Source organism: Vanellus vanellus (assembly GCF_965231255.1).
Source record: "Vanellus vanellus genome assembly, chromosome: 3".
Classification (NCBI taxonomy): Eukaryota; Metazoa; Chordata; class Aves; order Charadriiformes; family Charadriidae; genus Vanellus; species Vanellus vanellus.
In genome coordinates this window covers 47949005-48006354 of record NC_138907.1, presented here as the reverse complement: position 1 = coordinate 48006354, position 57350 = coordinate 47949005, and the positions used below count along the sequence as shown (strand labels likewise).

Sequence of the window (57350 nt, the reverse complement as noted above, 5' to 3'; positions counted from 1 at the left end):
TTAATTGCAGAAAAGCTAAATGAAGTGTGCAGTGCTCAGGCAATTTGGCTTTCTTATTACAAAACACAAGGGGGATCCTGACTGAGCTCTACATATTGCAATGAATAATTTCTTTCCCTTTGTTAGGGACTGGAATGATTAACATTTTTTAAACTTTATTTTTAAACACAACATACATATAATTTAAAACCATTTTTTTTAAAAAAAATTGCATGTATTTCCTTCTTTTTTTTTTTTTAAATCGGTTTTGCTAATTTCCTTTTATATTCATTGCATTTTGACTGCAGAATTTATTCCAGGTTAGCTGAATGTGGAGTTTTCTCCCCCACAGCATTTATACTACAGTGGCAATATTATCTGAACAGTATTTTTTCTTACTGTTGTTAATGGTTGGTTCATAATATATTCATTGAAGATTTGTTGTATTATTTACAGATCATTTAAGTTTTAAGGATCTCAAAATAATTAACAAAAATCTCTGTAAAGAACCACCTAGGCTTAATTTCACCATCATTTCTGGTTTGGAATAGGGAAAACATCAGGTCTTTCACAGTCTAGGACTAGAACCAGACCCAGGAGTTGCAAAGTGACCACCAGAAGTCACCTTGTTGGGAGACAACCCTAACATGCCTGCACACCCCTGCCCCCCTGCCCCCCCCCCCATTATCACGCTGAATAAAAAGTATATTGAACGGGTCTCCCTGAAGAGATGAGTTTCCTCAGAATTTTATTATCTGTTTTTAAGTTCCTTTAGGTTCTTTTTTAAGGAGCGATAGTCCACCTGCCTGTTGTAATGGCACTTGCACAGCACAATATATGCAGGATGAGAAAAAGGTTCATCCACTAAATGCAAAACTCGAGCAAGAAGGAATGCACAATACCAGAGGTCTGGGATAGGCTTCTGCTGAACTGGCCTTGATTAAACAAAACAGATTAAAAAAGTTACAGAACTTGAAGAATTTGTGGGAGTGAGCCACCTTGCAGAACTCTTAATGAAAGACATGACCTTTCCATCCCGAGTTTCACAGTACTGTGTGGACTTCTGTGTTTGAAAGAAGAAGGTTTCTTTAGTTTCTTCAGTATCCATTGCAAAGAGAGTAGATAGTAACACTTGTGAGGCCTTTAATGCTTGCCTGCATTAGAATTACAATATGGAGCTCAAAGAAACTTTCAGTTAAGAGCAATAACAAACACTGCAGGAACTAAATTGAAGCAGCACCATGAATATTAGGCTGAATTTCCAAAACTGTACTCTAATATTGTGGGCTGGAAACAGATGTACACTAATGGAAGCCTCTGGAAAAAATCTATTCTTCTCTTCAAAAGATTAATAACAGAATACAAAATCACGGTATTTTGTTTGGGCATTCAAATTTAAATCTTCCACCTGAAAATCATGCGCAGATCAGGTTAAACACATCCTAAAAATAAATGTAGGACTAGATAGAAGACGCTATCAGGAGAACTTAGCTTCTTCAACCTCAAAATGATGTTCTGAAAGGTGTTGAATGACAGGAACATCCTGAGAATGGCAAAGACTTTTAGATGCAGATTTATTAATTTATCAAGGATAACTTTAAATTAGGATTGCGGCAAGTCTATAGGTCAGTATAAAACAGTGATGATCTTGGCAATGTTCTGCTTGTTCCCAATTCTGGGGCCCTTTATGTTACATATCATATGGAACAAATGTTGGGTTGCTGGTTTCTTTTTTTTTTTCCTTAAAGCGTCAGTATTTTCATGTACTCTTGAATGTTGGAATGAAAAGCAAGTATCCCAAAGCTTTTTAACAAAAAAAAATTATCTAGATGATGTCCACTGGCCTCACTCTGAGTATCACTATGCAATCTTTCTATGTACTTTTCACTTTTTCTCTCTTACGTTACAACAGAGTAGCAGTACTCAATGCTCTAATTCCACAGTGGCCAGTCCTGCCCAAACCACGACAATAGATGAAAACTTTTCTCAGGCTGGGTGATCACACCTTCTAACCTCACCTCAGACTTACATTTTTTCTTAAATACCTTCAGCTTTTCATAAGTTTTTAGAGGCCTACACTCTAAGTTTTATAAATACCTGATAGAAATGATGTTTCACACTGGTAAGTGGGATCCTTGTGTTTTCTGAAGCGGAGAAGACTTCTAAGCTATGATTATTTTCAGGTTAAGATGATTCACAACATTGACAAGCTCATTATAACACTGCTTGTGAAAGTTTGTGAAGGGTATCAAATGGCATTCCGTACTTGACTACTTTTTGTTGTCAGTAGCATGACACTGATCAACTTTTCAGGTCTCTGGCAGGAGAACAGCATTGCCTGCACAGAGTAGAATGTCTGCAGAGGTTTAACGCGGTTACAAAATTATCCTTCCAGATGAAAAGGAAAAGGTTAAACAAGAATTGCTCTATTAGAAACCACGAACTCTTGGTAGCTGGAGATGACAGCAGTGCTTTCCTGCCATACACAGATCAAGCTGAATTCAGGTCAGTTCAATTGAAGGAACCTTTTGATCTTGGCAATCTTCTAACATTCTCATCTACACTTTACAAACTGTGAGCTGACGGGTTTCTTACTACTGTGCTTCGTATTGGCTGTTCCTCATGTGGACTGCTCCTACTCTCAGCACTTCCTGGGTGGTCAGAAATGGAAAGGCTTAGAGATGATATAACACACACCACATAGAGCAACTAGGACTATGACTGCAACTGAATCATGATAACCCACAACATAGAGGAAATAGACTGGTAAGAGTAAGTGAAAAATGGTACCTATCTGGACCTGCACGAAGAAAGGTGGACAGAATTCCGATTTGATAGGAACGTGTGATCCTTTGCTCTTCCTTTTACTCTGTTCTTTACTCTTTTTGTAAGAGTTTGGCATTAGTGATGAACACTGCAACTGGGACTTAAGTCTTTGATTCTACATGGGATGCCACAGCTCTGGAGGACCGAAACTTTTCAGCCCTCAAATGGTTAAATGCCAAGACGAAGGGGTGCCATTCTACTGGCTCCCAGTTTGCCTTAGAGATTATCATAGCCAAATTAATAACCATAATTGATGACTTAGGTTTACAAGATTTGCTAAATCTTACATGATATGGCTGCAGGCACAAGCTTTATACTTGCCCTTTTTTATCCAACCTGTCCTTGATTTCAAAGATGAGTTTGAAGCTCCACATTAAAGAGCCCCAGTGAAAAGCACTTGCATTTTTATCATGTACCAATGATGAATTTTGACTACATGATTTGACTACCAATGATTTGTAGTTCGTATCCATACTAAACATGATACATTATAGTAATGCAAAAAAGCCACTAAAAATCAATTTTTCCTTGCAGTGTGCATGTCTAAAGCCAGCAGAAATCAATCTCTATTACTTTGTTTGTCTTTTACCTAAGAAAACTGCTGATCTTTCCAGTTTTTAAAATGTTTGCAGAGATTTTTCTGTAAATTTTCAGCTGGTTTATAGTTAAAATAGCTTATTGCTGTAGAGTGAGTGCTGGACTGGGAAAAGAAAAGGATGTGAATCAGCTCTTATCATCAGTAATTTGTACATATCTTGTTTTCACAGCCTCTTGTTGATAACAGAAGCTGAGATCTAATGTGTACATCTTTCTGCTTGAGTTAACCACTATTTCCTCAAATATAAACCGGCCACAGACCACTATGATCTGGCTGCCTATGATCTCTATTTTTGATCTAAGAAACGCTTGAATGACTCAAAGTTATAAAGCCATAAAGGAATTCATCACAGGTTTCATACAAAGCTTCCTGGTCATCTGTTGCATTTATAGCTTCATGGTTAGTAAATTAATCCATCTTCTATCTGCATTCTCAAAATGCCACGGGCTACAAAACTGGGGGAAACAACCGCAACGGAAGTTGGAATGACACACAACTAATTGCTTACAAAATACAAAATATGCAACAATTGGTTCAAGCACAAGGTTTACCACTTTTATAAGGAGCAGACAGGATGTTGTGAAACAAAATCACAGATAAAATCACAGGCTGAGTGAGTCAAGACGTATTTGCAGATCCCTCCATTCCAAAATTCTTATTTTTTCCCCACACTGAAATATAGGGTGCTGAGCAATCCATTTTTTATTTTTTTTTTTTACATGCTACAAAAAAACCCCAAACCCTCACCGGAACAAATTGCCCAGAGAAGTTGTGGATGCCCCATCCCTGAAGGTGTTCAAGGCCAGGCTGGACGGGGCTTTGAGCAACCTGGTCTGGTGGGAGGTGTCCCTGCCCATGGCAGGGGGGTTGGAACTAGATGATCTTTAAGGTCCCTTCCAACCTAAACCATTCTATGACTCTATGATTCCACAAAAAATAACCACTGGAGACAAGTCTACATAAACCCTATCAAAAACTGAAAACAGTAATTTAGAAATAGTTGAAAACACTGCTGAGAAAGGTAAATGTTTTTTTGCTGTGGCTGCGAGATCTCCAAGAAAACCTAGGAGACACTAAAAAAGAAGAAAGTTATTTTAACATTGGGAAAACACTATGCAAAAAAAATGAACTCTGAGAGGCAGAGCAGGAAAGGGGAGCAGCAAACAGCATAGAATGTGCCAGTACCATTTTGGAAACCACTGTAGCTGGATAAGTAATACAGAATTCCTTGCACACACACTGAATAATCATCAGTCAAAACTCAACATTTAGATAGCAGCAATAAATTTTTCACTCTGAGGGTGGTGAGGCACTGGAACAGGTTGCCCAGAGAAGCTGTGGATGCCCCATCCCTGGAGGTGTTCAAGGCCAGGCTGGATGGGGCTTTGAGCAACCTGGTCTGGTGGGAGGCATCCCTGATCATGGCAGGGGGGTTGGAACTCGATGATCTTCAAGGTCCCTTCCAACCTAAACCATTCTGTGATTCTGTGATTTAGGCCCGACTGTTCCCCAATTGCACTGAAGTTGCCCAAGCACGGCGCCGCGCTCAGACCCGCCTTTCAGCGAGGGCAGGACACGGAGCGTGGGGACAGGCCCGCCGCTGCGCCCTGTACAGGGGCGCATCAAGGCCAGCGGGTGCGGGGATGCCACACAGCTGTCCTCGAGGAAATGGCAGCGCGAAGGACGGCCAACGGAAAACCGCCACCGGGCTCCAGGGCAAACGGCCATAACGCGCCCCGCGGGCCAGGGCGGGAACGCCACCACGTGCCGCCGCCGCCACCACCACCGCCGCCTGCTGACGTCGAAGCCTCCCGCTTGCACCCCTGATCTCCTCTCCGGCCTGCCTCGCTCACGGCCCGGCCGCCCCGCCGCCGTCACTCACGCAGATGGAGATGCGGAGCACCCCGCGCTGGTAGTCCCTGTAGAGCTCCGCCGCCTCCCTGTTGCACTCAATGCAGCGGTATGCTCCGAGCGCCGCCATGGCAGGGGAGAGCACGCCGCGGCCTGTCAGCGCTTCAAACCGCCTCGCTTCCGCGTTCGGGGGCGGAGCCGGGCCGGGCCCGCGCCGCGATGCATTCCGGGAGATGTGGTTTTCTGCCGCCGCAGTCGAGCGGGCCGAGCCGGCGCGGAACTCCATGTCCCAGGGGGCAGCGCGGTGGCGGCCCGGTGAGAGGGGCTGGTGGCGGCCTCCGTCCCGCGTCCAGGCGGAAGCGGTGCGCATGCGCCCTGGGAAGATGGCACCTGCCGGCGGCTGCGGGGCCGTGAGGGGGCTGTGGGTGCCGCTGGCCGTGTTGGCCCTGGCCCATGCCGCGCTGGCCTTGACCGAGCAGTACCCGGCCTTGTCCCTGCTAAAGCAGGAGCTGCACCGGCAGCGCCAGGGCCCGGCGGGGGGCTGCGCCTCGGCGGGGGAGTGGGCAGAGCAGTACTCGGCCGAGAGCGGTGAGTCGGGGGTGGGCGCTGCCATGGTGACCGCCGCCGGGGGGGCGGACGTACGTTATCTCGGCGGCACCGCGGAGCCCCGAGGCCGGGGGTAGGCGCCTCTTCCTCTCTCCTCGCTCCCGCGGAGGGCGGCGGGAGCAGGGGAGGAAAGCGCGGTCGGGCCTCGCCTCCCGCTGAGGCGCCGCGGGTGGCGGAGGGGACGCCGGCCCGGCCCGGCCCGGCCCGGCCCGGTCCGGTCCGATCCGGCGCGGAGTCCTGGCGGCTCGGCTGAACGCCTCGCTGCGATGCAGCTGACTCACACCGAGGCATTCCTTTTCTGCTGCAGTTGTGTATATATATGTATTTTGCTGGTGAACTGCATGCTTTTACTTAGGAGCGCCAAGTTCAGGTGGCGGATCTTCTAGTCGTTTTCGAGGCAATTGGTGGGCTTGTTATACAGGCACAGTTGAAACTATTTTTGTGTGCTTAAATATGCGTGGTATTGGGATCAGGGGACCTAAGTAATCTGTTAGGATCTTTGATCATGTGCATAGTGTGAGTGTGCTGTACAAAAATGCCAGCCTGAATCACAATGTACATGTAATACAGATCAGTTCAATGCAATATAGACACGCGGTTATTTATACAAGAATAACCAGTGATGTGTCATGACTGCTTAGATGTCTGCAGGATTTTATTTTTCCTCCCCCTTATTTCATAAAGTCTGTGCTCATATCAACAATTGCTGTGGTCCCTAAAGACAGTAGTATAAGCCACTCAAAATTACAGCTTTCTAGAAATAGCTTGATAGGAGTTTCCTATATCTGCTTTTTTTTTTCTTTTTTCCCTCTGCATGTTTTCTTTTGTCATCACAGCTTAAAGTTCTTTGGTTAGTTTTTATCTATATCAGCTGTGTTAAGTAGGTGTTTTACATCAGCTGCCTTTTTTTTGGAGGGGTGGCTACAGTGGCTGAAAGCCATAGTATGTAAACACTAAATCAGATCGTGAAAGTTATTTCAGGTTACCATCACTCCAAATCATTCAAGCTTAAGCATAAAACCAAAAAAGACTTTCACCTAGTGTTGAGATAAAATCTGCATGCCATATAAGTTAATAAATGGCAAAGCATTTGATTACATCTTTTATGTTACTAGGACATGGATCACTGACTCAGGATACTTCTTCAGAGGTGTATTTGGAAGATTAGACTTTGATTTAAGGGTGGATGTGGTTTTAAAGAGACCAGTGTAACTAGGATTGATATAAGGAATTCTGCTTAAATCATCAGGTAGTTCAGGTACTTTGCATGCACTGATAATAAGATAACCCTTAATTACAGGACAGCATACTTGCCACAAAATAGCTGTATACCAGTTTACTCCTTGCTATTTTAATCCTGTGGCTAAATAAATTCCCAGTTGAAAAATTCCCTTAAGCTCTCAGTTTTTGTTTTAGTACAACTTTCCTAGAAGCTGAGAATCTTTTTGTCTCAAATATTTTCTCTTGTAGCCTATGACAAGGTCCAGAGCAATTTCTCTGGTTGGTGTTTCTGCTTCTTCATAAAGTGGTTAATGAGGCAGTGTGGTACAGGTTTGACTGTATCTAACTTGCAGACAAAAGCAGATCCATTCTTCCCCATAAGTAAAGAAGTTTATTGCCCCAAGAATTGCAGTATTTGAAGGGTTTTTTTCTCCCTATACCTTGTAACAGATAGGCTGTTCTTGTTCCCTTCCACCTTGTTAAAATCCTTCACTGAATTCTTGCTGTTATGTGGAAAATTATTCTGGAGGTAGGCCATGACTACTTCTTTGTTGTATTTGTGAAGCAAAAATTGCTCAGTGAGTCCACGGTGATGGCTCTTAACTGTCACTGACTTGTGAGCACCAACACAGAAGTACTGCGTTAATAATGCTGCCATAGCACAGGAGGGTTTGGCCAATGTGAAGAACAAAGGGCAGTGTTGAAACCTCTTACTGGCAAGGCTTTTTCTGGAAACTATGGGTGGTGAGCCCCTGTTCTTACTGGACTTCCTGACTTTAAACTTTGACCTTCTGCTTTTCACCACTCTTGCTTCTGTTGTAAAACTTCTACCACCAGTTATCATTTATGGTTCAACTTAGTTCCAAGTTTCTATTTACAGGGAATGATTTTAGATGCTATTTTGACTTTTCTTTATAAGAAGACTGTTTCTTTTTCTCTTTTAGGACTGTACTTGTGAGAAATGGGAAGTTAACTAACTGTAATCCTTATGTAATCAAAATATTAGAATAGCACTGCCTGTAAAAGTGAATTGGAAACACCTGCTGCCCCTCAGTCTTTCAAATTTAACATCAAGCTTATATTTACAAACATTAGGGAAGATGATAAAATTTGGTATTTGTGACATGGAATCAAAGAGATAATACTGTTTATTTGCTTTTTCTTGTTTGCTCTTGAAATACTTCAAGTTAATAGAAGCTTTAAGGTCTGAAGACTTAAAAGCTGACAATTCTGTTGGGATAGTAGTTAAAGCACCATGTAGGTGAAGCAGTGACTTCTGTAGTCTATCAGTCTGGGGGGTTTTGTTGATTGTTGTTACTTCTTTATTTGTTTCCTTTTTTAAACTTTTTCTCTGCTGTGCCAACAAGCTCTGTTTGACTTTTCATAAGTTTGAATCAGTCTTATACTTTTTGTAATGGACTTCTTAGTAGTATACCTGTGAGGACCTTTGTATGTGTTCAGTCAGTTATTCTGCTCTTTTACAGTCTTCATACCTCTGTTTCCTGGACTTCAGCAGCATCTCTCTCCCTGCCTCTGTATGGTCCATTCCATTTCTTTTCCTCTCTGGGACTGGAATGATAACTTGGTCTTTAATTTCTTGGGCCAGAGAACGGAATCATAATGCTAAATGGGGACATGTCTACCCCAAGCTTTTCTTATTTTCTTCCAGCTTCCTCTCTTTTTATACCCTCTCCTTTCTTCCCCCCCCCATATTTTTAGCCAAAAGCATAAGTGGATGTAGTAATAAAACTAATTATGTAAAGCTATCATGTCAACTATTGCTTCCCTGGTTGTGTGGATGTAGTGCTGTGTGCAGAAAGCACTTAATGAAAGTTCTGCCCTGTGGAGAAGATGCTCAGATGATCATGAGGAAATGTGAGATGCGATAATAGAACATACATGTAACTGAGTTCTTAAGGCTATTTTCTCTCCTTTTTCCCAGATTCATCATTTTTGCACTTCCACGAATCGGATTGTGACACAGGAGGGTCTTCATCTTGTGAATCTGTGCTTTCTCTCAACACAGAAAAAATTTTGGTATGCTATCAAGAATATAATGTACAAAACAATTTTTAATAGATTGTTGAAGTCACTTCAGCTTCATAACCAGTTAGAATGAAGTTCAGGCAAATAACTACAAATAGAGTCTATTAATCAGTAGGCGTAGGTTCCCAAAAGGCTTAAGTATGCATGAATTCAAGTTGTTCATGAAAGTATGACTTCCCAGTAGTCCGTCATGAGTCTCTGGGGCTGTCACCAGTTTCAACTAATTGCCGTTGATGTTTCCACTGAAGGCTAACCTTTACCTGGATTAGTCTACCAATTAATTTTTAATTTTTAGGGGTGTAGGGGCTATGGCTGGAAAAGGGAAAGGTGTGTTAGTTTTTACCCAGATTAACTACCTGAGGAGGTTTACCACAAAATGCATGTAAGAGGAGGAGTGATAACTTGCAATCACTACAGAAATAACATTGTGCACAGATGATAGAAGCTTCAGACCATGTTTCACTAAATGTAATACAGACATGGTACATGGAGAATATTCTTACGAAAGAAGAGTGTCTCTTGGTAGAGAGACTTCAAGAGGATTATTTTGGAATTTGGGTTTTCTTGCAGCACTACTTTTAACCTGTTTATCTTGAAAAAATAAAATCTTCAGTCTACCTCAGAACACAGGTTTGATGTTACTTCTTCAGTCCAGTAGAGGCACAGATACTGAAAATCTTCAAATAATTCCCATACAAAGAAGCCTTGGCAAATTTGTAGGAATTATTTGCTATAGGGGAGCATGGAAACACTATTCTAATTTGAAGCAACTTCTCCAAAGGTGGCATTTGGAAATAAAACTACTCTGCTGCAAATCCACCAAGCCAATTATTTAACTTGAATATTCTCCTTAGACATTACTTCATCAGATACAGGTCAGATCTTCTGTTTAATCCAGTCTAGTGTAACAGCAATTCTTTCTAAGGCAGTGAAATGTATATTAGTTTGTTAGAAATTTCCCTGTTTCAAAAAAAAAAAAAAAATTGTTTTGAAGAGAGCAACAATTCAACCTATTTGGAGCTGGTGTTGTGATGAAAATTCTTCTCTCATTTCTTGAAGGCAGAATGACTCACAATTTTTGTATGTAGAGCTGCAGGATATCTAACTTCAACAAATTCTGAATCCAGTTTTAAGAAGTATGAATCCCCTTCCTCCGCCACCCCAAGAACCAAACACTACTCTGTTATTCTATGACAACAAAACAGACGAAGTAGACGAGGGTGGGGGAAACTGTGTGGTACTTCTCTTGCTGAGTGTCACATGCAGCTCTATAGTTCATAGGATAGTAATGTAATGCCAGATTATTTTGGTTCTTATTCTCTAGTACCCAGTGTGGATATCGTATCTTTTGTCCTCAGACAGAAGCGTAGGCCTTTTTTTGTAAATCTACCAAGGAAGAGGTGGTACTTCAGCAAAAGAGATTTTTTCTAATGTTAAGACGATTACAGAAGAATAACATTTTGCAGCGTTAAATATTGAAGATCACTTTCTGAAGTAGGCTTTCTGGAAATTGCCTGAAGGCTGTTGATGATATAAAAAGGTTGTGTTTGGAGGTGTGTGATTTGTAAATATATATGGTCTGCAATGAAGACTTAGTTTTCTAATTGGTATACCTGTTGAACCTGGCTCATTCTTGTGCTGTTCTTAATGACTTTTTTCTATGAGGAAAAGATTTTTTCCATTCTGTTCCTGTAGGTGCAGCAGTAGGTGGAGTAATAATTCTCAGAATGTTATAGTGTAATGTAGAGCTCATGCATGATCTCTAATTTCAGTAAAAACAAGGCGTGTAAAATCCAATTTGCTAATCATTCATACCCTCCAAAATACTCAAGTTTTTGGAGCAGACCAACCTTTCTTCTCATTCCCAAGATTATTAGATGAACAGGGCAGAAACTGTGCAATGGGATTTGGCCAGTTACTTTTGCACTTTGTATATCATTAAAATGTCTGTGTCGTGGACACAAGTAACAAGGCTACTTTAGATTAAGCAAGCCAAAAAAAATGGAAGGGAGGATGACAAAGTGCAGTCCTCTCAGTAGAGGACATGATGAGTTAAATATGTTCTCTGAAGTTTAAGGTGTTCAACTGTCTTCTCTGAAGTTAAAGATGTACATATGTGCTGTTTAGCTGAAGAAGAGAACTGAGCAGTGAGAGAAGTTATTTTTTCCCCCTCTTGCTTCCTAAAACTAGGCAGGCCTATTAATTAAATGAGCATTTTGTGTTTTTCTAACATAAAATGGTCTGGTAGGCTTACAGCTGTCTATGGAAAATACTCGTGAAAATGAACAGAGTAGAGTAGTTCTTTGTTTCTGAGGGGTTGTCTTTGGCAGTATTTTTTCTGTAGGCACATTATTTGGGGAACAGAAATCTTAGATGAGGCTACAGTTGGCTGAACAAAGTCTGTAACTGATAGTTACTGTTAAAATACTTTTTACTTTAGAATGGCACTGTTAAATTAAACTTGTCTTTATTGCTGGAGTCTTTTGAGTGTTTCATTTTCAGTGTTTTACTCTTCTGTAGTACCCTTCCCTTTGCAGGAGACAAAGGAGTAATTAATGGGGTAAAGAGTATAAACTTTCCTATGAAGTAACATTCCGAAACTTCATGTTAAGCAGATGTCAGCATTTTACCAGTGGCTCTGATGTTTCTATATTACAATGTCCTTTCTTCTGAAAGGTTTGGTTAGCCTGATGTTAGAGAGGGTAACAGCAGCACTCGACTGAAGGGCAATTTTTCTCCCTGTGGAAAGCTAGGAATGAATTTGTTTTCAGTTACTTTAAAGCAATCACATTAGCCTTAACTTTTTGATTTAAGGCATTCTCTTAAGGATTTAAGACATGGGTTTTCTGTTGAATTCTTTACTGTTGTTTGCTGAACACTTTAAAAAACGTGATGTTTTACAGAGTCAAGCGAAGTTACTTGCAGAGCAAAAACGATTTCCATTTGCTACTGATAATGACAACACAAATGAAGAATTGGGTAAGATGCCTTATATAAGGTTTGTGCAGGTGAATTATGTGCTAATTATTAGCACTGAATGTTTTGAAACTAAACTGATGATTCCATAGTGATACATTAATTTTAAAGTGATCCTAATAAGCCTGAAAATACAGTGAGTTTTCCCTGGTCTTGCATATATGTATCTCTCTTCCTGAAAATCTTTTCTGCTTTGCTCACTAGAATTCTTCACCATGTTGGCTTAAGCAGGTGTTCAAAGACCATTTTGATTAAATCCTGTTAAACAATCTTAGGTGCTTCCTGCTTCCTTTTTTCTGTCATTATTGATGACTAAGTGGAATATGCTTTCTGTCAAGCATAGATCTTGTATCTGTCTTTCACTCCCCACACACTCTTCCCATCAACACTTATAGGCACCAGGAGGGCTTTCTGAATTATGTTCTTATATAGGCCGCTACTTGTTTTTTCAAAGCACACTCAGCATGGAAAATGGAAGCATTTCAAATAAAGCGACGGGAAATACTTTTATCAAAGGGCTTGAGGAAGGAGTTACTTGCACTGCTTCTTCAAACTCGCATCCTCTATAGGAAGCAGAGGTATTATGAGGCAGCAAAGAGATTGTTGAGGATGTATGTCAAGGAAGGCCACAGACTGTCTTTTATATAAGAACAAAAGGAGACTTTCCTCATAAGTTTTCTAATGAAATTAAAACAGTTGAGTAGTTTTTTGTTGACATAATTTCTGCCTTTACAGACTTATCCAGGAAGGTTTTGGTACTTACCCTTTTTTTGTGTTCCTAGCGTACATAACTATGTTCATAGAATCCTGCAGGGAATAATGAACTTCATTCCAGCAGAACATATTTGAGGCTTTTAATATCTGCTCTGTAGACTTGGAGGACTATGCCAGAAGGTTCCTATCTTCATGGCTGGCCTGTAGGCTGGCACCTACCTGCCCACTTTATTTCAAGTATGTGAGGAGCCTGGGTCCTCTTGTGGCGCGTTTTACTTTTAACTGTTCTGAGGAAAAGCAGTGTGAAATGTATGGGCCATTCTGAAGCAATGATGGTACCCCAACACTTGGGGTAATGGACCATTGTAAACCCTTAGATTTTTCATAATAAAGTACTTGTATTTTTGAGTATTTAAAGATGAAAAGAATAATTGAAGAAATGAAATTTAAAAAGAAGCTGATACTATATCAACTAGTAGCTGCCAATCACTTGCCATAGTTTTACAGATATAGTCTTTGACGTCCTGCATTTTGGCAAGAGTCAGAGAGACAAAATAAACTCATTATCAGCAAGACAATGAGCCTTCATTATTTTGCTTGCTCCTCTTTTTACTTAATACTGGCATGGTTGAGTTGATTTTATTTTATGATTTTATTTTACGTGCCAGTCCTGTGTGTTCTAGGATTGGAACTATAAAGGTGATACTAAGAACTGTGTAGTCTTGGAGGAGAATGAAATGAGGAAAACTCAAGAGAACTTCAACCTGTTCTTCACTCTGCCAATTTTCTTTCCTTTTTTGGCAATGTTATGTATCTGTACCAACTGCAGCTTTTTATACATTGAGGAAAAAAGCTTATATTGTACACAGATACTTCCTTCTGCATAATACAAATGCTCCAAGAATGAGGCAAGCTCTGGATTAAATACATTTCTTATTTCTCACTTAACTTTTTTTTTTCTGCCTTCAGTGAACAGCGCTTAGCGACACTGCCAAAACAATGTGGCTCTGCCTGCGTGAAAGTCTGTATTCTATTAAAAATACTTTTGTTCTAACTGGCTTATTTGCTTCTTCTCATGTTTGAGTAAATAATTAAGCCAATAGGAGCCTCTTCTATTCTGTTTGGATGACTGCTAAAACTCATTGGAAGTGTGGGGAAAGGTGAACCCCTGTTCTTAGTTCTACTGTCAGCCATTTGTGCGAACTGTCTGGGGAAAAGTTGCACTTTAACTTTCATAGCTCTAATTTGCAAGATACTTGGGTTCTGTGGGTGGTGTAGACAGAACTTAGTCCAGAGTTAAGAACTGTGAGAGATTAAAACACGTGAAATGAAACAGTCTTGAGATATTTAGCTGTCAGAACTGAACTTCAGTTGTGCAAACACAACCACAGCTTTCCAGTCTTGTGACTTGACTGTGTTCTTATATCTTGTGGAGATTACAGGAGCATGTTTCTAAAACAATGGTGTGTTTCTTTTTCAAACACACTTGGCTTCTGCTCCAAAGTGGGGGGATATGCAAGAACTTCAAAACTTTTCATAATTTTAACATGGGTAAAAATTCTGTAGTTTTTCAATCTTATTTTTATAAACAATGGAATCATTTAGTTGTAGTTTTTCTAGATAATGTAAATGAAGGAAAACTTCTTGTGAGCTAGTAAAGTTTAGCCAAATGTGTTCAAACAAGTACAAACAGCTGTTCTGTAGTGGAATTACCAAAAAAGTTAGCCAGTGTTAGCCAGGCTCACTTGTAATTGAGAAAGCATCTAGGGCTGCTAAATGGCATTATGGTACATTTCCTGGTTGTAAGTACTTTAGAAGAAAACATGGACCCTTTCCTGAACAACTTGCAAAAAGGAAAGAAAAAATACAAACACACCAACCACAAAACCAATTCTGATGAGCACAATATGAATTGAATAATTAACAAATGCTAGGTAATGGTTGAGGGAAGTAATTTCAGTGGCAGTTCAGAAATTTGACTACTTAAGTCTTCATCGCAATGTAGGAACTTATGTTAAATACAACTAAAGTGTAAAATGTATTAAAAAGAAAAATCAAATGTTTTTTTATTTACATTTGTAATTTTTTGTTAGCAATTGCTTACGTTTTGATTGGCAACGGCTTGTATGATGAAGCCATACGACACTTTTCAACGATGCTGCAGGTAAGTCTTCTGTTCGGATTCCTAAAAAATCACTTTATGAAATTATCCATTACAACATATGGTTTTACTAAAACAAAGATTCAGTTAAGGATTTCAAAATGAGAGTAATTATTCTATTATTTATTCATTTTTTCCATCCAAACATAAGCATAGCCTTAAAATCAGGTGATTCAGTATCCTGGTTATTTGTTGAGCATTTTTCCCATCTGTAGGAATAAACTTTTTATGGCGCTTTGACAAAAAAAAAAAAAAAGCATCTTCAGAAACCTGACCTTTACAAAATTGAAATTCCTTTAATTGCCCTCTTAATGCGTTGGCTGAGATGTTTAATGTGGATTTTTTTTGAGTGACAGTTAACATGTTGCCAGTAACATCAGAAAAAAACCTGACGGAGGTCACTTATTGCTAGTGACAAGTACCACATTGCTTTCACGATGATAAATGATTTTGTATGCTGGGTTTATCCTTCTTCAGTGGTAAGCATTTGATGAGTTTAATATATGAGTAAAACACAACTAATACTTCAAGATTATTTTTTTTCTGACCAAGGTAAAGAGTGCAGAATCTTCTACGAAGTAGAAGGTAGCCACTTTTAAAACAAAACCAATCCCAATGTAAAAGCTTCAACTAAAGCTGATTTCAAAATACTGTATTTTTATGGCTAAGAACCTGGGATTACTAGAAGCAAGGACCTTCTTTTTGATCTAAACTGGTTATGGTACATGTGCAAGCTGAAAGTAATACTACAAATACTAGCATGTATCTTTAACTCAAATGTCATGTGGCTCATATTTAAATTGAGTGAAAATGTGGCAATGTAATGGAATTATTCCAGGGAATTTATCAGAGGACTTGGATGGTTTTTGTTGGATTTTTTTGTTTGGGTTTTTCTAGGTGCTTAGTAATCTGTCTTCAATTTGTTTTTAAAGTGAGGAATGATTTTTTATTTTTTTTTATTTTTTTTTTTTTACCCTAATGAGGAATCCTGCTTCAAAAACCACTGGACTTACGTAATGTTTCTTGCCTTCTCTTTATTAAGAGGGAAACAAGTGAATACAGACAAAATACAGTAACTACAGAAAGATATTATGATAAATGTGTATGTAACAGAACATCTTTACAATGCACAAATCTCAACTGAAATTAATATCATGTTAATTGTATGTCTGGAAGGCTGTAAAGTGGTTATGATTGTTCTCTCTGTCTTCCATAAGGCAATTTAGAATACATATATAGTGAGTATTAAAACATTTAACAGAACAAGCCAGCCACGCTTAGCCACTGAATTAAAAGTAGGGAAGCTACCTGAAGTTGACATTGGCAAGTGTGCACTTAGAATCAGCTCAAGTCTGGCAAGCTGCCAGCATTAGTGTGCCACATATCTGTTTTTTTGTCAGTGGAAGAATTTATTTCTTGGCAGTTGACCCAGTTAAGTGAGACCAGGTCTATGCTACAAATTTTTGTAGCAGAGCTGTGTTGGTTGCAGGTATGAAGATGTGTGATTCCTGACTGGTTTGCAGAGAAACTGACTGCGTAGGCATTGTTGTGCCAAGACAGCTGGTTTTGCTGTTGTAGTTCTACAAATTTGGATGGGAAACCATGGCTGGAGTAAATAACAGAAACAAGAAGTAGATTCAGTATGTAAGATGCATCCCCTTAAGTGCCCAAGTTGGAAAGCCAAGGCGCTAAATCTAACCCAAGGAAGGTTCGTTTGAACTTTGCAGAACTATTGAGGCAGAATACTACTGGTTTTAGTTGCTGCCTGAATACAGATTTCATCAGGATATCACAATTTCCTGCTTCCTAATATTAAATCTTCAATTTAAATTACTAACAAAGCAAGCTTTGGCTGGCTGATTTTTTTTTTTTTTTGTCACTTAATTGCCATTAGACAAAAGAAGTCATATAATTACCAATAAGGTTACAAGTAATGAAGTTTGGACAACAAACTATACTGTGTACGTAGTTTCTGATAGGTGGTCACTGACACTGCAACTGCACTCTGTTGAGCTCATTTTCCAGACAAATACTCCAGAACAATTCCAGTAAATTCAATTGGAAGTTGTGAGCATATGAAAGTATGGACTGGAATACAATCAATTTATTTGCCTGATAACTGTGATTGTTCATTGCTTACTGCTGAAGATCAGGAAGAATTAAACACATGCTGAAGTAAGATACCTTTTTAAAAAAATTAAAATAAAAAACCCAAGCAACTAATCATTGTATTAATTTTTGATCTTAACAGGAAGAACCAGAGCTGGTTAGTGCAATTTATGGACGAGGGATAGCATATGGGAAAAAAGGACTACATGTAAGTAGAAAATTACTTAATATCTGACTGAATTATTTGAATCGAAACTATAAGAAGGCCTGTAACAGGAGGAGCTAGACTGATTAGAACTTGATAGGTACATCCCAAAATCTTTGTGCTGTTCTACTATAATGATGGTTCCATCCCTTGGTAGGTGCTACATAACATAAAGGGATCTAGTGGATCATACTGCTCAAGCCATGAGTACATTTGCTTTGTGGGCTTGTGGAAATAAAGGAACATGAAGCTAGGTAGCCAAAGGAGAATGTAGGCACAATTGTGAGTGGTGGACAGTATGGCTGGGAGACACAGACACTTGAAAGAGTCATCTAATAGTATAACAGGCAGTGTCTTGCCTCTAAGAGGCAGGTTTATGAAGTTCCACTGAATTTGTTTCCACATCTAGTCTGTATCCGGAAATAAAAGTCTTTTATTGCAACTTGGAAACATTGTCAACTCTTGCAATCCAGTAGGCTATATGTTGCTTCTTGATTGTCTGTGCCTCTTCATACATATACCACCTTGAATTTGTTCAAAAAATTTCAAAGTTAAATTACTTACAGTTACAGTTGATTCCTCAAACAATTTCCTGAGCAAAAATAAGTTTAAAAGTAGACTGTGGTCCTTGTAGTTTGATTTTATGGCTGGTTGAATCATGATTGAATGGTTGCTGGAATTCTAGAAGAAAGAATAGTTGAATAACTACTTGAAAATTTCCTTTGTGCAGAATATTTAATTCTTTAGCGGTGCTGACAGGAGTTTGAAGTCCCTCAGATTTGCATGTTTTTAACACCAACATGAGTTTGTTTTCTCAGTTTGGCTAGATGTTGAGACAGCTTCCCTTCATTTCTGTGAGCAACTCTTTCAAGATACAAAGATGATTTTAAGCAGATACAAAACTTCTTTGCCTTGAAAGAGAAGAAAGATTAACGAAATCTAATAGAGAACTCATTATGTAACTGGTTTGGATTTTTTTTTTCCAATTAAGTAACTGCTTCCATCCTACAATTTATTGAGGATAATATAAAAATTTAGATAGGCAAGATGCTGGTGGCATCAACCCATTCACCAGTACTACTCAGATTAAGTTGCAGACAGTACCGGTGAAAACACTGGCGGGTGAGAGTATGCGTGTGTGTTGGAGTTCACGTGAAGCCAGCTTTGCTGCCAGGAAAGGTACCTATGGAGCTGTAAACCTAATGTTTATTCATGGAGTTATGTTAATAAATTATTAGAGGTACAGCACCAAGATGGTGTGTACAAGCAAATTTTATTTTTCTTGTTTATAGCAGATATGTGTTGGGTTTTTTTTCAGCTATTTGTAGAATACTGCATCTTAATGTTACTAGCAACGGTGTGAAGGGCTTTTAATGTAAACTGATACACTTTCAGAAACTTAGTCAATCTAGTTGTCTGTCCTTCAGTCTTCAGAGTATATTACTCTAAGCATGCACAGTTGTTTACCTTGTTTATTTTTCTCCTTTTCAGGATATGAAAAATGCTGAACTTGCTCTGTTTGAGTTCAGTAGGGTGATTAGTCTAGAACCAGATCATCCTGAAGTATTTGAACAACGAGCAGAAGTGAGCATTTTTGTCTCTTCGCATTTTTGGAGAAGTTGCAATTATACAGTGTTTCCAAGTATTTCTTCACTGATTTAATGACTAATGCTCTTATCTGTGTTTTTCTGTGAACATTCCTCCTTTCTTTTAAAATATATATATTTGTTCTCAAGCAGTGTAATTTGTGGAATGTTTATTTTTAAAATGAAGCATACACCATATGGAGTTACTGTAGCTAATAGAATAGCATATATTGTGTCTAAGTGTCTAGATTTTGACATACTGTGTAGCAAGATGATGTGTGTTTTGGTTGTTTGTTTTTTTTTCAATATAATGAATCAAAATATCACTTTAACCTTACTGTTTGCACTTAGTGTCACCTTAGTAAATTTATTATGACTAGTTTGTAAAATGCCAAACTTGTAAAGAATAAGTTTTTAATCAAATGTTTTGGTTTTATATTGGTGCACCTAAGTTAAATATCATTCAGCTACACAGACACTTTTAATTTTGAAAATTGTGTTTTGTTTTGCCAATTAAATTACAGAAAATGGATTTCAAGAAACAGCTTTGTAGACAAATCAAAAAGCATAAATATTTATTAACATCAGCATACTGTATAACTGCCATAATATGAAATTGTAATTCACAATTTTCATGTTTTAATCATTTTTTTAGTACATTTGTTAATAATCTTGATCTAAAAATGTAAAAGGCATTCAAATAATTGGAAAATATACCATTGAGAGGAATATGTTGTCAAAATAAAAAGGTTTAGGAGAATAATTACGTTTTCAGTTGAATGTGGTAAAATAACTTGAAAGAGTATTTTGCTTTGGTTTACTTGTTTTTATTTGGACTACTAGGTTCTGGAAATGTTATCAGTGATGTTCATGCACACTGATACTTTTTGGAGAAAAATGCTTTCCGATTTTTCCTCTGATAGGGATTTAAATTTCAGTACGTATTACTTTTATAGTAGAACTTTCCAGCCTGTTCTAGCAAATACAGTTACTCTAATACAGCTGAACATGAAAAAGAATGATCTTCATATTTCTAAGACAAAACTATTCAGCCTGTTTGCTCTAAACTATGTTTTTGTTTTCTACTCTTAGATATTGTCCCCACTAGGACGAATCAGTGAAGCACTATCTGATCTCACCAAAGCTATTGAGCTACAACCATCAGCACGGCTCTACAGGCACAGAGGTACCCTTTACTTCATATCTGAGGTTAGTAGATTTTTGGGGATTCTATTTGGTTTGGTTTGTGTGGATGTTGTTGATTACTCTGTTGTTTGTGCCAGTTGTTACTTTTGTTCAAAAACTTCTTTCCTATTTAAATTAAAAAACAAAACAATAACAAAAGCCCTGACTTTCCTGTAGTTTACTTTCTGACAGTTCAGAGGTATTCTTCAAGTATTTCATCTGCGTATCTACTTAATGCAGGGAATTGGAGGGCAAGTACTGTGCACGCACATCTCGGATTGTTTTGTGTGTTTGAGGAGCAGGGTGTTGATAAAGAATTTGACTTGATTTGTAACCTACAGCTGCATTTAAGAAGTATGGTTAAATGCCAGTCTAAAAAGGAAAACAGTTATGGTCCAGGCAATAACTGCCCTATATACTTAACAAATGCATTGCACAAGAAACAAAAAACCCTACAAAAATGCTAATGTCATATTTTGCTATGTAATGTGTGTGTGTTGTTCTTATGCTTTAATATAAAACAAGTAATTTCATCTTCAAAGATTGTGTGAATACTAAAATAGAAGATTTCCCACTTTATTGTTCTGATTTCACTCTGTTTGTTTCCAGGTATTTTTCCACTTACTTTACTATATTTAATATAGCACTTGCTTTAGAAGTTGGAAGTGTACTGTATGTTCCTTATTCTTTGATAATCTGACTGGCAATTGGCAATGGTTGCTGCTTAGCCCTGAGACTGACTTCATATATTAAACAAAATTCTGTAGTTTATTTTTATGAAAATAAAAGTACGTATTTATCTGTATTTGTATGGTTTTTCCTCTGTTGTCTAAAATCTACTTTATTGCAGGATTATGCAACAGCCCATGAAGATTTTCAGCACTCGTTGGAACTGAACAAAAATCAGCCTATAGCTATGCTTTATAAAGGCTTAACCTTTTTTCACAGAGGACTTTTGAAGGTACAGTTATGTTAAATAATAGTTAATGCGGAACAATACCCTCCATTTGAATTTGTTTCTATAAAATAATAGAAATATTGATATACATATCTTCCCTCACATAAGGAAGACTTTTTAAGGCTTTTCATCCCCATGTATACCTTAGTTTCCAGTTGTGTTCAGACTGCCTCTTAAAGGAGGGCTATACACATCATCTATTAGGTTTTACTAGGCTTGCTGAAAACTGAGATTTGCAGTAGGAGTGGGAGAGTGTTCATTTCTGAGTGAAAAGAGATTGTTGCTTTTGGGAATAATCTTCTTGGAGTTAAAACTTATCTAGAGGACGTGAGCCTATCAGTAATGATAGGAGATTATCTTATATTTTTGTTCAATAGAGATTTCTGTGCATATTGTAGTGCTCAGAATATATTTGACAGTTTTTCTGAATAAGAATCTCTAAATTGCCTGAAGATTCTAATGATGCTTTCCTTACTGTAGACTTCAAGATACTTTTCAAACATTCCTTCATAATATAAAGTAGTTGATTATTCCATCCTGTACTGCATTTGCCAATCGATATAGCCAGTCCAGTTTAAAAACCTGAGTTCTTAATCAAATCCTTTGAAGAATATTAGTTTGAACGTATGCATCTAATTATTTTTAGCCACTTTATTTGTATTATGTTGTATTCCTCACAGCAGTGATACATGCTATTGTGTGAAGATGATCACTTATTCTATAATCCCTCAAGAGTGTTTGCTGACTGTGCAACTAACACAGAACGCAATAAAACAATGAAAGGCACAGTACAGGTTTAAAGGAGTCTTTTGGACTGCAAAAATTAAGAGGCATATTATGAATGAAGAACAAAGAGTGTAAGGAGAGACTGCTTTGCCGTAGGGACCAGACTGAGCTTTGAAAGCAAACTCTAAAGGGATTTCATCTCTAAGCTCTGTTAAAATGCTAAAAGAATCACTCATCCCCATAGCATATTAGACAAAGGAATTCCAGCTAAATCTGTCATTATCATAAAGAATGTTGCAATATTTCATTTTTTATATGATGATGATTACTCTTTAGATTTTGTAATAAATTAATGTCTTGTTTGGACGAATAACTGTAAATCTATGGCTAGTAACTGCTGAAGATGCTAAAATTAAACAAATTCAGTAAGTGACAAACTTTTCTGTTGGTATTTTTCTGTAGGAAGCCATTGAATCGTTCAAAGAAGCTCTGAAGCAGAAAGCAGACTTCATAGATGCATATAAAAGTCTGGGACAAGCCTACAGGTAATTGCATTCAGAAATAGTTTAAAAGTCTGTTTTCTATCAAATTGTGTTATTTAAAATGCGGTCCTTAAGTTTTACAGGTTTGTTACAAAACTGTGCAGAATCATATGTGTATTTGGTAGCTCCTACAGTCAGTATGGCTATGTCAGGATACATTAAATATAAATAATTTCTAGGTTTGCTTTTTATTTTTAATTCAATCTCCAATACTTCTTTGATTCTCCCAGACTCAAAGGTTGAGTAAATGGTGGTTTTCAGTAAGATGTGTTTTGGTATGCTAAATGATTTTTAAATGATGGAAATGTTTAATACAAACAGTTGATTAATATGGTCATTAGTTGCCATCTAAGACTATAGTGCTACTTAAATTTATAAAAAACGCATTGCATAGCGCATATCATTTTATAGAACTGTTAGATCATATATCAATTAATCTCTCACCAAAGAGATTTACACTTCTGAGAATTTAGCTAGTTTCCTGTTCAGGGTATTTTTAATATAGACATGTAGTTTCTTACCTGTTAAATAATTAAAAAAAAGTCTATTTAGTAAGGTCTATTTAGTCACTTTTTTCTTTTTTAATTTACATTAAAGATAAAAATTTAATTTATAGTTTAATAAAATGTATTACTGTAAAGGTGGCTTGCAGATAATTACTAAGGAGAAAAGTATGTATAGCTTGTATATAAGAAGACAAGAACATAAAATAATCAGCAACTGAATACCTCTGCCTATTGTAGTTCTTTTCCCAACCTGCTGTGTCTTGTCAGCTTTTTATTTCATGTTTCATATTTTTAGTTTTGGAAAGCACTGATCTACAGCATAAATGCTGCTGCAACATAAATGGCTTTTGTGTAGCAAGGGTTAAGTTGGGTAGGGTTGGTTGGTGTGCAAGCATTGCATGATTGCGTGCTTTTTTTCTGCAGGCTTTATACTTCCTTCAGCATACAGAACATTCACTGAAGGCAGTGTCAATTAAATATTTTTTTTTATATATATTTTTTGCTTTGTGGACTTGTGCCTTCTTTACCACAATACCTAAGTTCTGAACGCAATGTAGAATCACTAATTTCTTTGAGTTTTTCTGTGGTACTTGTTATTGTGGTGTGTAAGTATTTTCAAGGTGCTAGATGATAGTAATTTAGCCTGGAAGATGGGTGGTTGCATTCTTACGTTTCCAATAAATGCTTTAGCTTTTTTGTTTTGTATTTGGATGTGGGACTGTTGATCTCTAGTTGATCAGCTGTTCTATACTGTGCCCAAGAAACCTTAATCTGAAGTTTTATTTTGAAGGAGAGAAGAAAGCAAGCATTAAAATGTCTCATTTTGAACTGCATTGTTGTTTTATCAAGCAAAAGTCACTTAACCAGAGTATTTTGAATTAGCTTAAATTTGTTGCTTTTACTCTGCCCCTGCCTTCAAAAGTTCTCTGATCCTCAGGAAATAGTAGGGGAAGGAATGTACAGAAATCTGCCTCTTCCTGGTTTTTTGGGTTTTTTTTTTTTGGTTGTTTTGTTGTTGTTTGGGGGTTTTTTTTTGGTTGTTTTTTAAGAACTTAATCTACAAAGCACAATTACTGTTGACTCTTCTAAATGCTCAGCCACCAGAGAAGGACAGAAGCTGGATAAAATATTGTTTAATAACTGAGGGTCCTGTGACTAGTGACCAACTGTGAAATATCTGAATTACTTTCCAGTGAACACTCATGTCTTTAAACCAGCTGGAAATAATAATCTCATTTCTCCAGGACACTGTTAACTTCAGCTGTCAAGTTCTTTCTTTCTAAACTCTTGTATTTTAAGTTCACGCTTGCTTTCTTTTGCATCAAATAAGTTTCAAATACAATGCTTAAAAATACCTTTTAAAGGCTTCTTTTTATAGTGGAAGTAGACAATTTTAAGTCTGATTTGTCCTTCTGTAAAACATGAGTTATAGCATTTTACCTATTAATTTCTGCTTCAAATCTAGTGACTTTGGTGTTTGTGCATTTATTTGGAGCTAAAGAGCTGTGGTTAATCACTATTCTGTCTAAAAATTCTCTTTGGCAAATGTATTTAAAACTAGTAAATCTTACTTGTTTTTTCTAGCATTGCTCTAGTTTGGATTAATTTCATCTAATACAATTTGTTATGGAAAGAATGTCATGTAAAAAATCGGTGTACTGGATAAAAAAACTGAAGAAAAATTGTGTACTATTTTAATTTTTTTCATGATAGTTTCTCTGTGGCTATTTTTATGAAAAGTTGTCCTGTACATGGAGTAATTCCAGTCAATACGCTTTTACTTAGTTTGAGCTTTCAAACACCATATGCTTTCTTTTTATTCAGCATTTAAGTAGTTAGTATATTTTTAAAAATGCATTTATATTTAGAAGTTAAAAAAAACCCTGTCATACATAGTGTTTTCCAAGAATGCTTTCTGTGGAAGTTTCGTTTCTTTTAGTTTCTGAAGAAGTACTATAGGTATGTGGTTTTATGGTTTATGTCCACTGGGGATTGTGAAGATTTGTGGTCTTGAGGGGTTGTATTTTGGAGTACACGTTTCTGGGAGTGAAAAACTGTGCAGCTGTTCTGTTATTACCATTGAAGAACAGTTGCAGAATTACTGCATTTGTTAAAGAAATTTTCCATTAATATTGTGTTCCTCTTTAATGATAGCCACTTTGGAAGCATTAAAACAACTTTTAACAAGTAATTCCGTTGTCACTGTTGCCTTCTATATTCTTCATTTGCCACTTTATGGAATCGCCTAGAGAACTTGGCAACTTTGATGCTGCTACAGAGAGCTTCCAGAAGGCTTTGCTCCTAAATCAAAATCATGTTCAGACGTTACAGCTCAAAGGAATGATGCTTTATCATCATGGTAGCTTAGATGAAGCACTAAAGAATTTTAAGGTAAGCAGGCCCTAAGTAAATACAAAGTTAAAACGTTTTAACAAGGACTAGTATTTAACAAATGCAATAAAATGGTCGAATGTCAAAGATTTTAATTCTGAATGTGTATGTGCATTTGAACGGAATTTTTTTTATAAAGTCTGTCTTAAAAGATGTATAAAAACTTAGTTTTTAATTAAAAATGGAATTTTGTTAAAACTAGGAGGCTTCCTCTAATTAAGTTTCTAAAACCAAACTCTGGTTGAAATGTTTTTTGTTGGTGTTTTTTTTTTTTTGGTTTTTTTTTTTTTTTTTTTGTGCGTGGGGGATTTGTTGGGGTGTTTTTGTTGTTGTTTTGGGGGTTTTTAACTGGTAATTGTATTCTTGCTAATACTTTAGTTTGGGTTGAGTCCTAATGTTTTTGTCATCTGATGGAAGAAGGAATGTAGTCGTCTTTGTAATTTTAAGTTTAAAATAAGCATACAAAATTCTAATATTTATCTATCTTTCTGAGGTATTTTCTTTGTTTTGAAAAACTCAGAATATGTTGTGATTAATTGTAAAAATGTGGGTGTTTCCATAGGTAATCTTGCCTCTCTCCATTGGCATTAAATAATGGCCTCATTTTGTTGACAGAACAATAAAAGCATATGTTACTCATATGTCCATATCCTTAAAACGAGGAATGGAATAAAACGCAGAAATGATTATGTTCCTTTCTGAATGAGTGTGTGCTTAGTCCACTGTGCATTATTACATATTCACCTTTTATAACACAATTTGTAGATACAGGTGTAATTGAAAAGATGTTTCAACTTCTAATATGGAGATGCTCTTTTAAAGACATGTAATCGCTAGAAGAATCAGAGCATTAATTTTTGAATTTGCTATGTGTTTAACATATAGTAAATAGTTGACTAACATAATGAAGTGTACTAATGCATGAACTAGTGAAGATATGGATGCAAGTAATGACACAATATATGTGTTGAACTAGCCAAAAATAGCTTGTTACTAATATTGTCAGAAGTGTGTTGTGTCTTAATTTCATTCAACTAATGTTGAAACTTCTGTAGCGCTAATATCATTAGCGCTAATATCAAACATGATTTATTTTCATAACAAAGTGTGATCAAAAGCGTATTTGCACTGCCAGTTCCTTTTTTTTTTTCCCCTTAATGAAGCTCAAAATATTTTTTTTCTTACATTTGCTAGCAATTTAACTGCTCAGCATCATTTGAAAGAAAATTTTGATGGAAGTGGATCTTAATAATCATTAAATCTTTAATACAGGTCTTCTGACCAAACAGGTTAGTATATTTGAAGATACTCATTCTCTCTCTTGATTTGTGGGTGCTTTGTTCCTTTAATCTCCTAGAGATGTCTACAGCTAGAACCATACAATGAAGTATGCCAGTACATGAAAGGTCTCAGTCACGTTGCAATGGGACAGTTTTATGAAGGCATAAAAGCTCAGACTAAAGTTATGTTAAATGATCCACTACCAGGCCAGAAGGCGACCCCAGAATATCTGAAAGTGAAATACCTCCGAGGTAAGTTGGAATTGTGGTTTGTGTGGTGTGTTTTGTTTTTTGTTTTTTTTAAATTTACTTAAATCCTTTGAGAGCCCTAAAAGTGCAAGCATGCTTGTAGTTGCGGACATTTTAAAGAAACCATTGTACATTCCCATGAGCACTGTTGAGTATGCCTGTTTAAAAAAAGAAAAAAATATACACTGGTTCTTATTTGTTCATACAGTTAAAAACTAGGACCACAAATGAAATATACATTTCTATATAATGGTAGAGAGTGTTGTGATACTTAGTTGAAATAGACTTACTTCTGCCCTGGAAATTAGCTAATAGATAATTTAATTTTGCTAAGAGTAATGACTTAATAAAGTCCTGTTTGTTAACTGACAAACACATAATCTGATTTTTGGTTTTATGTAATTATGTAAGTAGGCTGACTTTGCAAACATTATTTAATTGTATTTCTTTCCTCCAGAGTATTCTAGATACTTGCACGCACACTTGGATACCCCTCTTACAGAGTATAATATTGATATAGATCTTCCTGGAAATTTCAAGGACCACTGGGCCAAAAATCTTCCTTTTCTTATAGAAAATTATGAAGAACAGCCAGGGTTACAGCCACATATAAAGTGAGTGCCTTTTTTTTTTTTTTTTTTTTTTTTTTAAAGCCTACTCCAAAGTGTTTTTCAGTTCAATTTTTTTTTTAAAGTGCTATTCTGAGGCATTATAACAGCATAAATTTTTAATACTATAAGAAAGTGGAATTCCCTGGAGTGTGTAAATCCTTTTCAGAATCATAGGGATTGGAGATGGTTTAGCATATAGAAGAGGAAGAATGAAACTTAGGATGATTTTCCTCACATAATCAATAATATTCACATAATGTTGTTTCATATTCTGTGGCTTTACTCATTAACTATTCTATTTCTTTCTTTCTTGCAATTAATGTTAAGGAGTTGATAAGTTTGAGATGCTCAGTGTAGTGTTACATAGCAGCCTTATTACAGTTTCTTGTTGTGCGTTAAGTTTTTATTTTGTTATAGGTGTCATTTCGTAGATACTTAATAGATTTTTAATAGCAGCTGGGTTTCACTGGGAAAAAATATTCTCTGGAGTAACAGGAGGAGGGTGATTTCAGTCAACAAAGCAGGGGGTTAGGTTTCAAAAATGTATAGCTAAAGGAAAGATAGCCATTTCTCCTGCTGTAAACTAGTTTCTAGATATATTTTCATGTATTCACTTTATCTGTGTAAAAAACCGCTGAGTTAAAAATGTGTGGCTTTTGTGTATATTGAATAGAATCCACCTTTTTAGCACAAGATGGTTTTACAGAAATATGGGAGAAGTTATGGAATAAGGCTTCCGGTTTCTTTACATATTCTTTTTTTACTTATTGTTAAAGTTCCTCAGGGTGACCATAACACTGAAAGATAATAGATTATCTGTGATCTTTTTTTAGTATCACTTATTATGAGCAAGTCTAAAGGTGAAACACTGGTTGTGACAGTAATAAGACCTGCCATTGAATTCAGTAAGATCAGGATTTCATTTGAGATATTGAGAGTAATTGCCGTGAAGTATGCATGTTGAGTGGGGTGGGAGGAGGAATGAGTGTTGTTTATACTGCTTTTAAGTATTTCTCACACAAATGGTATTGATTATCAGACACACAAATCTGTTTTACAACTTTCAGGACTTTTGTTGCCAAGTTATGTCTGATGCATATTTTTCTCTTCTGTAAGAGATGTGTTATTTCAGAATTTTGAAAGCTATAAGCCTGATGTGCAAGAACTCATATGTGTAGCTGATCACCTGGGTTCCATGATGCAGTATGAGACACCAGGATTTCTCCCAAATAAAAGAATACATAGAGGTATACTGAAAATGCTCTGTGAATTTGAGTGGAAAAAAACAAAAACAAAAACAAGGCGGTGATAATTTAATGCTATGCCTTCGCTATCTGCAAATTAGTTTTATGGTCTGTTCCTTTCAAATCAGATCAAAAGTTTGAAATGAAAGTAATGTTATGTCAGCACTTTCTTGACCTGATTGGGGACTGGAGATCATGATCTCCCACATCTTGTTGATGTTGGCAATTCTTTTCCTGTAAATACATCACTCTCCTGTTTCAGTTTTCCTATCTGTACAAAAATAAGTGTTTGGCTCTAATTGGTATTCTGTTTCTGTTGTTTGTCCCTCTTTCCTTCTCCCCCAACCCCAGCAATGGGATTGGCCACTCTAGAAGTAATGCAAGCTGTGCAGCGGACTTGGGCAAACTCAAAAGTTCGGATGAATGGGAAAACCAGACTGATGCAGTGGAGAGATATGTTTGATATTGCTGTGAAGTGGCGAAGGTAATGGTAAAAGAAGGGAGAGAACAAGCCTCACGTTGGTTGTAATAATGATGTATGTGTCAGTTAACCAAAGGGCTGAAGTCACAGAGGACAAAATGAACATGGGCTACCACTCTAACTAGAAAGTGTTCTGATAAGAGAGAAGGATGCTTTAGGCACAAGGAGTGCGCTTCTGAAAATACTCCTTTTTTATTCTTTTTTAAAAGAGGGAAAGAGTTGGGAATAGCATTTTCTGATTAAGGGAAAGCTGTGGAAGACCATAGGATACGTTGCAGCTTAGGCTAACAGAAGCAAATGGTTTCAAACTCCAGCAACATAAAATACTTATGAGTTGTTTTTTTTTTTTCTTATGAAAATTGTGCTTGCGTTTAAATAAAGAGTTCGGTTTTGTGATCTCTGAATTCTAGCTTTTGCCTAAAATTATTCTGTCCGTGTGAACAAAGCTGAATTAAAAATACTGCATGGAGTGGAATGTGTGCCAATATTAATGTTCTTTGTCTTTGCAGGATAGCTGACCCTGACCAGCCTGTACTTTGGTTGGACCAAATGCCTGCCCGCAGCCTTAGCAGAGGTTTCAATAATCACATTAATTTAATCAGGTATGAGAGCTCTACCGAACAGCCTTCCCACACACACTAAGGGATTGTACCAAAACATACCGGTTGTTCATGAAACAGCGTATTACAGTATTGGATGTATATGTGCTTATTATTTTGCTTTAATATTTATTTTATATTGTCTAATGGAACACTTGGATTTTGTGCACCTCAAATTTTCCCTCATTTCCTCTTTTTCCTAAATTTCAATTGTACAACTGAGTTGCCGCAAGATCTAGCTAGGATCTGTAAGATGCAAATTTTTACGTGCTGTTTTTAATTCCCAAATAATTTTTACATTTAAGGTAAAGTTCAACACAGTTGTAATTTTTGCAGGTGCTGCTTCTCAAAGATAGTGGCAGCAGTAGTGAAACAATGCTGTTCTATTAGCTTTAATACCAATTTACAATAGAGAGGAAAAACCAAGTTCTTCTAGTTGTTTTCAAAATAGACCAAAGTAAAGCAAAAATGACAAAATAAGTAGCCTGTGAAAGGTAACAGTTGCACTTTCAAACAAAGGTAAAATTTAAAAGTTTCAACCACTGTTGTACGTTCCATCTTCTCCCATGCTGCAAGACTCGGTATTGTAGTCATGACAGTGCTACCTCCCATGAAGTGGTAGAAGTGTGAGACTCAATGTGGCAATATCGCTGTCAATCACAGGAGCAGAGTGTGTTTGTGTAAGTAAATATGTAGCCAGGTTTCATCTGATTTCCCCACCTCCATCCTCCTTTTTTTCTTTTTTTTTTTTTTACCCCTGACCCTGCCTGTGGGAAGTACTGAATCTTTGAACTGTCATTCTGCTTTTATATCTATTTCTTTCTTTTTTGAGAAGCTGTTTGGAAAAAGGATAAGGGAAGCGAGGCTTTGTCAGGGATTATTTTGGGCAGAGAAAAAGGTGATATTCCAATGTTCCCCTACAGAAGATAATGAGAATTTGTCCACCCTCTTCCTCCCACCCTAGGGAATAGACCCTGGCAGCCTCCGCTGTACTTTAGGGCGTGATTACAATGTAGTGTTAACTACTGATCTGCATTGGAGTTTGCCTTGCAGGATGAGCTGCTTCTTGAACAGTCTTTTGCTCAGACTTCTGTCTTGCATCGAGCCAAGTGTTAGATTTGGGCTCCAAGCTCTGGCCATCTTTGCTGTTGCTGCATTTCTCTCTTCTCACGCACACGATGCAGCAGAAACCACAGTCATCTGTACTTTGAGACAAGGATGCGTTCCATACTTCATCTGTTTCTTCCTGGTTTTATTTTAAGTGGGAGAGTAAAAGCTTAATTTCTAGGTGATCTGTGCTGGTAGAAGGCCGTTCCTGTAACAACGCTTGATTACCATGCTGAAAATAACATTGAACGTTTAATCTGGGGAAATGTGTCCCAGGATCTGCATGGGATGTCTGCGTCAGCAACTGTGTTTTTCACTGGCCAAAGTACTTTACTTGTTTTCCTCTCATCAGAGAATGCCAGCAAAACTCATGATTTATTGTTCCAGCCGGTTTGGTGATCTCATAAAAATCTGAAATAAGCTTTGTGAACGTTCTGAGTGGTAGGCCCACTGTGAATCTTATCTGACCTTTTTTTTTTTTATTGGCTTAGCCTTGACTTTTGGGGATCTCATCAGCATTTTGGTCATGCTTTTTTGATAGCTAGGTAGTGGTTCTCTGAAAATTATTGTTTTGGAGCTTTTTTGGAAGAAACAGTAGATTTAGAGCAGCCTAAATACTACTGCCTTAGGAGTTGATCATACTGTAGTACTGGATGGTGATTGCATCCTTTTTGATTCTGGAAACTCTTGTTTGATCATTCTGCGTCCCAAGTAATAGCTGCTTACCTTGGTCAGCTTTCTGTAGTGATTTGTTTTTGCTTTTGGATTCCCTCCTGATGATTTCATGTGAGATGAGAGATAAAAGAAATTAATATATTAAGTGTAATCGGTTGTCTTAATTTGTTATTTTACTTTTGAAGCATGTTCAAGTCCATTATGATTTCTAACTGAAATGGGTTTTGCAGATCTGTATAATCTTCTTGCATTACTCAACTGTAAAATGGCTGATTGAAGCTATTAATAGGCCACAGAGCTAACACCTTTTTGTTGATAACTGAGATCACTTTATGGTCTTTTGGCTGTTTTTCAGGAAGACATACACTGCTTTATATTTGGCTTATGATTTGAAAGTTATTCTCACAGCTGTGTGACTAAGGCTGGATTCTTTTTGTAGCACGGCTATGAAAACCAGGTGTAACAGTACATTATTTACACTGACAAATGGCAGCTTCGAAGTCATTAAATATACGAAGAAAGATATAAGCTGTTCAGTCAAATAAGAAGTGTAACAATAGCAGTTGGGTGTTCTTTTAGTATTTGTAACAGATCTAGTCGTGCTGAGCTCAAGCTGTCTCTAGGTTTTGTTTGGTCTAAATTGTACACCAGTAATTTCTGTGTGCAAAAATATTTGGATTAGATATCTGTTGACATAACCTTTTTCTTTACTCAGAATTCTTTGTATTTAAAGTCCATTATGGTTCAGTGATTCATGTCAAATGAATCTTGGCATGCAGGCACTAGCGTTCAGCGATTGCTGCATTAAAAATTCTTTTTTAGAGTGGCAAAATATTTAGAGTGTGTGTCCTGGTCAGAAAATAAAAACTTGTTGGTTGGTTGTTTTTAATCAATTTGAGGACCTTTTCTTAAAGCTGTATTAAGAAACATCTTGCACTTCACAATGTTTGATAGGCTTCCAGATCTTAACATTCTCAAGATGCAAGTATATCGGCTATCACAACTTCTTCATGGGCCTACAGACAAGCGTGACTTTGGCTTATCTCTTAAAAGCTACCAAGTGTTGTTTAAAATGTTTTTGAAATCTTAAGTTATTTTCAGAGACAAAACAAGGATTTGGGATTAGCTAAATATTAATGTTATAGTTAATATTCTCATAAAAAAATGAAGACACTCTCTAGAACACTGCTACTCTTGAATTCTTGGTGGTAGCGTTTATTAAACAAGGAGAAAGAGTGGGAATGAACACAAATCACTTCAGACCACCCACCAAAAGTCTTTTCTTGGTACTACTGCTTCTAGATGGCCTTACAGAATGATAGGTCTGATTTGGATGTATTTTCCAAGATGCCACTAAAGGAAAATCCAGTTCCTTATACTAACACGCTTCTGCCTGTTGTACAGATATTTTTTTTAATACAGATGGAAAATGATGGGACGTACAACAAGGGCAAATTATGTATATAGATTTGTCTTCATCCTTCCGCTTTTCCTACCTCCCTTTCCTGTGTGTGCAGATATGTATATGTGTTTTATTTCTGCTCAATTTTTAAAGACTTGTTCTGCTATTATTCTGAGAGCAGGCCTACTAAAGTGTGAGATTGTTGAGTGAGATATTAGACAGGGACTTTAGCTTCCAAAAATCACTTGGAGTGGGGAAAAAAAGCTAGGCATACACACCTTCCTGTGATTGACAGTGGTTTTGCTTCCTCAGAGAGCGATAACGTTTGCTTTATAAAATCTTGTTTTGTAGACTGGGAGAAGAGGAAGGACTCCTACAAATGCGTTAATGGTATGTAATTTTTCCTCTCAGAGTGGTTATAATCCTAGCAGGTTTCTACCAAGTTTTTAATGTATATTTTTTTCTTAGTAGTCCAAGGGGGAAAACCAATACCTTTTTGATGTTTTTGTTTAACAGCTACTACTTGTAACTGTTAGGAGTCAAAGCAAAATTACTTCAATGTAGAGGGATGTAGGTGGGTAAAGAAAAATGTATGTGGACTGTCAGAGTAGATCAGCATACATATTGGCAAATATGTGAACTGGAGAGCATTGGTTCTCAAAGTAAATCAATGTGCAGATTGAGAATTCTTTTCTAGTTCTGCAATATCTACAAGTGTAACTAACTATCTAAGAAAGATTATATGCTTGTACAAATTGATAAGTATCATATAGATAAGATTTACTGGACATGGGCACACTGAAAATAAGGAAATATGCATGAAAGGTAGTTTATCAGAGAACATCACCACTAAATTAATGATACATGAACTTTTGCAAGTTCACTATGGAATCTATAGTCAAAATAGGGGATGGGCAATTCACCATTTCAGACAAACCTCTAGTTCTTTCCTTTAATATACAAAGCATCTATGCATAAAATTCTGTCAAATATTAACAAGTAATACTGGGTTGAAAAACAAGACTTTAAAAAATCTTTTATTTTCTTTGTAGGGGACAGGTCATTAACATGCGATACCTGGAATATTTTGAGAAAATTCTTCATTTTATCAAAGATAGGATCCTTGTTTATCATGGGTAAATTACTGATTTTTTTTTTTTTTTTTTCCTGCTTCACTCCCCTGGTAATACTGATTTGAAATTTATGTAATATTGATTTCAGAAAGTCTGAGGGATATTTTCTTAATTTTACTAAGTTCTAGTTTTCTTAGTATTTTTGTCTTATTTCCTTTTGGAAATGCAAGATCCTATTCATTGCCACTTAAAGAAACTTAAACTAATAGAAAAAAACGTTGGGAATTACAGTGTACCTAGAAACTAATAACGGTGTTGAATTTGTACCCAGTTTTTGCATGAGTGGGTCTCAATTCTTTCTAAAAATATGATTATTAGAGATGTTGGGTTTCCTTCTGGTAGAATAGAGTACAGTTTCTCTGAATATTGAGATTAGTTTATTAAATAATGGGAGTGAGGAAAAAAGAGAAAAGAAGATATGGAAGGTAATTTTAATTGAAACTGGTGTTTGACAAGTAGTTATAGAGGAGCAGAGAATCTTTACTACCTGTTAAATTGGTAGTTAGTAGACTTTGTCCTGGAACAGAAGACAGTTGTAGAATCTTGAATGTATGAATGTGACTAAAGGTGATCTGAAAATTGATGTTGGCATCAATTTCAAACTTTGATCAGTTTTTTTTATGAGTAAAGTGTCTTCCCCACCTGTGGCTCATTTATGGCAACAGTGTTCTGATAACGCTAAAAACTAAAAGACTCTTTCAGTTTAAGTTTTTTCTAATTATTTTTGTTCTCTAATTTTTCTTTGGCCTGGTAACTTATTAAATATTGAGTTCTGTTTTTCAGTCTCATTATGCTACTTAAAAAATGAAAGTGTAGAAAATTCCTATAACAGTTGAAAACATTTAAGTTTTAGAAAGCTTATGATAGTTGCTGAAGATATGTAAGTTCTGTAGTAACTGGGAAGTCTATCTTCCCTTAGAAGAAAGTTTGTTCAGAGTGAGCTGGCTGCATTTCACCTTAAACCTGTGTGCTGTGGTTTTTAAAATAATTCTGTTCTTAAAAACTGGGTGTAGAGTAATTAACAAATATTAAAGCATTAGTTCAATAGGTTTCTTTATGGTTCAACTGTGTCTGCATCTGTAGTATTTACTTACACAGATGCATATGTTTTGAGAAGAACATTTCTAATATTAACTCTGTTCTTCTTCCATCTTTCATTATCAACGACCCCTTGCCCACACACCCTCATGCAAACGCTGTTTAATGCCTTAGAGTGGCCAACAGCAAATGAGTAAGATAAACCTGAAGTTTGAAGTAGAGGTTTGAAGGTGAAAAAAAAAAATAAGAGGAAATTACTTTTTGAAGATTAGGAGACCATGTGGCCAAGGATGAAGGAACTAATTTTCAGAAAAGAAATAATGAAATAACTTTCAATAGCTTATTCCACTATGGCTGATTAGGGAAAAGCTAGATGGATTTCCAGAAATGCTATGTGTTCAACCACTGCAACTATGTATTTTTTTCCAGTGCTAATAATCCAAAAGGACTATTAGAGGTTCGAGAAGCTTTGGAAAAGGTACATAAAGTAGAAGATCTTCTTCCCATAATGAAGGTAAATTAAAGAAAAACTTCAAAACATGATAAAAATAATAAAATGTATTCTGTGAGATATCCAGTTCCTCAGAATATAACCATTGTGTATAAGCTTTAAATGAAAAAATGGAAACGTTAGCTCAGCTTATTTCAAATCTGCATATGTAGGGCATGACCTTCCCTTTGATATATGCAGATGTGTAATGTATGTTGGAAAGGCTTGGCCTAACTGCATTGGTGCAGGTCAGTACGTGGTGGGGCTGGCAGGGTGAAATGGGGGAATAGTTGCCCTTAGTGACTGATAGCTAACCTAAATGAAATATGATTTACATTCTTGTGTTTTGGAAGCCTGTCAGGGAAGGAGTGGGGAAAACTGCTGGTTTCATTGCTTCCTTATTGGGTGTGTCCACATTGCAATTTCATATCTAAGCAAAGCCGATGGATTGCCATAGAAGAGAGCTCTCTGAAGATACACTGCTGCTACTACTCATGGACTTTCTGGGGTTGGATTTGTTCATGATCGTGCTCACTCACTTGTGCATTACAGATATCTTTACAGAAGCTACATGGCTCAAGCACTAAATTTTTCTATGTTTGTTTTTTTTTTAATACGTATTACCAATATAAGTGTCTCCAAAGAACATACCATAACTTTGGAGGTCCTTTTTATATTACTGTCTTGTTCTTGGCCTTGAAAGATGAAGCCAAGTAGATACTAACTGAACCTAAACAAAAAGTTGTGAAGAGGTAATAGATGTTGGGCTGGCTAGACAAGTAAGTGTTCCCTACTGACACACAAATGTGCAATTAGGGCCCTGTAGAGCACCTAAAATGGCTACTCTTGAATTGTAGGCCAGAAAAAAAATGCTATTAGTGGAGTTAAAAATACAGGCGGCTCCAAGAGGATGATGAAAGTATATAAATATAGTGGACTATACATGACTTATTGCAAAATAAATATCTCGACTTGCAGCAAATATTCTTTCTGGTTTTCATAACCTGTACATTTTGCTCTGGTTTGAATCTCCTGTATCCTATTCCAAATTGTATCAAAGTGAAATGCTGGTTCTCATTAAAGGCTTTTAGATTTGTTTCTTTCAAATAAATGCAGACTCTCTTTAAACAAAACATCCTGGATCACAAGTTCTGTCTTAAAATAAATAATTGCTGGAGTAATTCATTCAACACTATAGGGTAATAGTCATTAATAGTGCCTGTATAAAATGAATGTCTGCTAATATTGATGTGGTTTGGTTATTCAGGTAGCTGGGAAACGTTGTGTGTCAAAAGCTGGGCTTTTGGCTTTACTTAAATACAGTTTTTCCTGATTTATACAGCTCTTTGACTATAGTATTAGTTAGATAATGTAGCTTTGTAAAATTCTGTAAACTTTGTGATATTTTTCCTTCTGATGAGGATAAACACTAATTGAAACTGGATCACAGTTAAGTTATTGCTGTGCGCTGTATTCTGGAACCCACACTTAGACTTAATGCTGCTGCTTCTTAGTGTAAACATAAAATAAGCTCTCAAATTCTTGCTTTTCCATTTACATTGTTACACCAAAAGGCTGCTATCAACATGCAACTAGAGGAGAAATCTGTACAACTCAAACTGCTTTGTACAGTTGCTTTTCATAAACAGTGCCATTTTATATTCAGTATATGAAGTTGAATGTCAACATGCCTCATTCAATATTTATGATTTCCATTCAGTTAGGAAATAAAGGATAAATGAAATAATGTAGTTGACTGTAACTGTGTGTTCTGTTCCCTCAGTTTGTCCATTTAAATTTCTGCTCTGTATCTTTTAGGTGTTTCAAAACAATAGCTAGGTAGTCTTTCTCTGTTCACTCTAATGCTACTTTTTTTTTTTCTTTTGAAAGCAGTTTAACAGTAAAACAAGAGATGGGTTTACTGTGAACACAAAAGTCCCCAGCCTCAAGGATCAAGGGAAAGAATATGATGGATTCACAATTACAATAACAGGAGATAAGTATGTTTGCTATGTTCAGGGGTTCAGCTACATTAAATAACGATGAAGTATTAGCAGTTAATCTTCTCAGATGCCATTTCTACTTGCCTAAAGTGAGTTTTGTTTTTACTAGTGGCATTTTTGTAAATAACTAAAAAATTTGTTCAATAGAGGACTTCTGATTCCTGTTGTGTTCCCTAACAAAGAGGGAATATAGATAACATTGATGGAGTAGGCCCAGTTGAGATGATTCTCTAACATATAGCACAAAAGTAAGAGACACCTTGTTATTCATCTTAGACTATAAAATGCCTAAAGGGGAAAAATCTCGAAAATCTCAGTCGTTATCCATATCAAAATACTTTTCTTGTCTGTTATGGTGACTGAAAAGTCTGGAACGCGATGGAAATGTCTATGATCTAAGAATGGCAGGGACTCTCTTCTATTTGGATTTTTGGCCTTTTTTATATTTATTTTTTAGATGTTTGCAGACCACCTATCTGCAAATGACAATTTAGATAGTACCTGAACGTATGAGGATACAATCAAGAGGCTTTAGGCCACTCATTGGGTGAGATAGTAAATTTCTCACTTTATGGATAATGGCTCCTTGTCTTCCTGAAGAAGGAGCAGTAATCTGAAGCTCAGAAGCTCTGTCCTACTACTAAAAACTTTGACTTAGGGGATTTAAAATTCTATGCGTTGGAATTTTTCCCAAAACTTGTGTGTTTCAAATAGTGGCATGGAAGCCAAACTTCTCTTGTAAAATGTTGACTTACCTCTTGGGTTTTAATTTTACATTCTAAATAATATGCTTATATACAGTGAAATGGCATTAAATATATGGTCCTACTGTTCTGGATAAAATATTTTGGTGTCAATAAAACAATCTTTGTTCTGCACAGATTTTGTTTTGTATTAGTCAGTCTGTTTTGATCCATAGTTTGTAACTATGCTTTCATACCAAAACAATTCCCATTTGTTAGTTTAAAAGTTAACAAAACTACACTTTATATTCTATACAAAAATCTCAAGCCCGTGGAGATATTTTAAAATTTCATATTTCTTATTTTTTTTACCTATACTTTAAGTGGAACACTAATGCTTGTCAGGTATTCTTCAATGGAAATACCTGACCTGTGATTAGACAGCAGTCTTTATGTATTCTTTCAGACAAACTTACATGTCACAAAACGTTTTTAATTCAGTGATTTTTATTTTTTATTTTTTCTTACAAAGAGGGGGGCAATGCACATAGTCTCCTGCTTAGGGAAAACTGATAGGAAAAAGGTTATGATGTGGTATTTAACTGTGGTACATTTATAACTTACCCTGGATATTAGATTATGCATCGAGTTCTGTTCAAAAAATTTCTTACCTCCTTTTGTGATTCATCTACCTGATAGGGTGGGGAACATATTGTTTTCGGTAGAAACTCAGACAACAGAAGAGAGAACACAACTGTATCATGCAGAAATAGATGCGCTATATAAGGATCTAACAGCTAAAGGAAAAATTCTAATTCTGTCTGCAGAGATGGGGGTAAGGCTGTTTTAATGGAAATGATGATTTCCTTGATAAAATTCTATTATGTGTTTATACCTTCTGTTTAACAGTCAATTTTCTAATAATTTTGACCGAGATCTTAAGTAATAAAATCAACTGCTTGTTTAAACCAAATTATGACAAATACCATAAGAAGTTGCTGTAATTCTGTCTGTTACTTTAAAATTTGCTATGCTTTGCTGGAGTAATGAGAGAGTCCAGACAAGGTCTCAATATCAGAGTGTGTTCCTTCCATTCCCTGCCCCCCTTATTTTCTTTTTCTCATGGGTCTGTGTTCTCTGTTTTGTCACCCTTATGAGCACTCTTTAGGATTTGGCTCATGGTGGCTACACATAAGATGAGAAGTAACACGAATTCATGAGAAGCACTAGAATTGTGTCTGTGCTGATTTGTACCGCAGTGAGAATCTGACTACGTCTGAGCTTCTGCTTTCTATTTTTCATCCTTTAACACTGTGTAGATGAACTATGCTTCACCTAAATTTTAGATATAACAAAATAATTTGCTTAACCATCTGTTAATCAAACTTCAACTTCTTAGCTTGACATTTTTCACATTTGAAATGATTTTTAAAAAAAAAAAATAATCACAGTACTGTAAGATTTACCAATATGCGTTCCTTTATGTGGTATTACCTGGCTATTAAATGATCTTTAATTCACTTTTTTTCCCCTTGCTTAGGAAGTAGATGCTGTTTGCAACTTGATCCTGTCATTAGTTTATTACTTCTATAACTTAATGCCACTTTCAAGAGGATCTAGGTTAGTGATTGTCTTTATCATGTCTGTTATCTTGGATGCATGCTGTAAGGTGTCCATGTGTTGCAGTATCTTAATATATTTTTAATATTAAAAAAAAGCTAAAAACCTCTGGGTTGAGCTGTGTGTCCTGCAGAGTTTCTCATTTTGTGCTGCCATGGTGATGGGGTACTGACTTAGTACTGTTTTAAAAGCTATTTTATAATTGCTGTTGGTAACTATTCATAGCTGCATGTATATTTAAAATGATGAGTAGTCTGTATTTAAAGACTTCAGCTCACAGATTGAAAAGTGTCATTTTTAAATTGTAATGCTTGGGTTCCTAATCCTATAATTCCTATAATATATATTATATATAATATTCCTATATAATAATTCCTATTATATTACACCACTTATGTAATTTCACTCAAGATTTACTGAAGTGCGTATTTAAGATGAAATGTACTTTGAGATAATAAAATAATATTTTACTGTATTTTATTAAAATAATTTATTATAACTGTTAGGGTCACCAGATGAAACCCCAGAATAAAGTCCCGTGTATTGCAGGTCTTTTCAAGTGAAATTCTAGTTTAATTCAAGCCTGGCTACATCTAAGACTATTTCAGTAGTTAAACTCCATAAGATCATAACTTCATTCCAGTGGTGATGGAAAGTAACAGTTATTTCACTTTTTAAGTGTTTCATGCTTGTTTTTACTTCTAAAGTAAAGTAACTATGACAGTAATTTTTACTAGCCTTCTATGAAACAGTACTATATTCTATTTGTTTTGTCTAAAATAGCATTATAGAAAGAATTCTACTGTACTTCATTTGTTGGGGTTTTTTTTGTTTTTTTTTTTTTTTTTTTTTTTTTAGTGTGATAGCTTATTCAGTGATCATGGGAGCACTAATGGCAAGTGGAAGAGAAGTATCAGGAAAAATCCCTAAAGGAAAGGCAAGTATCAAAATATACTGGTTCAGCATTAATGGAGGATGTAATGCTTGTAAATGTGAGGAAGGAGCTGAAAGAACCAACAGAAGTTGCACACTTATATATTGGAGATGGGTTAGCTGCATACTGTGGTGTCTTGCAGCCTGAGAGAGTTTTGAAAATTTCACTGCTGTTCTGAGAGCAGGTGGGATTTAGAGATAGTAGGTGCAGTAATTCTGCTTAGTCAAATTGTAGCAGCTTGTGTCCCACAGTAATTACATATTTGTAACTGAAGCATTTCTAATGTGATGGGCTGCTCTTTCCTGCTTTCTTTGAGAAGGGTTCTGAGAATACTTGGGTAGAATTAGTGACTCTTCTGGCACGTTGCAGAAACTTTCTGTCATAGCTGTCAGTGTATTGCAAAGTGTTTAGGGCTTGGTAAGTATAAATGTATATGCAGCTTCTTTTGATTTCTCCTTCCCCTCTGTATTCTGCTTAATTTAAAGTAGCTCCTAGTTTTTAAGTGTCTACGTTTATTATTGTACCACCTTGTTCAAGAAAGTGTTTCCCTTTCTTCATACAACTATTGCTCTGTTAGCTGTGTTACTCTCAGCATGAAGGGAGTGAGAGCATCTCTGTCTCTTTAATGTATTGTCAAAAGAATCAGTGAAATTCCAGTGAGAATCAGAGTTGTTGAAGAAAATATCCTGCGTGGATAACTGAAGAAAGAGCGACTTTCCCCTTTTGTTCTAGAAAGCCCTGAAAACAATGAAGCTTGTCCTTTCAGTACAATGAACTCCTAGTAGCTTTTAAGAGCAAACTGTGCTTGCTTAGTGCCAAGAAAGCTTCCTTTTCAGTATGCCATTAATCTGTCATCTTCACCGTTCTTTGGGAGTTCAACCTAAGGTAAAAGACTTAGTGGGTCTTCTTATGCATCTTCTTAGGACTTAATAGGGTAGTGCATTTTGCTGACTGATTTTATGCAGGCAGCCAGAGTTTCAGGATTACTAAAAAGCAGGATTTCTGACTTACAGGCAGCTTTAGGGACATTCTTACATTCGAAGTTTTGTCCTGAAACATAGTGCCTGAATTGGAACAAACCCCTTTTTTCAGAAAAGTTTTTACCAGCTGGAAGAAACTGTTTTCCACAGTTGAATGAAACTGGGAATTTTTTTTTTTTTTTTTTTTTTGCCACATTCCTTAGAAGGGTATTTCTGGTCCCGACCTTATGACAGCATGCATTATCAGACTGCTCTGTAGACGAAGATGTCCAATAGTCAAGAGTCCTGATATTGCCTGGCAGGTCAGTCAGTAGCCACAGCCAGTGTGGTTTCCAGTATTGGTTGTGGTGGGTTGTGCAAACCCACAGAGTGTTTTAGTGCCTGGCGTGCGTGCTGACTTCCAAACTGGTGGTGAGGGACAAAGTAGTCTGGGTATAGACTAAGCTTACTCCTGTCTTACCAAGAACATAGGTAGCACGCTTTCAGAACCCTTTCTTGAATTCGGCCAGAGTTCACTGAACCACAAATCCATCAGCTTAAATGTTTCAGTACTAGTGAACAAATGTTTTTGACTGAACATTGTTTTGGTGAAAACTTATTCTCAGCTGTAGATAAGAAGTTGCACAGAGTTCTTGGCTAAATGTAGTCAAACTTGTCTGAAAACCCACTGTGGAAAGAAGTAATACAAAATACCTGGAAAGTCCAATATAAATCTACCAATGGTGTGATATGATATTTTGCAGATACAGTATGTAGTAATGAGAAATATCCCCATTTTATTTGGATATTATAATAAAGGGCTGAAGACAGTTAATATTTTTCTGGCACTGACTCATTAGTATAAACATCTTTTTAAGAGATTAAAAAAACCCTGGATTTTTTCACAAGAGGAAGGATATTTTTTAAAGTTGAATTTATATGTTAAGAATACTTGAGGATTAACTTCCTGAAATTGCAGAACTTAAAACTTCTCTAATTTCTTAAGATCTTTTTAATTTTGTTGCATTTTCAGCTTGTTGATTTTGAAGCAATGACAGCACCAGGGTCTGAAGCTTTTAGCAAAATAGCAAGGAGTTGGATGAATCTAAAAAGGTAAATATTTTTGTTCAGAAGGAGGCTGGGGAAATAAAATATGTGAAAGACCGTATATGTAGAATTTAAACCTATACTAAAAGCATGTTATTTAGAAATTATGAGTTTAGTAAACGATTCACTGTATTTTTTTAACTGTTTAGGAATTGATAAGACAAGATTTGAATTTAAAAACACAGTAGTTTATTTCTAGTCTAACAGAGTAGTTAGTAGTCTAGGCATTCGGTTATGTGAGTGTTACCCTCTGAGAAAATTATTTGGGTTAATATTTTCTTCATTTTATCCATTGGTCAAATTTGGGTTTTTATTATTATTTTTTACCATTAGTAGATCTGGCAATTGAGTGAACAAAGCGGGGTAAAATTTTAACTTGTGTGGGTTTTTTTCCATTCTTATGGATGTCTTCAAACTATCAAAAGTGCTATTTAATTTGGAGAATAAGTATTGTCAAAGTAGATGGAAGGTTTGAATATACAGAATTACATTAGTTGGTATAACTGCATGTCTTCTGTATAATGCTTTAAAATTTTGATTTTCTTGTGAATTTATTTTTTAATAGTGAACACATTATTTCCTTGTCAATATTATGAATCTGGTGCATTTGATTTGTCCCTTAGTGGTTATTCCCCATACAAAATCTAAAAATCAGCCCAGAGACAAAACTAGTTTTGGCATCCTTCGAATCAGGGTCAAGGCATTTATGTGGTGCTGAGAGAACTGGCCGATGTCCTTACAAGGCTGTCTAATCTATGCAAGGTTATGCACATCGGGGACATTCTTGGTGACTGCAGGAAAGGAAATCTTACATCTGTCTTCAAGAAGGCCAGAAAGATGACCCAGGGAAACTATGGGCTGGCCAGCCTCACTTTGGTCCCTGGGAAAGTCATGAAGTGAGTCCTCTAGGAAAGCATTTCAGGGTATATGAAAGAGAAGGTGACTAGGGACAGCCAACATGAGTTTACCAAATGTTGCGTGGCCTAATATGATTGCTTTCTGTGATAAAACAACTAGGTCTGGGGATGAGAAGAGAGCAATTGTGGGAGTCCTTGCTGAAATAAAAATAAACAACAATACTGTCATATCAAGATAGCACATTATGGTCTGGACGAATGGAGAGCTAGATGGGTAAAAAGCTGTCTGCGTAATCAGACTTAGGGGGTATTCAGCACTTTAGACCACACCTAGAATACGGCAATCCAGTTTGGGGGCAGTTGCAGTAAAGACTATGATAAACTGGAACAAATTCAGTAGAGAGCCACCAAGATGGTTTCAGGGGTCAGAGCACGTGCTTAACAGTAGTGAGTTGGGCTTGTTCAGACTGGAGAAGGGGCGGCTTTGACCTAACAGCAGCAGTTTTGCAGTACCTGGGAGTGTTGAGAAAATGGAGCTGGGCAGTCAGTGCTTGGTGGGAGGACAAAAAGGCAACATGCATGAGCTGAAAGGAGGTTCAGACTGAGCATAATCTTTTCATTCTGAGGGTAGTCAAGCAGCAGGGCAGGCTGCCCAAAAGTCTCCATCCCTGGAGATTTTCAAGACCTGGATAAAGCTCTGACACCTTGGTCTGACTTCATAGCTGACCATGCTTTGAGCAGGATGTTAGATCACAGACCTCCTGAGGTCTGGTCCAACCTGAGTTATTCTGAGAGCCTGAGGAACTTTGCAGCTGCTGTTAGTGCCTAATATCTCATCTTGATTAAACTTCATTATCAGTGGTTCTCAGCCTGGTGAATTTTACTAGACTATAAAATCTCCTCCTAAATGAAGAAGGCTATTAAGAAGACTCAAGGATGTCTTTGTCAGACTCGGGCTGAACATGTACATGTAAATACAGACAAATTCAGCATTTATTTTTAGACTACTGTGTGGCAAATTGCGATTTTTATTAGAAGTATTCTGCACAAATAACTGCCTTGGTTGTCTTGGAAATATAAAATATTTATGGCTCCCACAATTTCTTACTGTAAATTTCCCAATTTATATATTCAACTTCTTTCTTAATCCTCTGTTCGTGTGTGTCTTTTTTTTTTTTTAAATTTTATTTTTTAAAGACATATCTTTACCAAAGGGGAAATTTTGTCTTGAGAGCAAAGTCAGCTTAAGCCATTTCAATGCTACCTGTGTGTTTCTGACCCTCTCAGCTGTACTTTTGAAATTTGTGGGAATGCATAGCAAACCAGATCAGGGAACTGATTTATGTTAAAAATAACCTTGTCAAAGCCAAAATTTATTTTTAACCGAGACTATTTTGTAGCATAGTCTCACCGATAGTATTGCTGGCTCAAATGAGATGTATAATGGGCGAGGAATGAGACAGTGAAGAAAATGCTAAAGTTGGCTTTGCCTGATGCTGAGAAAAATTTCTGTAGAACCACAGCCCAAAACACTTGAAGCAATAATAAAGGTAATTAAGCTGAGTGGCTAATTTCTCTGTGGTAGAAGAATAATAGTAGGTATGGTAAGTAAGGCTTGAAAACTTAAAGTAATAAAATTTCGTATTAACTTCTGCCACTTTTGAAGGCTCTTTTATGTAGTCATTATTTTCATTCTGTATAGTGAGTGCGGAGTCATGAGAAGCAAGAGCTGGTTGTTGGCAACAGATTCTTGGCTTCAGGTCCCAAATTTGTTGGAGAAGGGGATGAAGAGAAGTGTTAACTTCCAGGTAAATCATAAAACATAGCAATAATTTTCTTTTTTTTTTCCCCTCCTCTTTCAGTATTTCACCTTCTTACAAGAGCCTACCATCAGTATCGGAGACTTTTCCAACCCTGAGAACGATGATTGAAGTACTAAATACAGACTCATCTCATTGTCTAAAAAAAACTATAGTTGTTGTATAATTTATACAAATAAAAGGCCAAGAGGTACTGCTTCATAAATTATTTTGCAGGGGAAATTATGGTCAAAAAGGTTTGGGGTTTTGTTTTGTTTTTAAGAGAGTAAACTTATTTGACTAGTTATCACTGGAATAAAAGGAATCTTTCCGTGACCAATAATATTAAAAAGGAAAAAAGAAGTAGGACAGCTGATTTCTTGTATTGAGACATACTGTAATAGGAAATACAGTTGTTCAGGAGTAATAAGAAACTTCCATCACAGTTATGATCTGAACATACTGCAGGTGAAAATTTATTTTAAAAACACAAGAGTAATCTCCATTGGAAATACCACTATACTGCTTCCCATTTGGTTTTTGGTGTGGGTTGTTTTTTTTTTTTAAAGTCTGTTTTCTGCATGGAAAACTTCACGAGCTATGCATGTGTAAGTAATTGGTAAATACACAGACATTTCATGTAATGCAATCCAGTGAAGGAACAGATGTCAGCTTAAAAGAATGGCTTTCAGGAAAACATCATTTGGAAACAAAAACAAACAAATGACATATTTGGAGTTGGGCTCTTGGAGAGTAAATGTCAGAAACCCAGCAACTGTACATCAGTCTCCTTTTCCAAGTACCCATTGGTGGTGGTGGTTGGAAAAAGATCTCAGCGGATTGACAGTACATCAGGAGAGCTAGCTAGGGTTCCTGCAGTTGGTTTGGTTGCAAGGGCCTGGAAGTATTCTGGAAAGGCAGGCTTCCTGTAGGGCACGGCTAATTCAGTTCAAACAGCATGGACAGTACCAGGAACCAATTTCTGATTGTAATAGTGATGATATTATTTCTGGTGAGTCCTAACTGAATTATATTCATTTTAGCTTGAGCTTTGTAACTTTAGAGCACTTCACCAGGTTAAGTGATTTCAGAAACAGCAAGCAATGGTGGGGCAAGTGTCTGGTTTCTTCAGTGGCTTTGATCAACTTTTTTTTTTCCTGCCTGAATATTCAGCATTTCAGAAAGTGTACTTTCTGTTTTTAGATATAGCTTTCAGCTTGTTTAATACTGATGGTCTAAACTGTGATTCTGTTGCTGTCACCTTTTACACAAATAGTCTATTCTTTACTTTGCTTGCTTCCAGTTTTCCAGAGGTTAGGGCTTTGTTGGGCAATTGCAAACATCTGTTGTGACTGTGTAATACAATAAATGCTAAACAATAAGTTATTTACCAAGGGAAAGGGGAAAACATAGCCCAAGGGTACCAATAGCCATGGTGTGGTTGTTTTTCTCTGACTACAGCACGGGGCAATCTCAATCCCTTCTTTAAGGAAGAAAGAAATGCAGCAAAGCATCAAGAATGTTGATATAGGTGACCTACTTTAGTAGTGGAACTGAAAACAGAGTGGCTTTATTGAATTGAGGGTCTTTTCTGGATTATTCCACACAAGTATTCATTGGATTCAGAGTGGACTCTGTATGTGTGTTTGTTTGGGGCGGGAAGTGCCACAAGGTAAGTTAGAAGCTGCTGTGACTACTGACATCCATTGTAAGAAAAGCCCTATTGATTTAAAGTTAGATTTCACTATTTGTTATCTTGATCACTGGCAGAATAGGAAAGCTGTGGGTAACTAGAGACCCGAGTCTTTACATCTATGAAGGATTTTCACAGAGATAAAAAATGAATCCCGGAAAGCATATGCATACTATGTCTACATTAGCAAGCAGTGTATCCCACCCCCAGTATGAGTAGCTTACTTCCCACACTATGCGTTTCAAAGGTTTTGCTTTTGTCTGCTTGTGTAGTTTATGAACTGGCTGCTCATTGCATTTGGAGTGCATGTTAGCAGTGCATCTTCCAGTTTGGACATCTTTTGGATGAAACAACATGTATTCCGAAACCTCTCTGCAATGTGAAACAAAATGTGGTAAGTGGAGAAAATGAGGAGACTTGCTTCAAAAGTGTATTCCCCATTCAAATTAAACCAGTGGTGCATATACACCTGTGGGAACTTCTTTTCATGGACTCTTGTATTTTCAACATAGAATTTTAGAATATAAGGGTAGGGAAAGAATGTGCTTTCCCTCCGATTAACGCCTTTTACCATCTATTGCTGAAACAAATACTGCTTTCTGCATAGTAACTCTTCTTCCCTAAGAACAAGTGCTGTTACAGTATTAATTTCTTGCCGTGCTAACTTATGGTACTGTTACCAGACTTGTAAGGGCAGCAGAAGTAATCTTGTTTGAAGGCAGGGGAAGGAATAGGAAGCAGATTTTCTTGTTAGATGTTTTTAATTCTGGTTCTGGTATGTCTGAGAGTAGGTCTAGAATCTATTTCAAAATTTGCATGGACTGTACTAGAGCTACAGTGGTTAGATTTGATTTTAAAAAATAGCAACTAAACTCCCAGCCAAGGGAAGAATGATCTCATGTGCTATGTCTTGAACTGTAGAAATCAACATTTGTTTTGCAAATCTCAGAAAGCAAATGGTGCCACCCATGTCTGAGCCCATTTTTCCTAAAGCCCTTTTTTCTCTTCTCCTGCTTATTTGCAGGGGAAATTACTAAGTAAGTTCACGTACATATATCTGATCAGGGAATACATGATAGATGAGTGCCCAAAATGCAAGGAAATCTAGAAAACTGGGGAAACGCCTGTTTGGAATACAACTTGTTAGCCATTAGTGAGCACTAATGCACATTGTAATGTTGCTAAGCATTTGGAAGATAGGTATAATTTTGAGTAAGTAAGTAAAACTCATCAGGGAAACAAAAAATAGAAGCAGAATTTCATATGCAGACCTAAGGTTCATTAGCCAAACAATAATAAAGGCAAGTTTGACCACCTGTTGCCTGCTGCTAATGAACACGTATTTTAAACTTTCTTGATCAGAATATATGTAAAGGACAAAAGTAGGTATTTCTTTCCAAGTAAGGATAAAGGAGGCTTGTGAGTTTTCATTGAAAGAATTGGGTTGCTGTCCAGTTGGGACAAAGGTGTTCCCACCATTCTTTTGCTTGAGCACCTCCCCCCCCCCCCCCCCCCCCCCCCCAAGAAACAGCACTACTTGTCTCTATGGTGTCTTCTATTTAAAGGTCTAGAAGTTTCAGGAACCTCTGTTAGATTTCTCTATGGAGGAAAGGAATTGTTATTTTCTGCCTACCTAATGGAGAAACAGGTACAGTAGCTAGGAAGAGCTTTACACCTTGATTGTATTCTAATAGTATGATTTTTCCTTTAAGTCTGTAAGTGTTCTTATACCTTGTATTATTCATTAAGAAAGGGGAAGTCTACATTGGCACTGACCAGACAGTTCTATAAGAAGTTTGTTGCCTTAGGGATTAGACCAGAGGGAGTGGAGAGAAGGGGTGGTAGGGAAGAAGAAAATTCCCTGGACAAACAAACCCTGTACAGCTGTTCGAGTTTCCTTTTCCTCATTTCTTTTACTCCTGTGACTGACTTCATACCCATCCCCTTGCTGACGGACAAGAAGACAGCATTAATGGGACATCAAGGGAGGGCAGGGCTAACAAGTATTACAGCTCTATGAGTATGTGTGTGTGTATATGTGTTTCAAAGGTTTGTTTCTCTGGGTGTGAGGCAGATGACTAAGAAAGAAAGCGAGCTCAAGTTAAATGCTCTCAAACAAGTTTAACAAACAAAACGGGATTATATAACTGGGCTGGTATGTGATGACTTGGAGAACTCTAATCACCTCGTAAGAACCAGGTATGTGGAGAAATCTAATTACTGTTTCCAATCCTTTTCTGTATCATCTTAGACAGCTGGTCTAGTGATATGTTTGAACTCTTAAATCATAGAATCACAGAAAAGACAGGGTTGGAAGGGACCTCTGGAGATCATCTAGTCCAACCCCCCTGCCAGAGCAGGGTCACCTACAACAGGTTGCACAGGACAGCGTCCAGGCGGGTTTTGAATGTCTCCAGAGTGCGAGACTCCACAACCTCTCTGGGCAGCCTGTTCCAGTGCTCCACTACCCTCAAAGTGAAGAAGTTCCTCCTCATGTTAAGATGGAACTTCCTATGTTCAAGCTTGTGCCCATTATCCCTCGTCCTATCAATGGGCACCACTGAAAAAAGACTCCTCCCATCCCTCTGGCATCCTCCCTTTAAGTATGGGAGGATGGGAAATGGGAACATTAATGTATTGCAGCCACAACCGTTTATCTATTAAGAATAATATTAAAGAAGGCAGAATGAGGGAAAAAAAAATAGGCTAAGCAATGAAACCCTGTATGAAACCTCAGTATTTGTGTGAGTTTGTAATATATGTTGAAGATAATAAAAATATTCCCATGCAACTACCTAGGACAAAAGGCAAAATAGATTTAGTCTCAGATAAATCTTCTGACACATTTACCTGTCTTTTGTAAGTTTGCTTTGTTTTTGTGGAAAGGAACTATGCTTCCTTCCCCCAGGAGACTTTGAGGCTTTTTGGGGAGTTTGGCAAAGCATTTGCTGAGGTACCACACACAAAGTTAGGCCTTGATACAGTAAAAGAGTGCATTTGTATGGTGAATGAAGAGCTATTTGAGAGGTGGTGTGCTGCCAGGCAAACTAAGATTAGTCGTATAGTTTGCCAGTGATATTTGCAAGTTATGGAAGGTTTGAGTGTGTTAATAAAATGAGGCACAGAATAGCAAGCAGGGAGAACTCAACATTTGAAAGCACCTGAAACGATTTTATTGAATACGATTACAAAATACTTGTGATGAAATTTCGAAATACTGAGTTCCAAGTTTGGGTAACACAAGTTGCAAGTAATGAAATTTGCTACAATCAGGTGGCTGATAGAATATCTTTCCTGACATATGTGAGGGTTTCTTAGTCAAGATTTTTTTTTTTTTAAAGACATTACACAGCACTGATGGGCTGTCCTCTCCCATAGTGGTGTATTGGGGAGTTCTGGTGGGTGACTGGCTGCCTGTGGTCAATAAAGATGACTTCAGACAGCACCAAGCGTGGAGAAAGGCCAATAGAACAAGCATGGTGCTGGAGTGCAGGTTGATTTAACACCTGTAAGTAACTCCCTGTAAATACATTAGTCAGAAAAATACACTTGGAGAAAAGAGTTAAGGCCAAACAGAACCCTACTCTTGACACAAGCTGATGATAGCACTGGTAACTTTATTTCAGAAAGTTGGAACAGTTTGGCAATGAAACATTTTTTTAAGATGTTGGTGTTGTGTTGGAATTACTCTTCATCAGCTACTTTCTACCCCATCCCCCTTCTCCTAATCCACTGAACATTTGGAAGAAAGCACTCTTCCTCTTGCAGCATACCTAAGACCAAAAAATCTAGTTATTTCAGCCTATAGGAAATGTATTTTACCGATATAACTAATGCTGATATAACTTGCTACGTGTGGGCTGCAACTTTATTACACCAGAATAATACAGAGGCTTGGGACTGACTTGCTGCTGAACCTGTTGAGTTGGAGGAAAGGGCCTATCCCGGGCACGATGGCTTTTCTGACAGGAGCTGCCGGACCTTCTGTTGCGTAAAGAAACAAGTGGCACTTACTCAGGGGTTGGCGGAGGCTGGTTCTTGGCTCCGGCGCTGCCCTTCCAGCGGTGGCAAGTGCTCCTGGCCCCGGCAACGTGGGAATACTCCTGCTTGCCGCCTCTGGAAAGGAGGGAAGGGCTGTGGGAGACCGAGGGCTGCGGGCAGGGGCACCGCGGGGGCCTGGGCGGGCACAGCCGCCGCCGCAGCCCGGGACTGAGGGCTGGCTCCGACCCGCTCAGCCCCACGCTACCGACGGTAAGGATACGCAGCAAGCTCGGGAGGCGGCCTCCCTCCCCGGCCAGCTGCGAGGCAGAGGCAGAAAGGCCGCCCGCCCCCTCCCGGGAGCGCCGGGCGGCCGGTGCCGGGGGTGGGGGGTGGAGGCCGGCAGGGGCTGCCGCGGGCGCTGGGCGTGCGGGAGGCGGGGTGTGCGGGGCGGCGGCCGGCGTTTATAGGGAGCGAGGGGAGGCGGCGTTTGCAGGAGGGGAGCGGAGCAGGGAAGGGAAGAGAGGAGGAGGAGGGCGGTGGCGGCGGAGGAGGCGGTTCCCATTCCCGCTCCCATTCCCGCCGTGCGAGCGCGGCCGGCTCGGTGCGTGCGGGGCTGGCGGCGGCGGGGTGGCCATGGCCTCCATGGCGGCGGCGATCGCCGCCTCCCGCACGGCGGTGATGAACGGCAACCGGCCGCTGGACGAGCGGGAGCGTAAGCGGTTCAGCTACTTCTCCTCGCTGAGCCCCATGGCGCGCAAGATCATGGCGGAGAAGGAGCGGATCCGCGAGCGCTACGGGCCCGAGTGGGAGCGGCTGCCGCCCCGCCAGCAGGACGAGATCATCGACAAGTGCCTGGTGGAGCCGCACGTCCAGGCCCGCTACGCCGCGCACCGCGGCGCCGCCCGCCCCGCCGCGCCGCCCGCCTCCTACCCCAGCCTCCGCCTCAACACCGGCCAGAAGGTGGTGCACTTCGGCGACGAGGTACCGCCGGGGAGGGAGAGCGGGAAGGGAGGGGAAGGGGGTGCCGGCGGGGCCCGCCCCGCTCGCCTCAGCGCCCGGGCGGCGGCCGTTGGCAGTCGGTTGTCTGCGGGGAGGGGGGGGGGTGTCCGCAATGGCGGGGCCTGGGGGCGAGGGGCGCTCCCCGCCGCCGCCGCCGCCTCACGGGCTGGGTGGCCGGAGATGATCTGCCCCGGCTTCGCGGCTGCCTCTGCGGGCGTGTGGAGAGGAGCGGGGGGGGGGGGGGAGTTTCCCTGGTGATGAACGGGAGAGGCAGATTGATTTCTTTTCTTCCCCCCTCCCATGTCTGCGCCAGGAGGGCGGGATGAGGCGCTGTGAGTGAGGGGACCGGGTCACACCGTAAAAGCAGGAGAGGGGGCACCAAACCGGGAGTTCGGCCGAGATAAGCGGGAGTCGCTCTGAAGCGGGTTTTGGAAAAAGGGAGACTCAGAGAAGAGGCCGGTGCCAGCCCCGACAGCGGGGCACGGCCGTGGCTAGCTCTGGAAATAGTCCCTTGCTGGAAATGGGCTGTAGGGAATGTTTACGCTGAATTAAATCTCTTCCTTCTCGTTTCTAATTTTAGACGTAGTTAAAAATATGACACTGAAAACATTCCAGCTCTTGGTATTTTTGACACCTTAAAAAAATGTAGCCTGTTCCGTGTCACACGCCAGGGAAAACAAGGGTGTGGAAAGATAGATGGTAAAAAGTATGGATTTTGAAGCTTCTGAGAGCCTTCTATGTCATGAGGAAGCGTAGCAGCCCTTCTGGAAATCCATAGGTATAAGTGTACCTGGTCCGGAGCGGTGGGTCATGTTACCGAGTGTGATCCCTTGAAGAGGAAGGTCTAACAATGCTTGCAAAGACCTGACGGTGCTCTTTGGATACTGTATCTCTCTTATTCTGCGTGTGAGATTTCCTTTGTTTTCTTTTCTTTTACATCTTGGTATGATTACAGAGCCGTGTATGATTACAGAGCTGTGTATGATTGGTATGATTACTTTCACCGTGTTCGTATAATACCTTAAAATGACCTTAAAGTGTTAATTAACTTATGTGGCTTCTACCAGAAAAAAAAAATAATAAATCTGCTTCTGCACTTGTAATTGTCAGTCCAATTTGAAGAGAACAGTGCTGCTTTTAGCCTCCTCACCAATATCCCTTGCAATGGGATTTGTAAGAAGCATTTGAAGCACTCACGTGCTCGGCATCGGGGTTCCCAACCAGCTTTGTGCTAGAAGACTGCTGCCTGTGTGTCGGGAAGGTGTGACAGTCTGCCGTGCACGCATCATACCTAGAGTTAGGGAACATATGGTCAAGCTCAGTTTTGTTTAGTCCATGATACCAGAAATTCTGAGTAAATATTTGCTAGTAAGAGACTATAACTCCTGGTGAAAAAGAGGTATGGAAGGCCGCATGACAGCAAATTTGGCTGTGCAAATAGTCTTTGACAGGAAACCTAGACCTGAAGGTGGTTGTGACAGGATTTAGGTTAATGACAGTGGAAAGTGAATATATTTGGCTTTCCCAGTTTCAGACAGCTCTGCTGTGCTCTCTGTTTTGAATTATGTGGATCTGGAAGGAAAGCAAGCATGTTGTTGGTTGTTGTGCTGCGCTGTATTTCATGCTTGACAAAACCACAGCTAGGGAGTCCATCTGAAATTTGGCAAGTTGTTTTCCTTCCTCTCTTCCCCTGAAATACAGCTATGATACAAATAATGTTGTTGTTAGCGTTTGCGTAGCCATTAACCAAAGAAAGCACAGTTCATCAAAATGCTTGATGTGAAGTGTGTAGTTTTGGAAGCATCTGCCTCAACTGACTTCCTTCTTGACTTCCAAGCTGAAGTTAATGTAAATCGTATTTCTGAAGAAAAGAGATTCCACTCATTTTGGCATGCTCCATTTCCATTTTAGTTCTTCCAACCGCACTATTGAGCCTTAGAGCTTTTCCTGGCTCCTCATCTGATAGCTTCCTCTCCCCCCGCTCCCTTGCTGGCATTCGACCTGATTCTTGGACGTTTGCCCTGGCTCTGTAATTGTTCCTCCTTGTCCTACTGCTACAGAGACACTGTGGCCGGTCTCTTGCCATTTCGGTTCAACTTTCCAGGCTTGCAAGTGTTTTGCCTACAGAACTTTATTATCTTGCTGTCTCTGGTCTGACAGCTTACTGAGCTGTACTACTGCTGTCTTTGTAAGATGTAACTGCTGCACATACCGTGGTCGCCCAGCCCTACTCATGGGGGCAGTTAGATTGGTCCTGGCTGCTGTCCCTGTCTCTTGGTGTACGGTATCCTGAAGCAAGGAAACGGAGAGTAGTCTGCATTCCTCAAAATCACTTGTTGATGTTACAGCCCTTCCAGCGTGAGTGTTTTGGTTTGATGACGGTCTTGCTGTCACCCGCTCCAAAAGCTTCATGTTTCCAGCTGCAGCTCGTCTTCCCTGTTAACTGATGTTGAAATCTGTAGTGATCTACCTGTGCTTGCTTAAGTGTGGAAAGTTGATCTCTTTCACCTCGTGTTCTTTGGAGGACTTGGGAGAAAGCAAAACAAGGATGAATGCTGAAGATACTGATTTACCCATCCAGGACTCTCACCATTTCAGTCCCACTTTCATGCATGTGACCACTTTGATAAGGTGGTCCAGGCAATATATGTAGGGGTTTTGTATCTCTGGACAATTGGTTCCCTCTTTTTCCCCCCCCACCATTTCCCATATATCTTTTCTGACACCAAACTCATCTCCTGAACTTGTAGCCCAGGACTGTAAGTTCTCAAAATATAAGCATCTCTTACATTTTCAAAACACCTCCCAGTATGTTGGCTGTGTGGGAAGGCTGTGACAGAAAGTAGATATGCAGTAACAGGACCGGGGCATCCTGTAGCCATGATCCAGTAATTTTGTAGTGCTATAGCACTGCAGCACTATGTGTGACTCTTAGCAAATGCCTGTAGTCAGCGAAGTGCCACTGCTCCTTCTCTCATTATCTCATCCTCATTGCGGCATTGCCAGTCACAGAGTTGATAATAGTTCCTAAAGAGGTTTGGTGCCAGGACACCAGAGCTGCTTTTTTAATCTGCCATCTTGCTGTGAAGAACTGAAGGTGTTTTAAAAGCTCTCAAAAGCTAGATGAAAGAAGTGGAAGCTCCCTGATTTTCCAAACAGCATTTATCTCCCACAAAACAGAGTTGGGTTAGGTGGCACCTAGTTCACTTGGCATTTACCTGTGTGCACCACACTGACATGGTGAGGATGTAGCAACCATTATGTGTCCACCGTTGGCCTCACGGTGTCAAGTTAAGACTTCCAAGTTGAAACAGACCCCTGAATACAACAGCTCAATAACCTTGATGGGGTTGATGTTTTGAAATTCAGGTGCTGTTTTGTAACAAGCTGCCTACATATAGCAAACGTAGTTTCTGATTCCTTTTTATATATTCAGCATCTGTGATTCCTTTTTATATATTCGGCATCTGGCTGTTGAAGTCAAGTGTATGATTAGATTTTTGCCTCTCTTGGTCTCTCTTTTCTTTTTTCTTTTTTTAGCTATGAAATATGTTGCATGAGGCCCCATTTCTTACAAATAGGTTGTTTAATGCTGGTGAACAAAAGTTTATTTATTTGCCTTCTTTCTGGAAGAAGGCTTTGTTGTGTGCTGAAAACAAAAGCTGAGCAGATAGGGATGTCTTCTGATCTGTGTGATCTGTACTTATCACCTGACAGATGATAAATAGCCTTGAAGCCTTTTTCTCTAGAATTTCAACTTGTAATTTTCCTTTGTGACTATTAAAATAGTTTATGCTTTTGGTCCCATTTTCTTGAAGTGTGTGAGAACTTGTTTATTCTACAGAAAGCAAAGTTATTTCTCAGATTTTGTTGGTGATAAACATGAATCAGGTGTGTCAGACAGGAAACTGTTGAACTGTGGTGTTCTCCTGCTTCTGACTTGGTCCTCTGCATGTTCTCTTTGTGAGGGCACAAGAGGTGGAGGCCACAAACTTCCTTCCCTTCCCTGACAATGGACAGAACCTCACAACTGTCTCCTTCATCCTAACTTCAAGTACACTGCAGATAACCACAGACAACTCATTGAAGCTTTGTATCCTCAAACCACATCTTACACTATTTTATCCTTTGCTAGATCCCATGGAAGATCTCTTGAATGTGGGCGAAGCTCATCAGACTTACTGGCTCTGAGGTGTGCTGGGCTGTGCAGCCTGAGATACAATGAGCCATCTTTTTAGGAAGAAAAATCTATGGTCCTTTTCTTTCAGGGAACTGTTCCTGCCCAGTGTCTACTACTTCCATCTTTTGAAAGAATCTATGAAAGTTTCAGATTTTGTTTCTGACAAGAATTTATAAACAACCAGTACCAAAATACCGTTAATTCATTCTTGAAATTAATTTGTCTACCTAACCTGAAGGTTGAGATTACAAGTTGAGGTGCCAACAAGTGGTTGAGAAGACATGAGATTCTATGAAGTGGGAAGCTGACTTGCTCTGACCTGTAGGGAATGGCATATCCTGGTGCACAACAACCTCATACCCTCACTCTGCCTTCTCTGTGCTGTTTTCTTATCCCTCTGCAGGCAGCCTTTTGTCAGCAGGGCTGGCTTGCAGCAGCAGTGTTGTTGGGGTTGAGGATGCGCAGGGAGCATTGGGTGAAGAGGGGTCCCTCCCAGTGCCATATACACTTGCCTCAAATATAGGAAAATAAAGAAGTAGCTGTTTCAGATCCAGGATGAGACTGGTATTGGCTCGCTCCCAAATTTAAAACTGGTCCATGGCTGGTTTGCATGTCCTGTAAATGGCAAGAAGTCAGAGCTTCCTTTAAACTCCTTAGGTAAAACCCACTGACAGCTATGCCTACGTCTGGAACTTTAAGGCGCTGTGACAGTGTGTAGGAGTGTTACACTCTTTGCTGGGCTTCATTTCTGTCCTTTATTGCTGTGATTGGAGTCAAGTACTGATCTGTCCCCATGTGGACAGAAGGATTATGGTCCTACCTTCAGTGTGTGAGACTTAGTCTGGTGGCTGGGCTCTCCAGTCTCTTCTCTCCTGGAGCGTGATTCCTGTCATGCATGCCTCAGAAATGAAATGCCAACTCCAGCAGTTTCAGAGGCAAAGGATATGGTCCTAAAATGATTTTGAAATAATTTGACTCTCACCTGCTGCAAGGCATCCAACCCAAGTGGTGTGGCATTCCCATGTGGTCAGCAGGACTCC

General features: G+C 38.4%; 2 protein-coding genes across 3 annotated transcripts in view; both read left to right on the top strand.

The window, feature by feature from the left end:
- Positions 1 to 5613: 5613 nt before the first annotated feature.
- TTC13 (tetratricopeptide repeat domain 13) lies at positions 5614 to 45735 on the top strand (the record flags this gene model as incomplete). 2 transcript variants are annotated; one of them, XM_082480259.1, is made up of 23 exons in its annotated part: positions 5614 to 5842; positions 9024 to 9118; positions 12031 to 12106; positions 14911 to 14981; positions 17230 to 17295; positions 18784 to 18876; positions 19971 to 20087; positions 20914 to 21024; positions 22210 to 22292; positions 25045 to 25186; positions 26544 to 26718; positions 27173 to 27329; positions 28443 to 28573; positions 28922 to 29054; positions 29561 to 29653; positions 33887 to 33970; positions 35435 to 35519; positions 37386 to 37495; positions 38881 to 39016; positions 39722 to 39801; positions 40660 to 40738; positions 42728 to 42807; positions 45521 to 45735. In XM_082480259.1, 23 exons carry the CDS (start codon positions 5623 to 5625, stop codon positions 45642 to 45644), a joined length of 2541 nt encoding a protein of 846 aa, XP_082336385.1. In that variant the 3' UTR covers positions 45645 to 45735. The 2 variants fall into 2 exon arrangements, with proteins under 2 accessions (XP_082336385.1, XP_082336386.1); XM_082480260.1 differs by having other exon boundaries at positions 5623 to 5842; positions 37389 to 37495.
- A 6029-nt stretch (positions 45736 to 51764) lies between these two features.
- LOC309669789 (uncharacterized protein C1orf198 homolog) overlaps positions 51765 to 57350 on the top strand; it is a gene marked incomplete at its 5' end in the record, with an annotated part of 18775 nt that continues 13189 nt past the window's right edge. The window contains one exon of the mRNA XM_082480563.1: positions 51765 to 52112. Within this exon, the coding sequence (XP_082336689.1) occupies positions 51765 to 52112 (348 nt within the window). The remainder of the gene's footprint in view (positions 52113 to 57350) is intronic.